General features: G+C 42.2%; 2 protein-coding genes across 4 annotated transcripts; one reads left to right on the forward strand and one right to left on the reverse strand.

Annotated features, from left to right (window-relative positions):
• The first annotated feature begins 670 nt into the window (after positions 1–670).
• Positions 671–15,019, forward strand: ZRSR2 (zinc finger CCCH-type, RNA binding motif and serine/arginine rich 2). 2 transcript variants are annotated; one of them, XM_086477248.1, is made up of 11 exons: positions 671–717; positions 2,553–2,632; positions 2,777–2,876; positions 3,171–3,279; positions 3,601–3,687; positions 5,934–5,972; positions 7,798–7,913; positions 10,729–10,942; positions 13,264–13,319; positions 13,496–13,605; positions 14,244–15,019. In XM_086477248.1, exons 1-11 carry the CDS (start codon positions 671–673, stop codon positions 14,723–14,725), a joined length of 1,440 nt encoding a protein of 479 aa, XP_086333374.1. In that variant the 3' UTR covers positions 14,726–15,019. The 2 variants fall into 2 exon arrangements, with proteins under 2 accessions (XP_086333374.1, XP_086333383.1); XM_086477257.1 differs by lacking the exon at positions 5,934–5,972 and having other exon boundaries at positions 676–717.
• Positions 15,020–21,137: 6,118 nt separating this feature from the next.
• AP1S2 (adaptor related protein complex 1 subunit sigma 2) lies at positions 21,138–50,665 on the reverse strand. 2 transcript variants are annotated; one of them, XM_086463684.1, is made up of 5 exons: positions 50,633–50,665; positions 49,044–49,222; positions 41,626–41,734; positions 40,559–40,696; positions 21,138–21,411 (listed from the first exon to the last, which is right to left on the reverse strand). In XM_086463684.1, exons 2-5 carry the CDS (start codon positions 49,220–49,222, stop codon positions 21,364–21,366), a joined length of 474 nt encoding a protein of 157 aa, XP_086319810.1. In that variant the 5' UTR covers positions 50,633–50,665; the 3' UTR covers positions 21,138–21,363. The 2 variants fall into 2 exon arrangements, with proteins under 2 accessions (XP_086319810.1, XP_086319889.1); XM_086463763.1 differs by lacking the exon at positions 21,138–21,411 and adding an exon at positions 33,155–33,199.
• Positions 50,666–71,586: the final 20,921 nt, after the last annotated feature.

Genomic DNA, 71,586 nt, shown 5'->3' on the forward strand with positions numbered 1-71,586 from the left:
CGGAATTGAAAATGCTACTTTTCGGTGCATTCACTGAATCCTAAGTGCTTTTGACAGGAGGAATAACAAACTCCAGCTCATCTTCTGAGAGGCGATTAGCTCCCGTGGTGTTCCCCGCATTTCGGAAAGGGAGCTCCGACAGCGGGTCAGCACCCTGAAAGCACCCTGCGCCAGTCACCGACGTGCCATCGCCCAGAGCTCGTTTTCTCCTCCCCTGCGTGCGCCACCCCGCCGCTTAGAGCGGCACCTCCGCCTGGGTACCACCACCGCTGGAAACGCACGGCCCCCAGCCCTCAGAGCAGCCCCTGCGCCTCCCAGCACGCTCCTCAGCGCCCCGGCCCCGGCCGCCCAGGGGCGGCAGGGGCTCCTGCCCACCCCGCGCCCGGCCCAGGCCGCTTGCTGCGCCGCGGTGCCTGCCCGCTCCCTCCCCGCCTGCGGGGTCCCGGTGCGGGGTCCCGCCGCCCTCCGTTAACAGCTCGAGGGTCTGCCCCCCCACCGGCCGCCGCGAGGGCGTGCCTGCGTGCGTGCTTGCGTATGTGCACTCAGCACCGCCCCCCCCCCCCCCCTTCGCCGCCGCCGCCGCCGCCGCCGCCGCTCCCCGCTCGGCTGCCGGAAGGGATTTTGCGCCCTTCCGCCGTGGGGTCACGTGACATCCCGTTGGTAACGCAAGATGGCGGCGCCCATGTTGCTGCCAGAGTCCCCTCTGGGGAAGTTGAGGTGAGGCCGAGGCTGGTACCGGTGCTGGGCCTCCCCGCTGCCCCCAGGGGGAAGGGGAAGGGCCCGGGGATCCCTGAGGAGGGTCACGGCCCAGCCCCGGCCGAGGCCGCGCGGCGCCGCGGCTCGGGCCGCCTCGCGGCCGGGCCTGGGAGTGGCGCAGCTACGTGCAGCAGCGGCCATGGCCGAGCGGCCGCCGGCGCCTTCGCGGGGGCGGGGGGGATAACCGGCGGCCGTGGGGGGGCGGCGGTTTGGACCGCGGCCTGGCAGTGGGGGGCGGTGAGCGGGACGGCGGGGGGCGCCCGGGGGCGGGGCCGGAAGCGGGCGGGGCCGCGGCGGAGGGGGCGCCGTGGGAAGCGGTGGCCGTGGGGTGGGGGTGAGGCTCGGCGGAGGCCGCGGCGCGGCAGGCGGTGTGTACGTGCCTGGGCTGAGCCCCGTCCGGTCTCCCCCCGCAGATGACGGGGGATGCCCGGTGCGGGCCTCCAGCTCTTTGCGAACACCTACGCTCCGCGCTTGCTGGAGCGGCCCCGCTCGCCAGTGCCATGCGGCTGGGCGGGAGGAGGCGAACCCCCCACCCTGAAACGGCTGCGGCGCCGCTGCTCCTTGCGCCTCGGTGTTTGCCCACCCCCCGACCCCACCGTGTGCTGCTGCGGCCTGGGAGCGCGGGGAGTTGTTCCCTCCCTTCCTTGGGCTTTAAGAGCAGCTAGGAAAGCCCGGGAGCTGGGAAGGTGATGCGCTTGCTTGTCACCCTAGGCACCCGCTGAGCGGCTGAGGCTCGTTTGAGGCAGGTGACATGCCAGGAGGAGCGGCGAGGCTTGCTTGAGCAAAGGGGGAAGGCGCAGATGTGGGCAGCGCGTGCCGTCAGGCGTTGGTCCTGGCATCAGTCTTTGAGGGCAAGCCCTCTGCTGCCGGCACAACCATCACAGGGTTACTGGTGGCGTGTGAGGTTGTGAGTAACCCTGAATGGAAGGATTAGAGGTGCAGGGGAGAGGTTTTGGCTGGCTGAGTTACACCTATGGAATCTTTTAAAATTACATACTCCGAAACAGGAAGATGCTGATCTCCTGTCAGTATTTGGCATGGCAGAATGACAAGAGTTGAAGATCATCCCTCCCTCCTATTTTTCTGTTATGAACTAGCTAGAAAGAAGAGAGCTAGAATGAAAAATGACAGAAAAGGCGTTGATATGAAAAGGCTTTCAGATACTTAGAGGGTTTTGAACCATAATGCAAGCATGGTGCTGTTTCTAGGCAGCTTGCAGAGCTGTCAGACAAGCAAGGATGAGTCTGGCCAACCTTCAGTAGCAGCAGCATAGACCCAAGCATTACCTGTGGTGGTTGCAAAGTGTGCTTCTGTTATCTATGCATCAAGACTGCTTCCTGTAGAGAGTATCAAGGGAGAAGGGAAAGGGCTTAAAGTTTTGTGCCCTGTAAAACAGAGGGAAGACTAGAATGTGCTGAAAGTTGTGCCAGAATAATAAGGTAGGAGATTCTCAAATTTTTCTCCCTAATCTTATCTAGTGACCATGTTTCATGAACTAATGGAGGGTTTATGGAGCTGGTGATAACATTAAGTACTGCAGAGCTCAAGAAGGATGAGACCCTGTGTGTTGCGTCCGAATGTGGTCGTTGCTGCTGCCCGCATGCAGCTCTGACAGCACAGCTGCAGATCTCACTGTCCTGTCAGATGTCCCTCCAGAGTTACTGTTCCGTGTGAATCGCTGTTAATTTGGCGGTTTGTGGGGTTTTGTACTGTGGGTGTTAAGTTGGGTGCGTGTATGACAGTAAATATCCTTTGCTTGGCCTTTTTTAATGGAAATAATATTCTCTCATATTCAGCCACCAAAAATACAGAGCTATTCTGAAGAAAGAAAAGCGAAAAAAAAAGCGGCAGGCACTTGCCAAACTAAGAGACTCAGGTAACCGTGAAGCATTTTGTATTGTCAGTGGAACTAGTAGTGATTCTTTTTTTTTTGCTTTTGCTTTTTTAAAGGATATAATTTTGTGTGTCTTTGACTAACATTTAGTGATTTAGATGTGTTGCTTTGGTTTTTTGTTCTCAGAAGCTACAGAAAAAGATGAATCTGTGTCTGAGGAGGAAGAGGAGGAACTGGAAGAAGAGGAGGAAGAAGAAGAAGAAGAAAAAAAACTTGAGGCAGAAAGGTGAAAAATCTAAAAAATGGCATATGTGCAGTAGCTACATTTGTAGTCAATTGCATTTTGATACTTTGAAAAGTTTCAATGTATTCTGTAAAACAGAATCCCTTTTCTGTATTTTGGGCTATGCAGTTTTTCTTTAAAGCCTGGATGATTCCTATGGAATTTTCTCTTTTAGAGAAGATTAGATAAGCGGTAGTTATTGCTGAACTAATAAATTTGAATTGTATCTATGACAATTGCATCAGTTGTGGGTAGTCATTGAATTTTGTCTTAAGTGGTGTCTGGTTTCCTTGGTAGACAAAAACTACATGAGCAGTGGTTGCTGAGAGAAGAAAAGGCGCAAGAAGAGTTCAAGCTTAAGAAAGAAAAAGAGGAGGCTGCAAGAAAACGTCAAGAAGAGGAAGAGGTGATGTATAAACTGAGTGTTACAGTTGTGTCTGGCAATGAGGTAGACTTAGTGTAATACCTTTTACTGTTCTGTAGTGGACCCAGTTTTCCTGATGTTGGTGCATTTGAAAGTGTAAGCTCTTCTTTCTTCCATTCTAGAAGAGCAAAATTAAAAAGGGAACAAAAGACTCTTTAAAAGGGTTTTTGTCCAGACACTCAGTTGCTTATGACTGGATGAAAACTTAATGGTCAGGGAGCTGTAATACAACATGATCGTTTTGAATATGACTGATTATTTGTTTCCTTAAATAATTTTTTAAAATATTCTTTTGTCATGAAGAGGAAGATCAAAGAAGAATGGGAAGAGCAGCAAAGAAAAGAGAGAGAAGTGGCACAGCAGAAGCAACAGGAGAAGAAAGAGAGAGAGGTGATTCCTGGCAGTGGGAGGATAAACATGTTATATATCCTCTTACATTATCAGATGCAACAGGCTATGCGTGTTGAAGAGGGATTTTATTCTAATTAGTAAACGTACAAATATGTTAGTTACTTCTCTCCATTAGTTACTTCTCTCCATTCTGTCTAAATTCCTGAAACTGTTATTCACTGTTAAAGAGGATCTAGTGAATCCCTATACCTAGAAGGGTTCTGACGCGTCTGGTTGTTCATAGCATGTAATTTTTTTACACCAGTTAAAATCAAAGGCACGCTGTGAATGCAGGTTCTGATATGTGCCATTTTTGCATCATGCGTTAAAGATGATCCTTACTTAATGTCCCAGTTGAACACAGTCAGTGTTGAAGAAAATGCCCAATGAGGATATGGAATATGGAAGTACATGGCTGCTGTTCCTTAACAGAGTTCTTAATCAAAAGATATATCCCAGATCTTCTTTACCTGACTCATCCAACAGGACGTATCTTTTTTTCAGAGCTCCTTGGGTGGAGAAAAAAGATTATACTGAAGATAGTAGTCATTGATAACATTTCTGTTAATGATACATTCTTCTTAAGTTTTAGAAGTTGAGTGACCTGGATGTAAGATGTCCTGTACAGAAATCCAACATTAGGACTGGCCTGTCGCCAGTAAAGAGCGATCGCAGCTTTCTAGGATCTGGTCATTTTAGCTTCTCCACACTCGCAAAAGATTCCAGTCATTTCCCTGGGAGGTGTCTTGCTACGTTGTCTGGTAGCCACAGCAGGAGAAGAGACATGAGCAAACAGTGTTGTCTCCTGCGTTTAACAGTTGTTGGTGTCACGGATTACGTAACGCTTGCATGAGGAGTGAAAAAGAACAGCAGTTGTTGTATTTCCTGTCTGTCTTCCTCTTGTGTTAAGCGTCCATTTCTCTCGTTGCAGAGTAGGGAGAGAAAGTGATGGTGGGTCCTTCATTTAAGGTTGAGAATAGCTCCAAGAGAGTTGAACCATGGTAACAGTGGGATCTTGTTCCTTCCCTTGTGCCTGGGTTTGTCCCAGCCCTCGGTGGGCTCATTTGATTCCTTGAACTAGATGGAAGTCGCTTTCTTTTTGCTGTTCTTGCTTTGCTTGTGGTCTTTTGGCTTTTTTTTCTGGTTTACTATTGTACTGGTTTAGTGAGTTAAATTGGCTCACAGAGGGCATTGACAGGTACCCAGAGGGAAACTGAGTACCCAGCTGGGGGTGGAGCCACCCACTTCAGCAGCGGAAAGTTGTTCAATTGATTTGGCCCATCTCTTGAAACAGCAGTTTTATTCAAATTCTGACTTACTGATTTAAAAAAAAAAAAAAAAAAAATTCCTCTTCCTAAGATGAGAAAATAGATTTTCTAGTTTGGTGAGGGTTTGGTTTGGAGGTTTTTTTTGTTTGTTTGCTTTGTTTTGTTTTTCTTTAATAGGGTGGATGATATCTGACTTAATTGGTGATTAGTACCAGATGCTGTCTGGGTCCTCATCTTGGATTGCATTTTTTAATTTTTATTTGCTCTTCCTTTTTTTGAATTTAATTAATTCTTTTGCAAATTAGAACAATGATAGCATATTTTCTTGTATTATTTATGTTTAAATGCCTTTTTTTTTTTTCTTCTTGGAACTTCTTAGAAAAATTTGTTAGAACTACTTTCCAGCCAGTTTTGGAAAGTGACTTTATTGTTTTGCTCAGCCCACTGAGAAGAAAGAAGGGGAAGAATATCCTCATTGTTTTCCTATGTTTGGAAGGCTAGATACAGTGAAGTTCTGATATTAGAGTTTCTTAAGTTACGTGTTTTGCTTTGAGAGGCTCACTAAGCAGTGTGTTTTTCTATGTGTTACACAGGATGTTCTGAGTTTAAAAACCTTAGTGCAACTAAATGATGATGAACTTAACTGTAACCAGACTGAGTACTAGAGCAGGAGATATATTTAAGTATTCAATAGTTCAAAGATAGTTTTGAAAAAGAAGGTGAAACTTTTTTCAGTTGTCTATCGTTTAGATTAGAAAATGGCCTACATGAGGGACTTGTCTGATGTATCCTTTAACAGCTTTGTAGTACATGCATTGCTCCAGAGCAAAAGTAAAACTTCCGTTTCTAAAGCAAACTCCATCAAACTCCTATTATGCACAATCATTGAGTATTGTAAATTAGGTTCTTAACTGAAGAAACCAGATGTTTTGCGTATCCTCAGGGTTTTCACTAGTCCTGTGTTTGCACCATTTATAGGCAGCTGTGCAGAGGATGCTGGATCAAGCTGAAAGCCAGGTATGCTCAGAGACTTTTTGAAAAAGAACCAAAAAGTAATTTAATTGCCATCCAGTGTTTGCCTTCTAGCATGTTGTCCATCTGCTGTCAGGAACCTAATGGCCTGAATAAATTTAATATGTAGTGGCTTGCATGAGCTGTAAACAATTATTTACTGGGTGGAACATAATTAAGCATATTTCTGGCTGGTTGGTGGCACTGCAGTTGTGCATGCTTACTCCTCTTCAGGAGATCTGAGTCAAAACGAATCTGGAAATGCTGCTGTCTGCTGTTTAAAAAACCACTATGCGTGATGGTTTATTGTGAATTAGAAGTCTAAATAAATCTGTCAGTCCTTCTGGGTGGCAAGACAAGCTTGTCTTTTTAAGCAGATGGCAGGCTTTAAATGAAAGGATTCAACAGTAGAGGAGGGCACAGATCCTTAAGAAAAAGAAAAAGGTGGGGGAGGGAGAAGCTGACTGCTTGGGCGCCTGGAAGAGCATGGTTCTCAGGCTGGCAGTGTGTAGTAAAGAAAACTGCAGTTTTCATTTGAATCTTAGGATGAATTCAATCTTTCCTATGGCCTTACAGAATAATTTGGCTTTTTATCCCTGTCATATGGTTAAACTTGTGAAGATTCTTGCTCTGCTTAAACCACTGCATGAATCTGAGAATTTTTAACCTAGTTAACCCATTGTACGTTGATTGCCATATGACACTGGAGTTGTGTTCAGTTCCAAATTATGTTTAAACAGTTTTTTAGGTAGGGAATCTAACTCTGTTTCACAATATGGGTATAAAAATGCTCTGAACTACTACCTGCCCGGAGCTCAAGATGTATTATAAGTCATTTCTGCAAAGGAATAGGCAGAAATGTGGTACGTTAGAGACTTCATTATAGTGTCAGTTCACGGTTCAGCTACTTACTGTTGAAGTGACAGTGCTGTTCTGTTGAAAGAAAATTATTGCTGAGAGTCATGAACAGAACCGGTAGCAGGGTCAAATGCTGCTTCTAAATAAACAGTTTTCAGTTGATTTAAACCAAGAACTTAGGCTAGTCAGCTTTACAGATCTTTTGGTTAGCAAATTGAAAATTCTCTTTTTAACATATGCGTTTTGTTCGTAGTCAGTCAGGGCTTGCGACTTGATAATCCCATTTTGAATTACAGAAATCTGAATGGCCTGAGATGATCAGTATAGAGGTTTTTACTTCCAGTAATAACTGAATTTCATTTTTTTTTTAAATTCTGGCCTTTGGCAGGTTACTTTTATTTTAACCTTTTCTAGCTGCATAAAAAGTGATCATGATAAGCTTACTGAGTTTTGAGCTATTGCAGAGACAAATAAGTAAATAGTTTTCTTTCTGCCTTTTACCCCTAGCTTTCTACCTGCCAGGTGTATAAAGTGCTGCTCAGTAGGTCCTGGAGTGAAGTAGGTAACAGGCTTAGCTGAAGGGAAAGAACTTGTCTCAGTATTTGTAATTCTCATGGACAACAAATGAAATTGCTATTTGAGGAGCAAATATGTTGCAACTCTTTCAGTTATCTTAAGAAGCTTTTCCTTTCCCAAAATAAAACATCCAGATTAATGGGCTTTTTTCTTAAAAAGAAATCATGAATATAGACTTGTTCTTCAAGCTGAAAAATTACCAAAAAAAGAGGTTTCCCTTACCAGAGACCCAAGACACTGGGCAGCTTTGTAAAACCATGCTTAAAATAGGTTCTGCTTGCCTTGTAGTAACACAGTGCTCATAACTGCATGTGGATTTAATTGGTAGTTTTATTTTGACAGGACATTTCTTTATTCTTTTCTAACTTCTGTGTATTTTAATGGGTTTTTTCCACAGCTGGAGAATGGTGTGACCTGGCATAACCCAGAGCCCCCAGAGAATATAGGAACAGAGAAGGACAGAGCGAATTGCCCATTCTATATTAAAACGGGTTCTTGCCGATTTGGAGACAGGTAATCAATTGAGTATTTACCAGCATAGAAGTGTTTTGGAGAGATGAAAGGGAAGCAGCTTCATCAGGCGATATCCAAACTGATGAAAAATTGCTATATATGTTACTTTCACGCATTTGGGTGTGGTTCTGTTATTCGTGATGGAACTAGACATTGAGAGCAAAAGCGTTGCCTGGCTGGAGTTGAACTTTGTGGTGTTGTGGCCTATCATTGACGGTGCATTCTGGCTTCATGGGTCAGACTGGCTTTTCCTTAGCTCTGACACCTGCACGGATATATTCAGACAGAATACGTTTGATTTCTGTTAGGAGTACAGGCCTGATAGGTCAGATTGGGGTTTTCTTTTTTTTTTTTTTTAAATCTTGTCTAATTTGCATATGCCACATCATGAAAAACTAAAATCAAATCACAGATGGACTAAAGCAAGTTAAGGTACATCTGCACAGTTGGGAAAGCTGTTGTGTACCTTCCAGAATTCTCCTGTTTGTATACTGTTAAAATGCGTGATACATTCCCTGTTGGTTCTCGTATGCTGCTGCGGGTGCCCGGTGTTGGAAGGGACGTGTATGAAAGGCAAGAACAGAGACGGACAACAGGAGGATCAGAGATGAGGAACAGCTTCTGTAGGAGGAGTGGCTAACTAGTCTAAGCTCTGCTTTCAAAGAGATGATGGAAGAGGGCTGTGGCAGATGAACATTGAACTCATGAGTAGGATGGGAAGGATTGTTTGCTTTTATTATGAAACAGTTTAATTCAGTGCCCCTGAGTGTTTACCAGCTTTTTTTTTTTTTTTTTTAAAAAAGTGCTTTCTCATATGAAACAAATGGTGAAAGATTGTGTATGTTAAGGAGGAACAACAGCTCAGCACGGAAAGATGCTGCTACTTTTTACATGAATCTTCAGCATAAACTAATAAGGCTGTTTTACTAACTTGTATCACCGAAACACGTGTTGTCCAGCTATTGTAGATTTTTTTTTTTATCCTAGAAGTAATTTGTTTTAATGTGATGTATATTGTGGATAATTGTGATAATTCAACTGTATGGAAACTTACAAGTTCACATCTTCTTTTGTATTGTGAAATAAGTGTTGAATTCCTAAATAAAACTTTGGCAGCTGTTTCACTGCAGACAGCATTTTTGCTTTTCAAATGTTTAGTTCTTTGTAATCTTTGCCGTATTTTTGTTTCAGTGGTATTTAATGGTGGTAACCTCCTTGGGTTAATTGTGGATTGCATAAAAATCAGTTTGGCTTTGAACTATGAATAGCTTTGGTAAATAAATACCAAGAAACATCATATTCTGCCCTTCTTCTTTCACCTGTAGTTGTTGATCTCAGCTATCTCTCCTTCATTTTCCTTCTTCCTCCACACATACCTGCTTCCTTCATATTCTGGTCATTTTAACCTCTGGCATTGACCGTAAGTTGAAGGACTGAGGTAGAGCTCGGATAGGGACTGGAAGAATGGGTTGGAGGCTGAAATGAACCACAGTGGTGAAAAATGGAGAGACAGTGTTATCAATAAAATAATTGTTGAATCTTGTCAAAGCTCACTATGTCTTGAAGAAGCCAAAACTTCACTGTTATTAATTTCCACAGTAATTCAAACCCTAATATTTTGTAGTAATACTGGATTTTGGGTCATTCATTTTCCTTGGGGTTCCTTTTGTTCTGTTACGTACTATATTCATTTTGTGTACAGACAATATTGGTCGAGTATAATATTTTGAGTTCTATCATTCAAATAGAACAGCGAAAGGAGGTGGCTTCTAAAATGTTAAAAAAAATATTCAAACTAATTGTCTGGTTTTAGTTTTGGGTTGGAGTTTTGTTTTTTACTTTTTTTTGAAGTCTTAAGATGTCAACCAGAAAGTGAGAGTCAATTTCTGACTGACTGGATGCGGAAAGAAACTTCGTATCTGAAGTCTAGGTTGTAATTGCCCGTTTTGAGACCTGACCTCCCTCCAATTTGTCTGTGCTTTGCCAGTGCTAGATGAAGAGAGTAGACTAGTCTGACTGTTTTTCTGATCATGTCATGAAAAGGAGAAATGTGTTGGGGAGTGCATGACCCAGTTGCTCTGGGAAGTGTTTGAAATGGAGATCATAAAGCAGAGTGAAATAAACATGGAGGCTAACATCTATGTTCTTACTGAATCTAAAGGTTTGTAGGGGAGAACTGTATTTCAGCGTGTGAGGGAGGTAGCCTGAATATGATGGATGGTGAGGGAGATCTAATACTTTTATGGCTGCCAAGAAGATGCAGATTAAGATAAGGCTTACTTAGAAGAATCATTTTTTTTAGAAGTGGAAAAATACCAATTCTGTACTTGACCAACTTCAGGTCTAAATGTGCTTTCCTTCCCTCACTCCCCTCTCCCCACCCCCCACACGATGAGAACAACTTCAGCAGAAGTTGTTCAGTTTGCAGAAAGAAGACCAGGCATGTGCTTTAAAATGTTGTAAAAGATTGTCAGTAGTCTTTTCTATAAAGCCCTTCAGAAATAGGAACGCATTTAACCCTAGCAGCCTAAAAGAAATTACTTGAGCTTTTGTGTTAGTGGTGTCTACAGCTTTTGCGGATGTGGTTTTTTTAAGCAAGAATGTATTTATGCATGGCAGAAAGCATTAAGATTATACGCAAACTCACTTCCAAAAGATTTGTTTTAATAATTGAAATATGTTCATCTTCCACTAATGGATTTTCTTTTGTAGTAACTGTTAGGCAAAGTGGCAAGTGTTTGAAAGCTTCAACAAGTGCATCTTCTGCTGAAAGTGCTGATCTTTTAACTTTTCTTTCTTCACTTCAAATCTCCAGGTGTTCTCGCAAGCATAATTATCCAACATCTAGTAAGACACTACTCGTCCGAGGGATGTTCATTACTTTTGGCATGGAGCAGTGCCGGAGAGATGACTATGACACGGACGCGAGTCTCGAGTACAGCGATGAGGAGACCTACCAGCAGTTCCTGGAGTTCTACGAGGACGTGCTCCCTGAGTTTCAGAACGTGGGGAAGGTTGTTCAATTCAAGGTACGCATCTGGGTGTAACAGCTTGCTAAATCTGTAACACACACCACCTAAGTTGTGTTTTACTGGCCTTAGCAGTTCTGTCCAGCCTGCCCTAGCTAAATCCCGTGTACCTTAGAGAACTCTACAGTGTCCTTACAGCAAACTGCACCTCTCATGTAAACATGTCACTGCTGTTACAGAGCATTGGCTTGCTCTGGGTGAATCTTCTTTTCCGTTCCCCTGAACTATCTTAAAGCTTGTGCTTTTTATATTGCAAGTTATTCATACTGCTGAACAGTCCACTTACCTCACAGTCTGTTCTTCACTTAGCCCATGATGAGCCCCAGAGGGTCCAGTAAGACTATATAAATATATCTGGGCTATTGTATTTGTGCCTAAGGAATGAAATAGTGGGGTTATAAAATGTAGTTGGACTATAGACCCAAACATTGTCATTTTAGGACTGGTTAGATAAAATAAAACCAAATTACAATGAACTGAAAAGGCAGTAGATGTTTCAGTAGGAGGGATTATAAAAAGCAAAGTTACGTAAATGGTGTTGAGATTTGTCATCCATCCTTAGTTTGTGCATTTGGTTTGCTGAGTGTTCTGTACTGAAATTTTCCCATTTATATTACGATTTCTTAGGGGGGAAAAAAAGAGGGACCTGTAAATGGAGACTTGGGATGAATGATGTGTGTTAACAGTCCCATGTTGCCCCAAAATACGCAGCTTGAATGGTGAAATCTCCTTGTAACAGAATCTGTTGCAGCATCCTTTTCTGCTTGCCATTCCTGAGTGTTTTCCAGCAGTCACCAGGAGGCACACAGTGCCTTTTCTCCTTTTGTTTCCAGCTACTGACAGCTGCCTCAGACCTGAGACTGTATTAGCATTTCAAAGAAAAAGAAAGTAGAAAAAGTGAATTTTCAATAGTTGTATAACGGGCTATATAGGCAAGAAACCTTCAGTTGTTTGGAGGAGTATCCCCTCTGTATTTTGACTCATGGGATATTAGCAAGCTGTGCTCCATCCTAGAAGATGGGATGTAGATTCCCATTGGAGCGTGGGTTGAAATGCTGTCTCACTATCAAACTCAGGTCCTTGACTTAGTTGCATGTAACAATGATACAGTGCTGAGTTGCACGTACTTGGGTCCCTGTGATTAACAACGGGGTAGGAGCTTCTAGAGTGGCATTTCTTAGCTTCTGAAGCAATTGTGCAACTGTAATGTGATTCTCATGGGCATTTTCATTATATTAGAGATGGTTAGAAATTGCGTTTTGGCTGCAGGGATCTTCACTGTGATTGGGCTGAGTCTCTGCTACCATTTAGAATCAGATTATACACACCCCTCTTCCAGGCGACGTCCCTTTCCAATGTAGCCCAAGGCTTTATTCTTGCTGTTCTTTCTGGGAAACTACTCCAGAATCTGGCCGATTCTGGCAAAACACACTTCTTTTCCCACCCAAAAATGTCTGTGGCAAAATAATTCTCACTTGTTCTTGTGTTTCTCTCAAATAGTTGGGCTGCTTATTCTGTAATATTTAATTATACAACTGCTTTGTTGTCGTGCCTGAAGCCCTTGCCTAATCCAGTGCACAGAGAGGTATTCTCTGAGGGTCAGTCAGGGTTCAGGGATGAAAGGAGCCACTTGCCTCATTTGGTGCGGATATCGAAAGAGGCCTGGGGGCAAAGGAAGCCGGGCTCACAGTTCTGCCCTGGAGAGCTGCGTTCTAGCCTGCTTGGGCTTGCCCGTCTCAGAATCTTTTGTTAACTAGCAAGAAGCTTTTTGGAAGTTAAATTGTGTATTTTGCAGAGCTTTAGGTAAACTTTGAATGCTAAATCATTATGAAAAAAGGTGCTTCAGAACTGTACCATGAAAGCTAGTGACTTCAGCTTTTCTAACTCGTCTCACTGGGATGCTGTGAGGGTAAATTGCTCTAAAGATTCTCTTGCCGTAATGAATCCCACATCCCACATCCTCCCACATGAGGATACTACCAATTGTTTTCAGAGCAGGATTTGGCTGTTGCACGGTAGGGTTGGCCCAGACGAGTGCAAGACAATCGAGTACAAGCTGTCTGGTGGACTTCGGTGAAGCAGAGGCCCCAGAGTTAATGAAAGCATAATGCTGCAAACAGTCAAACATAAGCCAGAAGGGCTTGCGCTTTTTTCCCTTTTTTTTTTTTTTTTTGGCTAAAACTCAGTGTTCAGAAGACGTTCATAGGTAAGTTCATCTTGATGAGCTGTCATAAATCGGAATGGCTGCCACCCCTGCACGCGTGAGCTGTTGCGTAGCACAAACCGTCCGTGGCGCTAACCTAATGTTTCCATCCCCTTAGGTCAGTTGCAACTACGAGCCTCACCTGCGAGGAAACGTCTATGTCCAGTATCAGTCGTAAGTACTGGCCGTCTTACTAAGGTTTAGAACTCCGCTCCAAAGTTCAGTAATGAGCCCTGTTTGTTCAGTCCAAGTGATTCATTCTCAGACTGTAATGGGAGCCTAAAATTGGTAAGTAGCATCTGAAATGATTGTATGATGATAATGCCGTGTGTCGTTTTCACTTTTTAAAGGGAGAAGGACTGTCAGGCAGCTCTTGCTCTATTCAGTGGACGATGGTATGCCGGCCGACAGCTTCATTGTGAATTCTGTCCTGTGACGAGGTGGAAAACTGCTATATGCGGTGAGTCACATAAACGCTTGGAAAAGAGAGCACGTGTTACTGAAAGAGTACTTGTGGAAATGAAAAAGTGGGAATTAGTCTGTAGCTTCCAAATCTGCCTAATGTTGTAGTTCATTTCTGTTTGGAAGAGAAATATGCTAACCTGCTTGTGTAGATCTAGGAAAGAAAGGGAATATTCACCCCATGTGACATAAGTGTCTGAATCGTTCTAGTGGATTTACCTTGGAATGGAAAAGAAAGTTGGGATCCTAGCTTTGGAAATCATAATCGTACAGTGAAACCACAGGAAGTACTAACTTGCCTCTTTAAAAAGCAGCAGCAGTTTCTGAAACATCAGCAGTTGTTAGCAGTAACTATCGCATTTGACTTACCTGTTTACATTCTTAGATTAAGGTAGTCAAGATATTTATGAAATTGCTTTAAGCTTAAACCTTCATTGCTGTTAAAAAGTTAGTTCCAAGAAGAGTATACATTGAAAATTAATCTTGTGTGAATTAAGTCAATAGGTGGTCAGATGCATGTTTTTCTGTTGGAAGAAGGAAAACTCAGTTTATTAAGTTTCTTTCCAGTAGGTGCATAATGAAGAAAGAGTTTTAACAGGTCTGGTTCATAAAAAAGCAAACCCTAATCTGTTGCAGGCTTATTTGAAAGGCAGAAGTGTCCAAGAGGGAAACACTGCAACTTCCTTCATGTATTCAAAAATCCAAACAATGAGTTTTGGGAGGCCAATAGAGACATACGTGTTTCTCCCGAACGGACTAATCAGTTGTCTAAAAACTCTGAAAGGAGAAACAGAACGAGCCATCGTGATGACTATTACAGCCGGTCAAGGAGAAGGGGCAGCCCAAGCTCAGATCATTCTTACCGGAGAAACGGAGAATCTGAGAGAAAAAAGAATCGCCGCAAAAACAAGAGAAGGCGTCGATCTGGAAGGTCAAGAAGTCGAGAAAGGAGGAGGTCACGCAGCAGGGGGAGAAAGAGGAGAGGCCGCAGTCGCAGCAGAAGTCATAGTCGAACACGCAGTAGGAGCAGAAGTCGGAGTTCCTCTCGATCCAGGAGCAGGGGTAAAAAGAGATCAAGCAGCAGAGGAAAAAATAGTGAAACTCCCAAAACAAAGTGAGAATTACTTTTAGAAATTGCTAACTGATCAACCATAGAGCTGACAAAGAAATCTTTCCCATAGGGCACCAGATATATTTGACAAATAAAGTGTTCTTGCACATTAAAATGTTTCTTCCTAATAAAGGAACCTAGTTTATTGTGTGCTAAGCTTCAGAAAATTAAAAGTTTAAGTCCTTAATAAGGTGTGAATGTCAAGTACTCTAGCTACTCTGTCCCTCTGAACCGCTGCAACATCTGGATGCATACTGAGTACAAATAGAAAGAGAAGTAAAGCTTATTTGGTATATGCTTATTTCTGTGTTATGTGTGTGTCAAGTGTTTACTGTCCCTGTAAGGAGTTAGTACAGAACAGCCAGCGTGCTGTAAATTCACACCACAGCACACTGCAACTGAAGTCTGTGTAGAAGACTGCCTTTTATATTTTCCATTTGTTTATGGGAAATCTCTTTCCAGACAAAGTAAATATAATCATGTTATAAGTTGGAGAAAAGGGGTCTCGCTGTTTGGTTGTACAATACTTGCCCAGTAGGAGCTTTGTGGTCATAAGTGTTGGATTTTTCTCTCTCCCCTGTCTGAGCTGCTGAGCTAATTGCCTGTAGGGATTGCAGAAGACTAAAACCACGTAGGAAGTACACAGAAAAACAATCAATTTATTCAGTACCTTAATCCCCAAGTAAGAGTGGAGACCATGCCCTTGTAATCCTCAAGCGAGGATAGAAAATACCTCGCATACCTCCTGGTTGCACACCATTAGTAGTTGAAAACAGCAGGTCCTGTGATGGAGTGGCAGAAGAGTGTACGTCTGGTAACCAAAGATGCGTGTGTCGTTGTGAAGGCTCGAGGTGGTTCCAGAGTGGCTAAAGAAAATTAAATTATTTTATACCTGGAACAATAGTTTAGGTTTTTGGGAGAGGAGGACTTGACTTAAAGCCTTCTTAGGCTTATTTTACAAACAGTTTAAGGCACCCTACTGCCTAGCTTCCCTATGGTCAAGGTGGAGAGTAGGGTACATAAAAATGAAATTATCGGGACAAAACCTTTTTTGAAATGACACTTGTGTTAGCAAAGTACCTGCAATTAGATAAATCCTTACAAATATTTCTTCACTTTTAAAATGAAAGATGAGTGCTGTTAGATGGACCGCACTTCACGCTGCTTAACTCCAGGTATTTAACTTGGGCATCTAGGCGTCCTGAGACGCTTGGAAAAAGCAGTTTGTGGCACTGAAGGTGCAGGTGCCCTGAACGGTCTGCAGCTACACCTCCCTCTCTTTAGCCTCTCCAAAGAGCATGGGCTCCTGCCTTCAGAGTACAGTTCAGGCCATCTCAGCTGGAAGCCTAAAGTAGACGTGAAGTGCTCCCAAACAGATACTTGTTATGACTCCAACAGTCTAACAGACATAAAGTCCCGTAGAAAATCTGGATATCTGAACTTTACGACAGCATTCCTCACCGCAAGAACGTTTTTCCCCCAGGACAGTTAAGAGCAAATGAACATTGCTTCTGGATATAATATATATATTTTGCTTTTCTAAATGCATACTGCGCCTAGCATGCCGATTATACATTTTCCTTCTTTCATGTGTAACTGTTGTCCAATATGGAGTACTACAACAAAAGTGCTATATATTGATGTTCAGTTCAAACCCGACTTTCACTATATATTGTCATAACTGTAGGCAGAACTGTAGCTTAGTTAATTTGCTTAAATGTTTTAGTTATTAACAGATGTAGGAATTGTAATTTAATAGCATAACTTTTGAAATGGTAACTTCGTTTGAAAGGCGTATTTGAAAGGATAGACAGCACTGAGTTTTAAATCGTATTTGAGAAATTTGTGACCACCCGTTTCTCATGATGTATCTCTTTCTGACTGGACCTTACAGACAGATTTTCCCTGAGGTTTCTATTTTTTCATAGATGCTCCCTTGTCTAGTTGGGTTCACTTGTGCAGAATGTGGCAAACCGTGGTTCACTTCCCTGGAACAGAGCTGCACTGGCATTTCCTACTGGCCAAGACGCAGCACCAGCAGGCCGGTAACATCTTCCTTTCACTGGTGCTGCCGTGCTGCCCACGACCCGTGCTGCTGAAGCGGCCTGCTGGTTACGGCTCTCGGGTGGAAACGCTGGCTTAAGCCATCTGCAGCAGGCTGCCGCCGGGCGTTAGCTCAGCAAAATCCGTGACGGAGCTCAAACAGAAGTGGTGGAATGAATGGATGGTGGGAAGCTCTGACCGGTCAGGTGAAATAAGTAAAGCAGGCCCCTGCAGGATTAGAAACCAAGTGCCAACTAAGACCCATGTGAGAATTCCATAGGTAATTGGGCTCCTTGTCCCCACAGTTTTGTAATGGGATCTGGGAAGCTGAGCTGCTGTATTTTTTTAAAAAATAGTTCTTATAATTAAAAAACAACAACAAAAAAAAGAACTTGTTCAGAGATGCATGTAAACATTTAAATATACTTTATTTCTGCTACTATAATGGCTGAAGCTCCAGCTTTTTTTCCTTGAGGTTTGGACCCAAACTTACTGGCTGTACCTGTGCAGTGTAGGGCTGGTAGCTGTAACTACCATTCACTTTCACGCGCAGTTTGACAGAGAAATCGAGTGCTGTAGATCCGACATTTAGTTTGCGTTTGTTAGCATGAAACCTGGACTTCAACCAGTTTTCTAACTTTGGAGTTCATCTATTTCAGTATTGTTTCCCTACTTCATAATCTTAAGTAGTGTTATATGCATGGTTTTGTGTTTCCTTATTAGCAGAGTGAGCTATTTATTCTGAAGCGACAAAGAGACTAGAAGTTTTTTAATGTTAAGCTTAATTCTTCATTTTCTAAAGGGGAGAAGCCCCAGAAGAACACAGAAAGGATTTAAATGTGCAAGGAAGACCTTGTTTTCACTGCGTGTTATTCTGCGTATTCCACATAAAAGGACCTTATAAAGTGAATTAATATTGGCCACGTTTTGTTTTGTTTTGTTTTTTTGTTTTGCTGTTAATGGCTGCTTAAAAGCAGTGCCTTTCAGAATCCTTTTTTCCAGCTGTGCTTTAGCGATGAGGCAGGCGGGCTCGCAGGCAGGGCGGCTCCCCTGAGGGGGCTGTCGGGCAGCTCACGGCAGGGCCCGGCCGGGGAGCCGCCGCTGCGACCCCCCCTTCCCCTGCCGAGCCGGGCCCTGTCGCCTCGTCCCCCCCGGGCCGGGGCAGCAGGACGCCCGGCAGCGTTGAGGCTCAGGGAAGGGCCGGCGCCTCGCAGCGGGGCGGCCTCCGGCCGTGCCCGGCGGCCGCTCCCGCGGGGGTTCCCCTCGCCCTCCCGGGCAGCTCCCTCCCGTGGCGGGGCGGGGGTCGCACCGCCCAGTGCCGAAGGCGAGGCCGGCATCCCTCACGGAGGGGAGCAAGGGCCCGCGGACGGGCCTTCCCGCCCTGGCCCTTCCCTGCCGGCTGACACCCGCCCGAGCGACTGCCCCGGGCCGTGCCCCTTGGCGGCAGCGCGTCCTTCTGCGGCTCAGCGCTGCGTTACCGCCGCCGGCGCGTCAGACCTTGCCCCGAAGTTTACTAGTGACATCCCTGTGCGCTAAGGAACGTCTTTTTCTTTTTTCTTTTTCTTTTTTTTTTTTTTTTTTTTTTTCCCCCAAAAAAGAAACGCGGGAGCCTGCTTAAAGATGCTATTGCTTATTGCTTCCTATCCTGGGTCAGCGCTTCTTACAAAACATGAAAGTCTGTGCTCGTTAATAACTTAAAAGCTTTGTTTACTTTCTTACATCATCTAAAGAGCGCAGCTGATCCTGCTTTCTCTCTGCGTTTGTTGTAATTAAAAATAAACCCCTATGACTCCACATGTCCTTCTGTTCAGCACTGATGTGATCAGCTGAATTCAGTAGCTATCTCTGATTTAATAAAAAAGCTATTATCACACTGCCAAGTTACAGTTCGGTAAACCATGAGGCAGACGACAAAGCACGCCATACAAGCACAGCCCGTGGCACTCGGTAACCTAACAAAAAGGCAGCCGCAGGGTGACCATCATCACGCACAACCCTAAAAGGAACAGCAGATGTTTAGGAAGGACCTCTCCACGTTAAAAGATTCAGTGACGAAGACACTCAAGCCAACAATCGCTTGCCTAAACAATCCAGAAATTCTGGTTCTTTAGCTTCCCCGTAAGATAGGAAATTTAAGAAACAAAATTTTATTTCGTATTAGATTTAGGAAACGCCCTAAGATGGTAAGTTTTCCCCAAGCTTTTGCTGATAACATCAACCAGTTCAGTTCTTCTAGAAAGCTGGAGAACAGGTTTATCTGAGAAATTTGTGGTTGGGACAAGGATTGTGAATGTTGCATTGACTTGCTCACAGTTCCGTGTAAGGAACCGAATATTCAGTCTCTATTATCCAGAACCCTCTCAACATGTGGTTTGCTTTAATTTTCAAATGAAGTGGTAGTACTGCATCAATTTAACATCCTCTTTAATAAATTTCATGTTTAATGTGGTAAGCCTTCCAAAAACTTGCTAATTTATTGCTTTCTGTACAATTGAAACGGATGTAAATAACTAATCTTGGACACAGTATACTCACACATTTTTTAATAAAGTGCTCAAGAACAGGTTAAGCACTGTAATAAAATTTCCCTTTTTTTTAAGCTAGCACTGAGTAGCCTCTTCTTTCCTCTGCAAACACCGGGACTAAAATTACATATAAACACACAGCAATGGTGTAAAAATGGACATTTATTACAACTAAACCAATGACAAAGACAAAGGTCAAACAGTTTATTTGTCACAATCACAACAAAGCTTAATCCAGCCAAGCACATACAAGTGACAGTGTAAACTTTTAAAAACATGTTTAATACATATAAAATTGCTTCGGCTTTGACTTAAATTAAGGGAACTCTACCACTTCAGCCTCATCCAGGGTCACCCTGCCGCCCCTGCACCCTCCTCCGTCCCCGCGCGCTGGGGAAATGCAAACCCCTGCAGCCCCGCAGGGTTAAAGCCCAGGAAGGGCCCAGGCAGACGAACCCTGACCGGGAGTTCACAGGCTCCCCGCGCAGAGCCCCCCGCCCCGGCGGCCCTGGTGCTGCCACAAGCACTTCTACCGGGATCTGAGTCGGGGGACTCGCAAGCGGCCACACTGAGCCGGTCCCCGTGGGCCAAATTTTAACAGGGATGGCACCAGGCCCCCAGCCTGGCTACGCCAGTGCTCACGCTGGCAGCGCGGGACTGCTTGCAGCCACAGGGCCGAAGCCAAGCCTTGCGACAACATGGCACTGCTGACTCGCGGGAACAAGCCAAAACATCGATGCCCGGCGGGGCAGGAGGGAAGGTGGAGGGGAACAGCCCTGCCCTCCCAGGGACTGTGCGGTCACACAGCGGAATTCGGCTACTCCAGTGTGGCACTACCGCCTCAAACCTCAAAAGCACACAGGAATCGCATTTCCTCAAGTGAAATGGGGGTAGTTGATAATTACTGAAAGTCTGATCGAAGTGTGAAAATATTACGTGACATCACTTCACACGGCCTGCAGTGGATCTACCGTACAAATCTAATATTTAAAAGCTCTCACTGCAAATTAGTTGGTTCAACTGTACGTCACGCAGGGGTTTCACAGGGGATGTGTCACATGTTAAAGGTGTAAGTCAAGAAAAACAGCTACAATGACATTGACACTCAGTGTGTGGGGGTTTTAAAGGTACCTATAAACACATTAAAGCATAACTATAAAACACCAATAAATACAAATTAACTTGTAGAGTTTGAAAGAAAATAATAAAAAGTCCCTTTGTAAAGCTCCTTCTTCCCCCTCTTCAGAAGTATCCAATTGTCCTTATGCACCTCTCCATGGAGTCAGCAAGCCTGCCTCCTTCCTTGCGGTTATGTGCAGAGCAAGCCAATATTAATCTAAAAATAGTTTCCTTACTTGGAATTTTTGTTATTTTTTTTTTTTTTACTACATGCATTCCCTTTTTAGTATAGCAACTTGCACAGTATGCTCAAGGAAGCTACATGTAACTACACCTTCGTTTCTAATGAGTTGATCAGTTTGCAGTTTTCTTGCAAAAAGCAGTTGTCGCCTGAACAGTTTTTACCAGTTTGATAGGCAGATCCTAACAGGATTCTTTGGTATAATGACAAATTCGGTAGTAAACAGGTATTTCCCATCTTCGTGCATCAACTGAAATAAGCAGAATTATCACAAGTGGTGACTAAAATGTAGATGAACAAAAGTCTTTGGTTGCATAAACACAGTTTCTACACCACAACATTTCATATTTGGAGTTGTCCATGTAGTTTCTTCTCATTTAGATGTGCTATGTCCTAATGACACATTTATTTCCTGAAGTCACATTTGCTTATAAAAACAAAACAGTACACTTGGAGTCAAATGCAATTTTCTTATAAACGCGGTGAAGGGAGACACTGAGTCAATTTAAATCTAATTCCCTTTCCTTTATGATTTTTGGACTTTAGATTCTAGTTCCCTTTCCAAAGGAGTACTTGTCTTGTAGGCCTGAATGAAGCAGCTCAGCAAAACAGTAATACTGACAAACAGCATCTGAACACCATTAGCTAAACGTTACAATGAAGGCAGTGAACATTTACAGTATGAAACACTGAGATGTCATCAGCTGAAGTGAAGATTTATGTCAATCCAATTTCTTCAAGTACACTACGTGGGGTCTCTGCTTCCTACGGAGGGAAAATTTGAGACAGTGGTAAACGGACCCTGTGCTTCCACCGAACAGCACCGTACGTGAGAGTTAGTGTGAGAGACGCTTAATTAAAAAAGAAAAGCTGAAAAGACATGAAAGGATCAGAGCACGGCAGTTGGCAAACACGGTATTAGCTGCACTTCTCCAAGCGCTGTTAATTAGATTGTCGTGGTTCGCAGGAATAGCTGGTGGATTTTATTGCCCTTAAGCGTAATAAAAATAAAGCAATTCAGATGTACCAGCGGGGAACAAATCACAACCCAGTAACAGAGACAGGAACTGGGGAGGGATGGGGGGGGAGCATCTTGCAAGGGAGTCAGTGATTTTTGTGGTGAATTGTTTCATAGGTCTCAAAAAAAAAAAATCTGTTAGGGAGGAATGAATAAATGGATGAATCAAACGACTGATGGAACTAAGATACAGTATCCCTTCAGCTCTTCCTAAGGGGGCTGGATTTTTCACACCAGTCCCAAGCTTAGTTCAGAAAACCAGGTCGGGGCACCTTGGAACACCTGGTGTCAATGAACTGACCCCTACCGACACGGAGGAATTGCCAGGATTGGAGCTGTATGACCCCGCATCAGGCATAAAGTTTTAGGTTCATTCTAATCTTAAAAAGCTTTGGTGAGGTTCAGAGCAAGCTGTTTAATACAAAATTCCAAAGGGTTATCATCAGGTTTGTATTCATTATTCCTATAGCATCTGAAAAGAAGCAGTAGTTTAATTAGAAACATTAGGCTGTCCTTCTCCATAATTATTAACAATCTCGTAGTAAATAAGAAGGGATACTGTGTCCTTATGGAAACATAAACAGTTTTAGTATCCAGAATATGAATAAACTTACTTTAGCATCCTAAAACAAGACATGTCATGAAGCAAAAAAAAAAAAGGCAGATAACAGTTAAGGCAGCAAACAAATTATTTCTCAACTGCTTTCTAAATATTTACTAAAAAGACTTGTCAGTAAAATACACAATTAAACACCTTAAATCTTGCAACCGCCACCAGAACCTTGTCTCTATCAGCCTTGACTACACAGCACAAAATGATCAAGTCCACAATTCTCACTCAGTTCATGGATAAGGTGATTTAGTATGAAGGAACAAGCTGTGACATTTTAAAGGCAACTTCATTTGGAAGTTAGTCAGCGCTTGGAACAGGCCACCTCTGAGCACTTTGAGATGGCTTCCAAAATCTAGCAGCGAATAAGAAATTGCAAGAAAAAGCCAAGTTAGAACTGGGAACAAGATACTCTGTGTATTAAAGATACAGTGAGGGATTTTCTCACTGATGCAACATTTAAATATTCTTAGAACTGCAGTGACCTTGATAGAGCCAGACAGGACGGCAGGATTAAAGATTTACGTGTGTATTTTAACACAAATCCCCCAAAAGGAGACCCTGATCAAAGAAAAGATTATGTAGCATTTTTAATAAAATCTGTCATATTATATTCCCAGATTACTTTGTTGCTTTCATTTTAGAGGATGTGCATCTCCCCTATCCACCAACTTAGTGTGCTTTACTCAAAAATCCTAGATTCTTAACTACAGCAACAGAACTCAGAGGATTCTAACAGCATATAACTTCTCAAGCATGTCAGGATCTTGAAAATATTTGTAATAAAACAACTTTTCACGGTTTTAAATCGACTGGACAGCAGTGGAACTTACAGTTATTCGGTGGTGAAGCAGGCTACTTACTGAATTACCTGAAAAAACGAGTTCCTCAATAGCTATGAAGAAATACAGTGCACTGCTGCTACCATCTTTAGAGCAGTTTAGTATTATTGTCTCCACTGCCCACTCAAAGTTGTAGGTAATTTTCAGCAGCCATATACTTAATAAAGATTATTCTTCAAGGAAATCAAGGTCATTGGCTAGCCATTACTTTAAACCAAGGTATTCCAAGGACATTGGGTACTTGTCCACAGATTCCTCACCAGCAAAACTCAGCAAATTTTAGTTTTTTAATACTACAACAGTATTTTTTTTTTAACACTAACCTTGAGACAGACATGCTTGCTTACGTGCACATCAATATAATCTCATAAGGAACACCTAAAGGCTAATGTGTCTTGCTAGAGGAATAATTTCATCAATTATGACTTTTAAAAAACAAATAGAATGAATTATGTTTTCTTCACATCGTTTGTTTTAGGAAGTGTCAAACATTTTATCCAATTGTTATGGAAAACATTCTGCAGTATTATACACTACCTGCAGCTCAGAATCACCCAAGGCAAATAATGCAAATTTGAAATATATCAGAACATAGATGAAGGAAAAAAAGTAATTCACATGAGACAAAAGTGCATGCAATACTTTATTTCAAACATGCCAGGAAAGCTAATTCATTACCTAGTCATTTAGAAGCAAGCAGCTGTATACAGATAACAAGAAAAACAGCATCTCATTACAGCTCAATGCACAGCATTTTAAGCCAACAGGCATGAAATAATGCAGGCTAAAGCAGCATTAACCAGACATTCAAACACATTGTTAATGTCTTACAGAAAAAAGGCAAACTTGGAAATGGAAAACCACTCCTATCATCTCGTTTTCTAAGATTTCAGAATGCTGCAAGTCCAATCCAAATCTTTTGTCTAACCCCCTCCATCTCCCACTTTTACGTCAGTCGAACATTTGAAAGGTAGTGCATTACCGCATACAGCGCCTGGAACTGGCTGTTTGCGGTCAGTCTCAGCAACCACCTCCTCGCTAATGACATTGCAACAATTTTCAAAGCCAGCACTGGTTTGAGGTTACAAATTTTTCCTCTTCTGCTAGGCAAACAGAGGATGCGATGTACGCCCCCTCGCTCTGCCCACGCTTCTTAATTGAAAGCTACTTCTCATATTTACCCTCGTGGCAGTTCTCTGATACACAAGGTATTCTGCACTTAGAACTGGAAAAGCCAATTGAAGGAGACATATTTCAAGTATGCTGTTAGCGGACTTAAACTTTTCCACCCCTAACCATCTGTAGAGCAAAGAACTTGGTCTCTCCTTCAGTAGCAGCAATTGTTCAACTACTCACAAGAGTGTTTTGAACATTTAAATACAAATCTTGTAACTTCAGAGTCTCCTTGCCCTAATCAGTTCTGCCTCCTCCTCTGTGTAAGGTAAGTTGCACCGTCGTGCCAGTCTCAGGAAAGGATACTGGTATGTGCATCTTTAATTAAGATGCAAGGTCTGTGCAGAATTGTGTGTAACATCATTTAATACTTGTGTGTATACACATTCCACATACTACTACTACTACTCCTCCTTCACTAGTTTCTCTGTAAATATTACTTCATCTACAGGTTTTAAGTGTACATTTAAGTACCACCATAACTTATTTGGAAGATAAACACAGGTCAAGTAATGTTACAGTATAGGTGCAGCAGTATATAGATGCTTAGCTCAGAAAATTCTACAGAACTTTTAAGCATAAGACTTTAAGCTTACACACAATAAAAAAAGGTTAAACCATATGCCAACAAGCACAAGTATTGTTGAAATGAGACATGTGAAGAGACAACACTGTAAAACAGAGGGGGAAGAGGAAAGTACAACAGCAGGGAATGGCTGTGGTATTCTATTAGATTCAAGATGACTGGATTCACCAAGCTGATGATAATGTTCTGTCATGAGTAAGTCACAGGTCTATCTCCTCTGAAATTCTGCATGCATGATGAATGAAGCCATTTAGTACACTGGGACATTAAAGTATTCATGACGTGGCTACAAAAGAAATGTACATATTCTTATACATAATAGAAAGGTGGACAGATACACAAGAAAACAAAAATATTATCTCGCTATTGTATCTCTGACATGAAAAGGACATTTGATACAGAAATACAATATTGTATTTCTGACTACTATAGACCTCGGGGGGGATGAGGAGAACCATGGTTTTACACACATACACCCCCCACACTTGTGCCCTGGGTCCAACAACAAACACCACAACTTCACATCATAATTACTGTATTACGTAAGCTCAGTTTCTTCTCAGCCAAAAATCGTTTGAAGCTGAGATACTGTTCCACACAGGGACCACCCTAGGTATTTGCTTCATTCTAGCCTCTTTGGTAGGCACTGACTGTTAGCTCCTGTCACAGACAGGGCACTGGGCCAAGAGAGCTTTTGACATCACCTACCGTACCTGCTCTGATAAACGCACGTTGGTAACAGGCCTCTACAACACGGCTGCGAGCAGCACCGGGCCAGAGCAGTACAGCAGTGGGATTACTTGAGTGACAAAAATAAACTATCAAAGAGTGCCCGTTTAAAAAATGGTAGGTATCTGAGCCCACTCCCACAGCTGGCAAAGTTTTCTTTGCTCTTGAATTATGCTGCTGAACTTAATACTCTCTTACATCATTAGCATTAACATTAAACACAATTTGTTGAAAGATGAGGTAGAAAGCAAGCAATACTCATTTTTTTTGTATTGAAATCAGTGCCCTGAAGACAGATGAGTACATTTTTAATGGAGTAACAGCAATTTAGAAGTATCAGCCCCACATATGCCCATTATGCATCATCTGGGAGGAAAAAAAAAAGGCACAAAACACAACTCTGCATATCAGTTACCATCTTTCATGATGTATGAATTAAAATTTTCGATCTATTTTAGTATCTCACCCCTCAAAATTATAGAAGTCTTACAACAGAACTGAGAAAATTCCCATGATTTCTAAACCTAACAATGTCCTCTGTGCCACCTCAGTTTAGCCACACCTTCAAACTCATGTATTTTTAAATTCTAATCTCCAATTACAAAAAAAGAACAACAAAAATACCCAAGCAGCTTTACAGGATTTACACTGCTTTTCAGTATCAGTAATCCAAACATTATTCCATAGTAGCTAAAATTAGTCTGAATGAGACAACTACAAACCCGGTAGTTTTCAAAATAACAACATCTATAGGTCAGCAACAGCTGCAAAGAAGTTGTATGAAGTCTGCTGTGATTTTGGTAGCACTCAAAAGAATTTGGTATATAATAGAGAATGACAAATGTGAATTTTGACTCTTAAAACCTCTCTTACTGCTTATGTCAAGTGTCAGCCTACATTAAAACAAAATGCTGAGGTGTATTTCTAACTGGAAAAGGAATTACGTGATGGTGGTATTCAGTACTAGCTCCAAGGAGTAGAAGCTTTGACTAAAAGATAAAGTAAAAAAAAAAAAAAAATTAACTCTAGAACTGCTGAGGCCTCCACAGACAAAAAATTCCCAGAGAGGTACTTATGGAGAACTTCTGCTTTACTTAACACTGCTGGCACGATACAGATTCAGCAAGACAACTGAAAACCAGGCAAATTAAAATGATCTCAAATGCCCAATTTCTATGGTTTCATATTTTCAGTTTTTACCTGGAACACACACACACATTGTGACACTGATTCTCCTCCTCTTTGGAAAAAAAAAAAAACCAAACCACCCTCATGGCTTCCAGTGTTTCACCCTTACAAACCTGAAGCCACTGAAGCTGGTGTCTTCACTGAAGTGTCTGTCAAATCTCATAACAGATTTCTCCTTAATTTTACAATAGCTGCCTGGACAGACAGAATGAAAGCAGCTCAATTTTCCAGCACTTTTACGAGGCTGATCACCATTCACTGGGGTTGTGTTCAAAGGTTGTCCCAGGCTGCACATATTCTTTAGCACACTCTTTGGCCTGGAAGCGCTGACCATGCTCCCTTTTTCACAACTGGTATAACAAGTAAGGACAGAGAAGTGTTCATTTCATGCTTACCTGCTTGTTACCTTTCAGTACTTTCCAAACTTCTACTCTCACACACCCCCTGGGTGTTCCCCTGCCCTATTCATATTTTCAATGAACTTGAGGAATTAACTGCCTTTGATGTGAAAATCCTGGTACACCAAGTTAGATGATTGACTCAAATTACTGTTGTGGGATTAGTGTCTCATCTTGACTTAATAACTACTGATAAAGCAAGATAAATTGCCAGATCGCAATAGGAAGAAGGTGGTTATTTTGCTCCTGGCAGCTTTTTAGCTTACAGAACATGTAAACACTCCCTGCAACTAGACTAGCAGTAAAGTGACATTGTAGAGGTGGATCTAAAAGATTAAATGGAAGACAACGGTAACTGAGATATGAAGCAATAACACAGCAATATTGTGAGATGGAAAACACTGCAGTTTCAGTGAGACCTCTGTCTCCCACTGAGGACATCTGAGGCCATCACACACAGAGGGTCTGGCACTCTGGGCAGCCTGACAAACAACAGAAAGGAAAATACAGTTTTGACAAATTATTTGCCATCACAGAACTACAGTATTTCACAAGCTCCAACGATGATTTGTTAAATTTTTTATTGTGTTTCCTGCCACACTGTCTCCAGAGCAGTTGGCCTGCTGGTCTGAATACCAGAGAAGACAATTTTGGGGAAAGGACAGATGGCAACTTCCACAATCAGTATCTAGACTACCTTGTGTCCTTCTGTGGGACTCTGCGGACCTCAGACAAGATCTGAGCCTGTGAACCATGTCCTTAAGACAGCTAGCTATCTGGATCTAAATCTAGCAGCTAGGGAACAGGCAATGGTATCCTTACAGCACAATACTACCTCTGAAAAATCATCACTTAATTTAAAAATCTGGATGTAAATTGTTTATTTGACTTTAACTCACAGGTCTCGAATCCTAGTTTTTCCAAAGCAGTAACAGCTCTGCTGTACAAGCTGCTCATTGCAATTCCACAATGCTTTAAAGTTCCTAGAATCCATCTTTTTCAAACTGACATCTGTGTTTACAACTCGTTTTAAAGAGCTAATAATACTCTCTGAAATTGTCAGCCTGAGTCATTACAGATTTTTAAATTAGAAAAATGGTAGAGTTGATTTGAGTCAACAGAACTATTTAGCTAGCCCAACCCAACTGACATTTTTCTCAGCCCACTGTCATGACCCAACCTAATTAAAAATCATAATCAAACTAACATTAGAAGGCACTTCCACTTAACCCAGTCCCTCAAACAGCATACCTGTAACATTCCTGAGAGATATCTAATCTGTTAAAGGCATCCAGTGACACAAACTTTTTAATGCCCCCCAGGCAATCTACTTAAATGTTTCATTATCATCACCACCAGAAAATTTGCCTAACATCTACTTGGAAATTATTTTCTTCCTGCAATTTAAGCTATTTTATATCTGTAGTGGTCAAGAAAACAGTTTATTTCCTCAGGCAAGAGAGAGACAAGGAATTATTTATGCCTACACCAAACTGACTGAAGTTCAGTGTTTTGCGGTGCTGCCATTTTACTGACACTACCACACAGCAGTGACAGACAGAGACTTCTCAAATACTTGGCACGCCTTCTTTTTCAAGGAAAGTTTGCTTAGGTTTTTATTTTAACTTCTTTCCCATCAAAACCAGCACAAAGCTGATGAAGGCAAGCCATGTTAAACTGCAGGCAAAAATTACAACTGCCACCTTTTGATAAAGGCTTGGCTCCCCCTCTGCCCCCAGCATCTAAACAAACCCCAAGCTAGAACAACAGACAAGATGTGGGACCACAGAGTGCACAGCAGTTTGGGAACAATTCTGCAGAAACAGGCTGTGGGGAAAAGAGAGGAGGGATGATGGTTTCTGTTTAGAAACATGAAGTTCTTACATTAGGAAGAGATTAACATTTAACAAGCACTTCTTCAGCAATGCTTCAGAAGCAATTACATTTACACTCCACTTCTGAATCTTTATTAGGAAATATTTCTAATGAAAGGCTGCTTTAGGAAATTACTGCTGTTCACTTGCCTTTTCAGGGATTTCAAAATAGCAGAGTATCTGTTTCCCAATCTTTGGTTAGGTAACTATTCAGAAACTCCCATTACATGGGTTATTCAGAAAATTCTACTTTACTTTCAAAGGAGAGCAAAGTGTTTTCTCCAAGAAACCTAGGAACACCCAAGAGGTCTTGAACATGTTCTAAGTCAAATACTAACTAGGATGCTGTTCAAAGCCAAAGAACAATCCTACACCAAGGCCAACTCTAAGTCAAGATCTTGTCTGCAGCTTCCTACGTAGACAGGGCAAAGAAAAAGAAATCTTCAAGATTGGTACAAATTAGTCAACACAATACTCGGCTAGAGTTTGAAACAGCAACAGTCACTATGCAAGTGTTATTCAGCAAAACACCCTAGCATATGTACACGCTTCAGCTCTACAACATCACCTCAACAGACCAGAGCTGAATGGTATGACACTAGATCAGCAGCAGCCTGCCTGCCTGCCTCCCTCCCTCTCAAAAGCAGAAGTAAAAATATCAGTGGAAACATCGTGTACTGTAACTGGATAATAGCGGGTGCCTTCTGCTGCTCAGTTGCTATTCTGCTGCTCAGTTGCTATTCTGATCTGCTGGATCAGAGGTGATAATCGCTCCAGTGCTTTATACCTACCAATCAGTTGCTACGCAGTGAGCTATGAAGAACTGGTAGCCTCATCTTTAAGAGTAATGATGGTTCTATGCATCCACTGGAGGCTCCGCTTCCCCACCACAAAAATCACAAATGCTTTAAGCAAGTACTACTGCTGAATACTTTGCATTGTGAAGCTAGAGCCAAAATTATTACAAATCACTAAGTTCCCTATCAGATAATCCCATAGTTATCTGTACGGTTGCCAAAACAGGCATATAAGGATTCATTAATGTTTTCTTCCAGCACTGCAGCTACAGGTTTGCATTACTTACTCCCTCTTGCTTAAGGAACCATTTCTTAAACTGCAGGGCTGTATCTCTGAAGGGGTGACAAGAATATTCTGCTGTAACAAGCCATGTCACACCCAATTTCATTCAGCTTCCATGGCAATGTCATTTAAGCATCCCCCTTCCTTCCTCTTCCTGCAGCACTCTGCCGCCTTACAGTTGTTTGGACAAATGTTTGCAGGGCCAAGCTGTAAACACAGACAGGAAAAGCTGCTGACTGTATGTTTTTAGAAATGAGCAATTTAAATTGGATCAGCTTAAATGGATCTGAAATCCAGTTCTAGTATGGTCATATAAATAGTTTCTCTGGCACAAAGGAAAGAGGGAGGGAAAGGACAACTGAGAACTCCATAAGTCAATGCTGTTGCTGAAGCTGCTTGCCACACTCCTATGACTTAGGCCAACAGCAGGAGTGCAGCATAGGACAGTAAATTAGAACTCACCCAACTATGCTAGCTGACTTGGGGGTTCACAGCAGACATGAGTCAAGACAACACACATGGGGAACACTGGCTTTTTAAAACACTTAGATACATTGGAATTGTTAAAAAGAAAACGTAATTTAAGTTACACTATTAGTTTTAGCAGAAGTCCTCACTGCCACCAAAAGCAGCTGCCAAAAACTTCCCTTTTCAATGCCACTGCTTTCCTCCTCCTGGCACTTCCCTCATGCTCCCTGGGTGTACACTCAGATTTCAGCTAACAAGCTAGGAGCCATGTAATCACGGGGCAAGTGGATCAACACAAGCACCACCACAAAGATGGCACCAGGACTGGATCTGGCCTTCTCAACAAGAGTCACTGTCAGCATGGTTTTAGGTGATGAAGAAACTGCATCCTGACTCAAGACCATGACTTTACCACCTATAAACAGCTCTTGATAAAAAGGGTAAGTTCTATTCAGTAGAACTTGAGTGTATAATAAAAAGATTTCACTCTGTTTAGCTGTATACCACTTAGGTTTTTCAATATTATACAAGGCTCACCTTAAATTTAAACTAAACTCAATTCTGTACAGGGTAGACCACTTCTGAATATGTGGCTTATTACATTTGCCATACAGCTTACATAGAACTCAACACCCTGGTTTACAAGCAAAACTCTCTGAAACAGCCCTCAAAAAAATAAGTTCTACTCATTTAGTGCTTGTTTCTGCTTGAGTAACATAGATTAAGTAATTCGGAGCTGTATAACCTATTAGTTAAACATCAGGTTAATCCAAGCACAGAAGCTGAGTCCAACTCCTCCCCTTGCCCAAAGACAACCTTCTTTACCTCAGGAGATCCTTCTTTACCACGGATTACCTTCATTCCTATGTACAAGCTGCACTTCCTTCTTGCAGACAAACTATCCCCATCTCTTATGTGCAACTATCTGTATGTCCCTCTCTACTCACCACAGCAGATGCCATCCCCATTTCTCCATATTCTGTGGAGTCATGACAAGTGTGTAAATTAAACTCTTTACACAGCTACTATTACCTCACTCCTTCCAGGGAACAGTACAGGCCAGGAGGAAGCATCCCATGGGCATCTGATAATGCCTCTGTGTTTAAATTAATGGGGACAAAGCACATTTCTTCAACTAAAACTGTGCCCGTACATAGAGTTCATCAGGAACATACTGTAGACAAGTAAACTGGAGTCACAATTCTCCAAGCTTGAGTCAGCATGTTTCAGAATTGGCCTTTGCAGCCATTTAAGACACAAAAAAGACTCCTAAGTAAAAACTCTATGCTTAGCATCAGTCCCAAACAATATAAATACTTTTTAATGTTTTAATCACAAGGAAGCTTTTACAGTCACAGTATTAACACTGACCTCACCATGAAAAATCACACTCTTTGTACATGAACATGTTATCATGAAGAGGAGAGAAAAAGCAAAAAACACAAAGAAAAAAACCTGTGTGTGTGGGGGGGGAAATTGAGCTTGAACATTTAAGTTTTCTTATCGTTGTTTTAGAATATGTCAAAACTAATATAACACATTCTATTTTGAACAAATGTCTTATTGGGTGCCCTAATTTTACAGGTCTAATATGCAAGCAGGTTATTAGCTACTCTCTACTCCCCAACACAGATCAACAGCTGTATCATACACTAGGTAACTTTAAAATGGTAGAAATACCCACACACTAACAGTGAATTTGATTTTGAACATGTTACAAAATATTGTGGTCTATTATAATAATTTTCTTTTGTCTGGAGACTAAATCCAGATTTTTATAAAGCTGCATATGAAATTAGATCTATTACTGCAGTTCCGCATTACAAAAGCCAACTTGTTTACTGAACTACTTGTTTCTCATGATATCAAATAAGCAGCAGACTAATTAAGTTTTCTCCAGCAAATCATTTTCATGTGTGTTTCAAACTTGCCTTATGTAAAATAAAATCTTACCTTTATTAGTAGGACTGCCACAGTGTATTCCACTTATGCTTTGGACAAAAATATGTTGCAATGCACTATATATGCAAATAAGCTTTGTTCTGTCATGCAGCATCCGGCACTTGATATACAGTCAATTGCAGCAGCGCCCAGTCTTTTTAGGGCTCATTTTCTTTGCACAGCAGATGTAAACAGCTCATTTTCAGTAAATACATGTTTACATGGATTGATTGTAAGTAAACAAAGCCAAACATCTGTTTAGTTATTAGTTTTGGTATCCATTTCTCTAACTTGCATTATCCCACTTAATTATCAACACCAAAGAAAGCTAGAAGAAGTCAGACACTTCAAGTTGATGCGGTTAGTACAAAAAAGGAAAATAAAAGGGAACACTCAAAGCACTCTTCAAAGACCATCATGCAAGTATTGCAGAAAGTTAAACCCGTCACCCATTTTCTGTTTACCCTTGCAAGGACTTAATTACACGTGCAGCAGTCTTTGCATAGCACCCATTTAATCCATGCCACCAAAATGGTAAACTTTGTAGTTACCAATCATTTAGATGGGGGTCAAAAGGGCTAATGCCTTAGATTGCTCTTAATCATAAGATATCCTCAGACAAACCTCCCCAGTCTTCATTCTGGCTCTACAAACACAAAATCAAGCAGTAATGAAAATGTAATACCAACTACTTAAAAAAACAAAACAAACAAACACCCAACACCCGCCCAATTATTTACAGTTTATTTCCATTTAAAACAAAAGTTAGAAAATATTCTAAACTATATATAAAAGTAAATTCAGTTATTTCACTCAAATGTGTTTCAGCTATTGTTATTCTTTACGTTAATACAATTTTATTTGGTCCTATTAAAAGTCCACTGTTAAGAAAGCAAACAACAGAAATATATCAGTAAAAAAAGACTCCAAGTAGATGCATTAAAAAACCTCTTAAGTTATTTTTCATTTCTTAACAAGATAAAGAATATTAGTACCTTAAAAGAACAAGTTCTAGTGAGTTGGTTTGAAAAGCTTCACCTGTGCTTGAGGGAATATTAATTCAAGAATATTTTTTTTTTTTAAAAAGCGAACCTAAGATCAGTTGTTCTTTATAAGAGATTGAGAGCATAATAGAAGAGGATGCTACCAAATTTACGTATATTTAACCCAGTGACTAAGTTTCACACAGTATTATTATTAACATTAATATCAAAGTAAGGTTTGTTCCACGAAGGGAAATAAGTTTCATTCAACTGATCTACCTACTATCCCTGAAGTAATTTAAACAATTTAATCTGAGAGCTGTGTAATCGTATTTACTATCAAGTCATCATTGTTATTTGCTGAGCTGTATGTGGTAAGCCATTTTCATGCACATGCTTTGTGCAAAGGAGTGGAATGTTTTCACTTTAATCCACCTGTTAATCAAACATACTTAAGATTTCTCAAAGTATTGTGAATAGGATTCTCAATTTCTTTTTCACCTTTTAAAAATCAAATTTTCAGCATGAGATATAAAATACATACACTTCTAATGCATCTTGATATCCATCACCAGAACTACTACTGCTGCTACACAGCTTAGCAAAAAACCCATAGCTTCTCCCATAAAAATAATAAAAGCCCCCAAACACACGTGAGCAGTATGCCTGACATCTGTACAACACACAGATAAGACCACAAAAAAAAAAGAGAATCTAAAAATTGAACACAATGGGATGTCTCCTGGGGTCATTCATATTCTTTTCACCTACTATTCTGTAGCACTCTAAAACCATCTTCACAGGTAGTGTGAATTTTAGGAAAGGGTAGTAGCACTGCAACATGACACATCATCTCAGACTCCAGAGTAAAAAATGGAATTTTCTCCTCACTATCTCAAGGTCCAAACATCAACATTGTTCTTTTCAGCATTCTGCCATATTCAGGGAATGTGTTCTATTAAAATGCAGATTAATGTGCTCATTCAGAAAGAGCATCTAATTTTGAAGATAAGATACTCCTTACTGTCAAGCAGTCTTCTGCAGTTGTTCATTGAATTTACTGTTTATTGACCAAAAGCACACAACTAAGCTCCTGAAAACAGCTATGGCATATGCAGCAGTGCTAAAAATTTTCATCCTATCGCCCTGACATAGTGTTTCTACAGACAGCAACAGAAGAATATCTCTGGAGAAAAATCTGTCAGTTCAGCGCACAGATAATAAATGTACCCTTAATAGAATTATAATCTATGAGGAGTTTGGTGTACTGTTAACACACCCTCAACAGCTCTACGAGAATTGCTTCCATCAATGAACAATCAACTTCATAGGTAGTTTTGCAAGTGGATGTCGTTGATCAGTATTGGAATTCACAGCAGAGAGGGTACTGAATAATTATCAGACAGCAAGGACTTCACTTATACTAATTGGTCTTACTTATAATTGAAACTTCCTGACATTTCAATTTGCAAAGCTGACTGAATGCGTATTTAATACTTACATGGAAGACTCCTTCCTCACAACTTGTTGAGTTTTAAGAACCTCTAATCAGCATTTTGATTGCTTTAATAGAATGCGATTACTCACACCTTACATGCATACGCACTAAAGAAAACAGTTAGGAAAAAAGGAGAATATTACAGAGACAGATTTACTAAGATGATGTTTTAATGGTCTGAAGAAAAGCTGCTCAGGTGAAAAGCAGACTGCTTTCTACCATTTTCAATTCATAAAGCCAAGGATAGATTAATATTTGACAAGATGTTTCTGGAAAGACAACTGGATTTCTAAAGCATTTAGAAATCACAGCCTGCAAATCTATGATAAGCCCTAAGCATGAAGACACATCCAGAAAAGCAAGAAGCTTCACAAAGAACATTAAGATACTGAACTGCATTTTTCCAAAAAGAATCACATACAGACCAGGAAAATACTTAAGTTACCGGAAAAAGAAAAAGAAAAAAAAAAAAAGGCAGTCTGAGAATGGGCAGAGGGTGAATCCTGGATACTCAATTCCACTTTTTCAAGAAGACATTTAAATCTGAAAAACTTAACTTCCCTTCCCCCCATTCCTACTTGGGAGAAAAACAGAGATGCAAGTTCTACTATTAATTTTCTGGACCAATTCCTGTTGCTTTAAATAGGAGAGTATGATTTGGTAAGCATGTGCAGGAAAGCCTACTCCACAGTACAAGGAGGATAGTTCAAAAATATTACAAATATGGAAACACCTTTAATATCAAGGTTTACAGACCTGTATGCCACTATCAAGTTACAACTAGTTGTCTTTAGAGGTTTGTTCCAAAGAGAAGGGATGTTCCTATGATTCCTGATTACGTGTATTCTTGCAGTTCGTTCCATCTGAAGTCCAGCTGAATTTATATTAGGTATTTCTGAAGCTATGATGACTTAAAAAACTGCTGGCAAGTTTTGTCAGTGATTTTGTAAACTCAATAGTCTATAGTACAGTCAATGACAAGCAAGATAGGCATAAACATATATATATACACTAAGTCTGAAATGCATTTTACAAAAGGGTCAGCTACCAAAACACTACCACAACTTACTGTATCTTCTACGAGTTGGGAAGGATTCCAAATCCACAAAGTTCATAGCTATTTCCTAACCCTTAAACAATGAACTAACAACATATCCCTTTCTCATTCATGGTAACTCTCATAGCTCCCCATACCTATCTTCTAAAATGTAATTACAGATCACTATCTGTGCCTAAAGTCGAGCACATACATGTCTTAAGAACTGCAGTCTTAAACAGACCAACCAAGCTGACTACCTGAGACCAAGCCAGAAGTTACACATAAAGACCAAACGGCAACCAAGGCAGCCAGATCTCCATTATAATAGAGATTTCACTATTCATTCTTGCTTCACATTGAGAGGCGTACAGGCATAGCCGAAGCAAATAATGTCACTGCCAACTTAGGAAGGCAGTCTATATTTAAGAGCTAACATTAAGTGAAGAATGAATTAATTGCATTGATTACTGTAAGTTTCTCAGGAGACTAGTAAGAAATGGGTGCTTACAAAGGCTGTTTCCTAAACCAGACAAAACCCCTTACACTCCCACCCACTCCAGGCTTAAGTATGAGGGATTTTCTTTTGTCATTGCCAATGCTAGCATTCCTTTATTTTGTCATATCTCAAGGACAACCTAGTACTGTCTCTCTCCACTGTTATGCATACCTTCAAACCTAGTTTCCAACTAGCACATCTCATCTCCAACAAGAAAATTTTCATGGCATATGCAGGAAATTCACCAAATTTTCGTTTCCAAAGATGCTCATTCTAAAACTAAAAGCTTAAAACTACATAGCAACCCTAAGCATCTCAAACAAATCAGCTGCCATTAACAATTTAAGCACCTTTCTGGATATAGGATGAGGTGAGGGCTTGAAATAGCAAAGGAAATAAGGTTAATTGATAGCATCTCTATTATTCTTCATGTGGAAGGACTAGTAAATACTACTTGAGGCCACACTGCAAGAGCCTAAGAAAAAACATTCACACCACTTTTAGACTTTTGTTCATTATTAAAATAGTGATGGAAACAAACAAGCATTATTTGTCAATAGATCCACTGGCATTTTTATCAAGATACCGCTTTAAAAAAGTGTATTTTAAAATATTTTAGATGTTCTGCAATTAACTACTAAAAGAATACATACACACCCTACAAAAGAATAGTGGAGGACAAAATGGGGATAATTTCCAAAATACTTTTATAAAAATTACATAGGATGAATAGCAAAAAGGAATTTTCACTAATAGGCAACGTTTAGGAACTTTCTTCTTCTTCAAATGAAGATGAGCAAGTCTGTACAGATTTGGTTTTAAATATATACATACCTGCCTGGTTTAGATATTAGAATTAACAACTCCTTGATTTTAGCACAGTAAATTACAAGAACTTTCAAGAACCACACAGAATTACTTGGACCACCAAATAAAACCACAGCAATTAGACTTTAAAGTGTAAAAAAAAAAATCAGATCCTGTCTTTTGCATAGAAGATATTTCGTTGCTACTTTCATGCATTAAAAAAAAATGTTAAGTACCATGAAATCATGCACAGGATTATCTTTTAGCTGTTCTACACACCACATGTATATAACTCATGCAACAACATACTGCATCTGCCAGTTTTCTTCTCTCAGTACAATTGAGTTCACACAAGCAAAAAACCCCACCTTTTCAGAAATGCATGCCTTTGTAATCGCTAGTTAAGTATTCAAAATCTCTACAGCAAACAAGATATAAAATTATCAAACAAGACACGTGACAGCATTCTTTTGAACAGTATTTCTAGCAATAGATTTACAAGGAAGCATGGAAGCAGTGGAATAATTAGTTTTTACTACAATTCATACGGGTAACACAGCCAGTATTGACAACTGACTATTGCTAAGTTATCAGGTGGTAATAAATGGGGCAGGGAGCAGGGAATGAATAGATGAACTAAGCACATTTTTGAAGAGCTAACAGGACAGCAAATGTGAAAAAGGCTTTAAAAGTTTGCATGTTTCAGTCACACTAACTCTAGCAGTTAGTAAGTGGACTGCACAGCACCAAGAACTTAATGACAAACTGAAGTAGGTGCTCAGAAACAGAAGTGCATCCTGGAAAACTGCCACAGAAAATACAAGCAGGCAAGACTATTAAGAACTAATTCACTATTCAGCAATTTATGCCTCCGCATACCTTCTTTTAACATCACACAAATAGCCACTTAATGTATTTGTAATGATTTTCCTTTGTGTAAGTATTCTCCACAGCTTTTCATCTTCAAGGTGCTTCATACATTAATGTATGTAGCATTACTAATTAATAATGTTGTGTATTCCACACTGATTAATATTTTTTAAATTAAGCAATATGAGTATTCAGGGCCAAATAAAAGTCCTTTTGTTGCACATAATTAGAATCTGGCATGGTCAAAACCAAACACACAACAACCCTGCTAGAAACAGTGTGCATTTGGAATCAAACCACATTTCATTCCGTTAGCTTTGAAGTATTCTGGAAAGCAGAAATTAACTGAAAGTACCTAGAAGTCTCCAGTTGAGACAAACTATTATTTTAACAACCCTCTTCATCAAACTCAGCATGCACATAGCAGCAGTTGATACAAAACCAAACCTTTGCAGAAAGAGTCCCAACTTTATTGGAAGCTCAATTTACATATGAACAGAGACTTTTACGGGGTTTATAAACTAGAAGTCAGATATATGGAGTAGTTTTACACTCGATCAGTCGTCAATATAACTAATAATGAAAAACAAAAATCAAACATAAGACTACAGCGGTTCTGTGACAAACTGTTACATTCCAATTTAATCAGAAAAGATTTAATAAACATTGACAGAACAGAAAAATCTCAGAGATGCAGAAAGGAAGGGCAATCTGAGTAAAGCTATCAGGGCAAGGGAAAAGTCTCCCATTGAAAAAGTGATACTTCCTTTTCCATAAAATTTTTAGCTTGAAATTTTATAAAGTGTAAGAAGAGAACACTAATTGTTCGGATAGAAAAATCCGTAATTAATTCCTAGAGGTAGAATGCATTTTTGCTTTAGAAGAGCCCTAAGAAAATGGTGAAAATAAAACCAATAACAAAGAGAAAAATATTTACAGTAATTCCATTTTATGTATAATTAACTCTGCACTTGCAGGAGACAGACTAGAATAGATAACGAATCTCTTGTATCTGTTTTCATATAAAGAACAGCAAAAGATTTTGAGAGAATAAATGGATTATTCCCCCCCCACACCTTTGTGAACTGCAACAGGACTTTGGTTAAGATAATTCCTTCTAAGAGTAAAGAAGGGCTCAACAAAAAACTGCATCAGAACGCAAGCAGTAAATAAGTACATGTACTTCCTTCCTAGAAAAACAGGGTAGCAAGTCTGTGTGTAACGGCTGACCTTGTTCATGACACTAACTAGCTGTTGACAGACAAGAACTTTAATGTGCTGTGGATCTGCCTGTACTCTGAAAGGATTACAAACACAACTAGAAGGGTAAAGAACATTATGTGTTTCCCCATCCTATTAATACCACATTCAGCACAAGAGTACCAAGTAGAACACAGAATGCTTATATCAGAATTAAGCAATTAACTGACAGGACGAAATAACAAATTGAAGGTTCACATGAGAGGAAAAAATAGAGGAGCTTACATTTATATAGAACCTTACCAGTGAACGTCAGTACATTTAAAAATTAAGGTTCATCATCCCTGTTAAACCATACATTCCATGGACTTGCACACAAGACTGATGATTCCCGCAGCACACCAGAATTTTGTGACTTCCATTTAGACATTCAAGGACCTTAACACTGAGCTAGACTACAGCAATTCAGTTGTTAAAGTTTTCCAAAGAAAAATAGCAGACATGCAATCTGTCTGTCTTCAAAGTTAGCAACGAACAACAAAAGCATTTGAAGTGAAAAAATAAATGTTCTTATACTTCATTCTGTATGTTTCTGTGACACTACTATTATTGCTTTGTTAACTTAAAACACAGAAATGTTCCAGAGTAAGCAACCTATAGCAGAAAGGCAGGTCTTTAGAATAAGAACTATACCTGAATGAGTCTCAAAGAAGAGAGTCTAGCTTCTGGATTTCAGCAATGAAACAGTAAAGAAGTGAACATGCATCAGGTACAACAAAAAACTAATGATTGATTAATAAAAAGAAGACATGAAAGACACATGAACAAAACTAAGTCAGAGCAGCACAAACTAGAATTATCTAGGTATACACATAAAACAGTCACTTGCATTTCTAGCAAAACACAAAATCACAGTAGCTTACAATAAACACGTGCCAAAGAAAATTAAAAGAGGAGGTAACATCATCATATTGCACAATTAGGACAACACACTAGAAACCACACACTAAGCATGCTAAAAAGCACTTTCTATAAGCTTAGAGAAACAGCAGCTTTTTCAAGTCACAGGCTACCATGCTGATACTTTGGCCAGGGAAGTTGAATTTGCTTACCTCCTGTAAAAGGTCTGCCTGTTCAATGGCTTTGAGAACGTTTTTCTTGGAAGTCTCCTGAACTTCCCCTCCTAAAAGGAACTCATCCAGAATGAAATATGCTTTTTCAAAATTGAAGATGATATCAAGTTCACACACCTAAAAAGAACATCAAGCATTATTGCAAAGTGGGAAGATACTATCTGTTGAGGTATATCATCTTGCAAAACTTAACTTGTTCACAGCTTCACCAAACTTCACCAAATCAAGATGTTAGCCACAGGCCATAACCTTTTAATAAACAGGGCAACAACAACAACAAAACCAGTCCTTTGAGAAAAAAAGAATGAAAAAATAATCTTTTTTTGTCTAACAAACATTATAGCAATCTCTTTGAAAAACGTTTTCATTGTTAAAAAGGGTTCAATTCACAACCACCAGTATGACATGGCTCTTTGTAAGGCAAGAGAATATCCCTACAAAAGTCCTCTTGTTGCCTGCAGTATCCAAAGGCAGAGCATGCAATCTCACATTGTGTCAAATGTGAACATACAATCATTTTGAATTTCTTATTCATCCTGTGCATTTCCTAGTCAGCATTTTTTCCTAACAGTGCTAATGTACCTTACTACAGTTGGGTTCGCTATATGGGTAAGCAGGTCTGTCTTTTCTTTCCTTATCACTCCTGCTAGTTCGCAACCAACCGCCTCCTTCCAAGCAGACCTAAGAAGTGCTCACATACTAGAGCAGTGCCTGGGAGAAGGAAAGCTGGGCGCCTAGACAGAAAGCTAAGGATAAGATTTTATCTGATCGCAAGTGAGACTACTACGAAATGAAACAAATACAGGGAATTTACACCAGATTAGCAACAGTTCTTCTCCCAAAGTAACACTTAATTTTGTATTTTAACAGTTATATAGGCAACCATCAGTTTAGTTCGGCCAAGCAAGCAATATAAAATGTGTTGGACGCCCCTTTTCAACAGTTAGTTGATTATGTTTTTTAAAAGTGCTGTGGGCATAAAACAAAGCGACATAATAGAAAGAGACTGGGAATCTATAAAAATTAAAGAGAAATTACTAACTCACACTGCCAAAATACTTGTCAAGAAGTTCTACATAGCGATGAATTATTTCCAGAGTTATTAGTTCATTGTCCTGATCTTCAATAGCACAGCAGAAATAGAGGCTTGCATATCTGTAATAACAAAATAATCCTGATGTTACACAAGAACACGAGCAAAACAAATGCACTTGAGATGTATTACATTCTCAGTAGTCCTTCATACTGAAGTTTAGCATACTGTTACTCTAAATCAAGAGCCATGCAAGTTCTACCAAAGAATGGCTGAAAGACCAGCAGATATAGGCATGTACGACAGGGATCTGCCTCCTTGAGCCAAGCAAGACTTCAGTCTTTACCATCCTTTAGCTGACAGAATTAAATCAGCCTAAAATGTGGCTGGAAAAGGAAATAAATCCGATTTTTTGGCCTCCTGGTGGAGTTCTGAGGCAAGATATTTTCTCTACTACCTGTAACATCCAGACTCTGGTGTACTAATCAACAGGTTCAATCTTAAATTTTTATCATACAAGCTACACACAGAGATATTAAAAACTATAGAAAATGCCTTGGGAAAGATAAATTGAATTACCAATTAGGTTTGGTCTTTACAGAGAATTTAACAAATTGCCAAAAAACTCCAAAACTAATACTAACTTCAGATGCCTCAATTGCTATTAAGTCAACAATCGATCACTACCAACTGTCCTGGTATCAGACTAACAAGAGGCCATCAGCTAGTTTCTAGCAATCCACTTCCACCTTGGGCAACAGACAATTCTTTACTTCAGCTATGATCTTGAGTTCCACTTTAACAAAAAGCCCACCAAATCCTACTGTGTTCTGCCCTGTTCAAGTCATGCTTAAAAAAGCTGATGCAAAACCAAAACAGGAATGAAAGCTGAAAAACCCATGCGGTGTTTTCCAAAGTGCCAAAGCCATATGCCATACAGACACACATGGCATCAATGAGATTTCAAGTAACACCTGTTGTAACTGATAATTTACATGGACAAGAAACAGCTTTTGTTTGCTTGTTTAGAGAGGACAACTGGCCACATTAAGCACTCTGGGTAGCCAGCCCTGTTGAAAAAGAAGTTACTCAGATGTGAATGCCAAGTTTAAGATGCATCTTTGTTCCCCACACACAGAAATGCATACACCTTTGAAACATTACGCGTATTTTATCAACTGGGCCTTTGTAAGCTCCCAAAGAAACTTTCAGGGTTTTTGGCTAGAAGTCCTGAAAAAGAAGTTAGGTTTTTGTAGTATGTTCAAACTTGCCTCCCAGCCTCTCTGCTCTGAGTCAAATTGCTATGGCTTCACCATGAACAACTAATCAGAATAACTTTTATTCAAAAGTTTTAAACTATTATAAAAAAATTACTGCCTATGACTTCTTTCCATCCCACCACAAAACATGATGGGGGGTGCGGAAAGAGAGGCAGACACCTCCACTGAAGCACTTAACACTAATTCTTTCGCTCTTTCGTCTCTTCACCATGGTGACTTGTCAGCTCATCAGAATTCCTATCTGAGCACAGTTCTTTTGATTTTAAACTTGTGTTTGTGCCTCACTAATTTTTCAAGGACCTTTACCGACATTGTAGTAGCTTGCAAGATTCAGTCTGGGTAAGGCATCTTTTAGACAAAGCTTTAAAAAAGTACTAAAAAGTGATACTATAAAGAAAAAACATGTTTTCAAACCTACTGAGGCATTTGTAAGTCAAACTCTACGTTATTATATTTCATTGCAGAAAGCTTTGGCACATAAGTTGACATTTACATTAATTACCAGCACTTAGGCCAAATCCATCTAAGCAAAAGCTTTCTTCATATTCAGACGAGCAGCACTGATTATGATGAAGTGTAAACTGTTCCCTTACAGTGCTTAAACACAAGTTGAATCACGTACCAGCAAAACTTATCAAATCAAATTTGACTCAAATATTTGAAACATACCCACACGGGACAGTCGTTTTGTGCTTCACTATTACTTAAGAGCCTCTTCTGATGCATGAAACTATGTTATGCAAATACCTGCAAAAAAACGGGGAGGGGAAGAGGACTGCCTAACAAAATACTTTCCCAGAAAGCGGTCTGCCGTCAGTGTCCTCATTTAAAAGAAGGTAACATGCTTTGAAAGACTGTATTTGGCAGCTAGTGAGTAGACTACACATTCAAACTCTGCCAACTGCAGTTTTGAAGAAGGAATACTGAGCAACAAAAACTACTCAGTGGGCAGCAACACAAAATGGAGGAGGACTGGGTATCTATCATTATATGCAGAGAATATTTTTCGAAGTATTTTTTAAGTAGCAGTGGTGGCTAATGGATCACTACTCAGCAAAAGAAAACAAATGCAGATTCAATAAGCCTACATGGCAAATAGCAGAAAAGTATAAACGAGTCCGCATCATTGCAAAGGGGATGAGCATACTACAAAGGTATACCTTACTTCAGACCCAGATTCTCAAAGGCAACAGTTTATTGTATCTTTTTTCTCTACAGGCCAAGGCTTCAGAAAAAAAGTGTCCACAGTCTACAGCAGATAAACTAGAGGTTTTGCCAAGTGTAGAAGCTTATGTGGAGAGTGTCCATACAAAGATGAGTAGATTACTGTACTCAGGCTGAAAAATGACAGAAACTGGTCTTTCATAGGCACCCAATGAAAAGGCAAATCCTGATAGTAAGGTAAGCCACATCACAGAAACACAAATGTAGCAAAGTTTGTAAGAAACATTCTGCCCTTTTTACTCCCATTGCAATTGTGGGATTTTTTCCTTAGTAGGTTATCGTTAGCAGAATCTTCAAACCAAACGCAGCTGCTTATGCTCATTTAGGGAAATATTTTATGATAAACACCCTCCACTTGTCAGAAAGGGGACCAAAACCAGAGACCAAAACAGACTGAGAAAAATCACCTAAAAATGTAACACAGAATAAACGAACAAAAAGGAAACACAGGAGGTATAAATACTTACAAAAATTCCTGCCTTCAGATAGATGACCTTAGGGTTTGGGTTTTTTTGTGACTGGAAACAAATTCACAAACCTCCCCTCCTCAATAGCTGCAATACTTCAGTAGTGGGAAGCCTCACAATCAGCAGGCAACGCTTCAGCACAGTTCTCCGCTACTACTCTGCTTGCAGCCAGGTTCAGTTCCGCTGGGAGGTCACTGGGGGCAGAGTGTGACTTGCAAATCCTACCAGTTCAGTGGTGTTCTCCTACTAGATGAGAGAACACCTGCTTGAAGGCATCCCTGGAAGTTTGTCCCCAGGTAAAGCTGCAAGCCATAAGTCTGTCTGTGTATAAATCACTTTCATGTAGATCCTAACTGCAGAAATTTAAAGCTTACAGAGTTTGGCAGGAGCAGAGCGGAACTGCAAAAGCTGCCTTTGAGAGGCAAACAGGCACTTCAGGGAGCCCAAGTATCTGTGGCTTGATGACAGCTGACCCAGTGAAAAGTGGGACCACTAAAAAAGTTGTGCCTAGCAAAAGATTTTTTTTTTCCTCCTCAAAAAAACCTTACACATTTCTTTAATAAACCAGGAAGTTCTGGGACTGATGGACAGGCAGATCAGTCACTATTCAGCCAAGGATACAGAAATCAACATTACCAAAGTTAAGCATTTCTTTTACAGTTTCTCATTTCAGCACAGCTATACCTGCCAGTAGTTTGGTACTGGTAATCCCTTAAAAAAAAAAAAAGGTCCTCCTAGCACCACAGGAACTAGAATCCTGTACAGAGAGGCACCGATCAAGTTAAAATAAATCAAACACAAGTGCTTAATTCACTATAATCATTGCTTTCAGTCAGTTTTACAGAGCCACCTAATCAACACCATAGTAACATTTTAACACAACTAGAACTGGCAGCTAAAATGTACATAAAGAAAGACAAGGATTATGTCAACTGCTGGGCACCTACCACTAGCCACATGACTGCACCTTAGGTTCACAATACTTTGAGCTAAGAAGCACACTACTTGCAGAATGGGCTCTTTCATAGTTTCTTTCAATGGGGGGAGGGTAAAAAGAAAGTTTTAAAATTTATTTTTCCACAAGTCTTTAACATATGATTACGGCTATGTTATGTTTAAGTGAAAGAGGATTGCCACAACATTAAGGGCAGCACAAGCTGTGACAGTTTTATAACTTTATACTGCAGATACAGTTCCAAACTGGCACATAAAAGCAAAACCATAATCCTTAATCAAATTACCAGTTGGCAATAACCAAGTCCCATGATCTGAGTTAACCAAATGCTAACAAAGTAAAATTTACATAAAAATCAGTTAGTCTGCAATTTCTGATTTTGACTGCAATATACTAAACAATGAAAACAACTCATACTGCCAGAAGGTAAAACAGCAAACAACTGAGATCTTCAAAGAAAGAAAAAAAAAAAAATTAAAAAAAAAAATCACATCCTATCTTAAGTTCCTTTTTAAGTAAAACTAGAAATTTTAACATTTAACACATTTCTCTGCCACAAGGGGAAAGCTGCGTGAACTTCTACCCTATATGTTCCAATGCCACTACAGTTAGTTTTAAAACGATAAAGCATGAAGAGCGATCATTGCGTTTGCTAGGTTTCTGACCGGCCATCTCCAGATGACTCCCTCTCTATTTTCATAAAGTGCAATTGTTAATGGCTTCCCATATTATTTTTCTTTTTTTCCCAGCAAGTCAAGAGACAAATACAGATTTTAAGTGAAGTTAGAACTAGCTCACGTCCTTTTTCAGTCTTCCAGTGCTTACCAGCCCGAAAAACTCTTCCAAACCAACTACAGAACACATACATCCCAATTCATGAACCATGTCAAAAGCAAGACACCTTTCCATCTGTGTTTTGTAGCACTAAAGGAAAAAATTAAGGCAGCTATGACTGATCCAATTTAGAAACCATTATCAATGCTGCACGTACGAAACCAAGGACAACAGAAGTTAGTCACACACATTCAGATGGATTTTAAAACACTTAGTTCTATTTCCTTGAAATTTCATTCAGAAAGCATCCTATAAAGATGAAATGCTACAGAGCTAAGCAGGCTAAACAAAATAGTCCAGCTGTCTTGATAAACATTAAGGATCAGAAGGCAGCAAAAGCTACTGGCTTGCCAGTTTCGCATTTGAGTTCACTCTGTTCTTGCAAAAAGGTACATCGAGGAGACCCTTGAGTATACTTCTAATAATGCCAACCATTCTTTGAGTCGCAATATCTAGGTCAATTCTCTCTTACACGTTGACAGTAAATACACTCTAAAAACAATAGCACATCCATTTCAGCAATTTAAGACTCATAATTGCAATGTGCACGTGCAACACGTACAATAGCACTACACACCTACTTTTATAGCTTATATTAAAAAACATTTGTGTGAGGAGGTTCAGATCCTTCCCAGCAATAGATCAGACAAGAACAGATCTTAGTAGAGATGCTCAAGAGCCTTTTGTCTGTCAGCAGTTGGGGAGCACCTTTGGCAATTTCACAAACTACACGAAGTTCCTGCAGGTGTGTTTCTCTTTTAGCCACCCACCTTTCAGAAAGTATTAGACTTTGACTATTATGGTCATCTTCAGATTATCTACTTTTGAGCTATAACAGATACCCTTTTTCAAAGAAATCACATTAGTTGGTACTCATCAACTTTAATTACAGTGTGATGACTGGAAAAAGTCCCACAAACCTAAAAGCTGTTCATGTTATCAAATAGAGGAATTTAAGCTACCACCTCTTACACCCAGTCCTTCAGGTGATGTTTTAGCCTAATGAAATGTGCCAAAAAAGCAAAAGTAAAGCAACATTTGAGATATTTATTAGCTTGATACAAGCTAATCTTAAGCAAGATTTCATAGGCTAACTGTGCCAGATTGGTTTGCAGACAGTGAAATAAGCTACTGCAGTCAGCTGCGCACACCAACAGGCCAGCAGATGGACTGCAGTCTATATCCAGCCCCAAATGGTCTAGATACATCTCCCAGCAAATTTCTTCATTCTCCTTGGCCACAGGACCCACAGCACACTACTGAGATGCATGAACACGACAATTTTCATCAACTCCAACAGTCCTACCCAAATTTCTACCAGTCCCCTAGACACAAAAGGGCAGGACAAGTAGTTAGTAACAGCAATGGACAGACAGGGAAGGAAAGCAGCTGTGTGGAATCAACTCACCAGCAGAACAGCTACCGCTGTTCAAGACTGGGCAAGGAAAGGAACAGACTGGCCTACTCATATCTCATTTTTCTGAACTAGTCTCATAAAAGCCCAGCTGAAAGAGCAAGCACTATCACTTAACGGAACACATGAAGCATTTGCGCCAGCTCATCTACAGGTACGTACAAGAAGCTTTGTGAGGAAATTAAGAGGCACAAGAAAAAAAGCATTGTTCATCTTCCTCCTGTTAAAGAACTGCATGTATTAGAAGACAGACCGGTAACGTTCACGTACATGATGTTACATGTGACAATGTGTCTATGAAACTAGGACTTAAAGCACTTAAAACCTTTTTGATTCTACGCATTTGGTACACTGGAAAAGAGTTGCAAACTCTTCATTTCAGCTCCAGTTCTTTCTGTCCTACCGACAGAAAGAACACAACAATATTTATTGTAGGGCAGAAATTATTTACCACCTCAAAAAGAAAATAAGAATGCATAAACTTTCTGAAGTTTATAACTAACTAGGGAAGGGAGATAACTCAAAGTTTTAGCTGGAAGAGACAGCCTACCAAATAAGGATAAGGATTAGTGTTATCTGTGAGAAAACTATGTTCAGAGCGCTACATTGTAATACATGTTAATATCAGCGCAAAGTTAAAAACTGCTTCCCAAATACTCCTAGAACAGTTAGAAAACAACTGAGAAATTAAACTATTGCAAAGAAAATTATACAGCACTTCCACCAAAAGAAACCTAGACATGATTTCTTCAATTCAGAGACATGCCTTTTTGTCTTCAGAGAGAAAAAAAAAAAACAACCTTACAAAAAACCAAACTAGATACTCCAAAAAATGATTTCCTTATTTCTATGAGCCTTTAAAAGCAAGTTACATTTTCAGGTGATTTATGAAATCACTGCCTGAGTTTATAAAATTTAGTTTTTCTTTATCACCTATTAAATCTTACGTGCTTCATATTTGTACACATTTATGTACTGTGTGAACCTAAACAGAGCGCCAAGAACCACCACTCCTTATGAAAGTAGAAGGAAACCTCATTTCTTTTCTTCAGCGCATTTCTAAATGCATGAGTGATTTTCCACACATGAATGACTCCTACTTGGTTATCAAATTAGATTTAAGGGAAAAGTCAGTCTTCTCTGTAACCAGCAGAGGGAAGGAAAAAAACAACAAAATCAACCATCATTATTTTTTTTTGCTGCTTATTACACCGTTTGTGATGTATGGCAATTACAAGGTTAGTGAGACGGAACAACCTTTTGTAGACAATCTTCAGGTCTCTCCATTCCAGGAAGCTGCACATTTTCGGTTTGCGGGCTAATACTGTTTGAACAAGTTCCCTTGTGATTTTCTTCTTTTCTTTGTCAGATAATGGGACATACCACTTCTGGAGTCTCAGTTTCCCCTGACGACTAAAAAGCAACATAAACTGCATCTGTTGAATTAGAAGAAGAAGAAAAAAAAAAGATTAATCTCAGTCTCTCAGTTCTAAAAAGATTTCTGTGAGGAAAACAAACAGGAAGCAAGACAGCCATCCAAAGCCTTAACTACATTATGTATTTCTATAGCAGTAGCAGATGTTACACAAGACTTGGAAGTACCAACAATACAAAGGATTCAGCTGAACAAGGTCAGTCAAAGCACAGATAGTAGAAAGCATAGGCAAGTTTCACAAACGGATGACAGAACCACCAGGTAGCGAGTGAATACACCCAAATTTCAGACAAACCGTGTCCAGTACTGGTACGGTTGCATTTGCGTTCACTACAGAGAATGACAATAAAAGAGCACAGCAGTCTCCTCAAATATCCAAACTCATTTTCAATTCACCGGATTAGAGCCTTACAGCAGGAGCAATTTGCACTTAAGATCTTTCTGAAAAGCCTCAGAATACTTTAAAAGGCATTAAATCTCCCAACGGAGAGTCCTACGGCATAGAAAAGCCTAGTCTTTTCTCACATTACACAAAAGGAGTAGAGATTAAGTGCTTTCCCTGCGGTCCTATGTTCCAGGTCTCGCTTCCTCTAAAGGAGTGATGTTGCAATTATATTTTAAGAGGAACTTGTCGGCTGTGTTTTCCAGCAGCTGCAACATTAAAGGAAATAGCCTTTTTTTTTTTTTCCCCTTTTTTGCTCAAAGTTGTATCGGGCTGAGGAAGTTTCCCAGGCAATAAGACAGACATGAAATACGATGAGAACGCCCAGCCTAGTCCCGGGTGACAAGTCCGACCAGCACCAGCACAGACAAGAGGCGGCAGCAGCAGCGGCGGCGGCTGCTCCGAAGCCCGGCGGTGCCGGGGCGCTCCCCCCGCGAGGGCAGCCCTCCCCTCCGGCCGGCACCGCCGCCACAACACCCCCTTCCCAGCTCCCCGCCACCCCCGAGCGACCCCCCCCCGGCGCCGTCCCTGACCGGGAGCGGCCGCGGGAGCCCCGAGCGAGCCGCCGGCCGCGCTGACGAGCGGCGGCCGCAGAGGTGCGGGCCCGCCCCGCCCCGTGAGGAGAACGGCGCCCGTTCCCCTCCGGCGGCGGTGGGGCAGCCACCGCCCGTCCCAGCCCGGGCTGCGGAGCCGGAGGGTCGGGGGGTGGGAAAGCAGTGCCACCGGGGCTGCGCCCAGCTCGCCACGGCGTCCCTGTATGTTAAGCGGGGGGGGGGGGGGGGGGGAAGAGGGAGAGGCGCTGGCTGCCCCCCCGGCCGCTAACGGCCGCTCCCCGGGGTGGGCTGGAGAGGAGGGGTCCCGCAACACGGGGCAGGGAGAACAGCTCCCGCGTCCCGGCGCACCCGTCGGCAGGCTCCGCGTCCCGGCGCGGTGAGGGAGGCGAGCCCATCTCCACGCGGCTGTGCTCACCGTGCCCCGGCGGGGAGAACGAAGAAGAAGAAAAAAAAGAAGAGGAGGAGCAGGAGGAGAAGAAGGAGGCAGTGGCGGCACCGCTACCCTGCCTGCTGCTGCTGCCGCCGCGGCTGCCGAGTGGGACTGAGGGGAGGGGAGCTGCCGCCGGCTCGAGCCCGGCGCGAGCGCGCGCGCGCCTCAACGGCCACCCCCCACCCCCCCCCGCCCCCCGCCTTGCCTTTCCTCCCCTCCCCTCCGCTCCGCTCAAGCAGGTCGGGGCGGGGCCGGGCTCGCGGACGCCACTCCCGAGCGGAGGGGCGGGGAGGGAAGGGGGCGGGGCCCGGAGGCGCTGCCGCTCCCCGCCCCCTTCTTCTTTGGGCAAAACTTTATTAGCTTGCCGTCTCGCGGTGGTGCGGGGGGGGGCGTGTGTTCGTAGAAGGGCGCGAGATGAGCGCATGCGTAGTGCAGAGAGGCGGGCGACCTGAGGGAGCTCGTCGCCACCCAATCGGCGAGCTCAGCGCGGTGGCGGGCGGGAGGAGCGAAGCACAGTATTGACCAATAACGAGGAGGAAAAAGTAGCGAAGGAGGAGCTGGCAGCGGCGGTGAGAGGGGCTGGGGCAGGAGGCGGGGTTACAGAGCCAAATCCGCGTGGCCCGAATTAGGATAGGGCAACGGCCAGCGCGGCAACAGCCAGCCAGGAAGCGCAATGCAGATAGCGGTCCGCAAGCAACCAATGGGCAGGCGAGGCACGGAGTTGGGGAAATGACATCAGTCAATCACGGGCCCGGAGATCGAGACTCCTCCTTCGACCTCCCGAGGCGGGAGGGGCGGCCGAACTGCGCCTGCGCCGCGCGGTGTTTCCTTCTAGCACGTGCGCGCCCCGCGTGGCGGCGAAGGGGGTGGAGGCAGAGGCGCGCGCGGGGCGGTCGGCCGTTGGGCGGGAGGCGCGGCCCCTGTGAGGGCAGGGGGGCTCTGCCCGTGAGGGGGGGGAGGCGCGGCCCCGTGAGGGGGGGGAGGCGCGGCCCCGTGAGGGGGGGGAGGCGCGGCCCCGTGAGGGGGGGGAGGCGCGGCCCCGTGAGGGGGGGGAGGCGGCTTCTGTGAGGGGAGAGGCGCGGCCCCGTGAGGGGGAAGGCGCGGCGCGGCCCGCCCCCGCCCGGGGCAGTGGGTGCCAGGGGCTGAGGCAGGCGGAACCGCCCTTCCCTGGAAAGTTTTTTTTGCCCCAAAGTCACCTTGATTGCCAGCGGTGATTAGATTGGCAGGGTGAGCCGCTGTTGTACGTTTAGCGCTGTTGTGTTTCGCAAATGCATTTCGGGGTTTTTTAATTCGTGTGCAGCTGAAGAGGTTTTCCTTGCCAAACCAGCTTGATTCGGGGTTTCCTTTAGTTGGCTGGTTTGGTTTTTTTTTTTTTTTTTTGGGGGGGGGGGTTGTTGGGGGTTTTTTTTAGTTCTGATGGAGGTAAGCTGAAAATACATGGTGGAGTTTTAGTTGAAAGAAATTCAGAGATGTGTCTTCTTCAAGCCGAAGTCGGAGCACCTTATAAAAAAATCTTTTGAGGACCTGAAGCTCTGTACATCGTTGGTGCTTACACACACACACCCCCCACCCCCCCCACCCACCCCCCCAAACACACACCCCCAGCATTAAAGGCGGCAATAATAGGAAAAGATTACTTTAACTAGCTGCTCCTTTCACGGTGTAACGCAGTGATTGACAGGACTAGAGGAAAAGTTTGTGCTCCGCTCCGTACCTCTCCGTTAGGAGTAGCTCCAAGCACTTTGGGATGTGTCTTGCTTTTATTACTTTTTATTACTGACACTTAAAAAAAAAGCCTATTCTTCTGGCTACAAAATAGCTGTGGCAGCAGGAACCAGGGCTGGAAATGCTTTTGTGTAAAAATGTGAATGGTCTGAAAGGAAAGCCCATTTTCTGGCATTCCAAGGAATGCTGTAATCAATTGTACTTGAGGAAAACTGCAAATGTATTTCCCATTTTGTAGTAGAGGTTATAATTGTAAGAGAAACATAACCTGAGCACAAGGAGGCGTGCATGGAACCAAACTGAATGGATAAGGCAATTACAGTATTAGAGGTCATGTAAAAAAGTGAGAACTACTGTTCTAGGGGCTTGTTCCCGACATAGTTCATGTTTGTTTAGGAGCCCTCCTGCTCTCATTTGAACTTGACTTTCATCAAGCGCTGAACTAGATGTGTGTGGATCTGTCATCTCATAGACACTTCCCTTAAACCACTGTATTATTTTGTCCTCAGTAGTGGTCACGCATTGCAGCTCTGCTTGTTTCTTGCGAGACTTTTCCACGGTCTAAAACACCCCGTTCTTCAGAAGGCTTTCACAAATGATCTCTTTCCTAACCTGCACTCTGCTGTTCTTGAATTGACCATCCTATATCCCACAAGCTCTTTGTTACAAGTGCATGCACACTTCAGGTGATCTAAATCTTTATTCAAGCCAGCAACAAACTTTTATTCCTCTTTATCAGAGCTACTTCCAGTATATTAGCATCATTATGGTAACGGGAGCTCAGAAATTTAGTTTCTGAAGGAGTCGCACCAGACCTGTGTTATGATTTGTCACTTCCCAGCGCAGTGAAATATTTTTGCATATGGATCAAAACGCACGTTCTACAAACGCTTAGTTGATTGAAATCAGCTGAACTACCCAGATGGTTCAAGAAATGTGTGTGTTTTGGTGGCATAGAGGCGAAGTCTCAAAGCTCCACCAATTGGGTTTTGGGTTTTTTTTTGATCCTATATCTTTGTTTTACTTTTTTGTCAGATTTCCTGCTCAGTTGCAGTTTATGGTTTCTTCCAGTGATACAAGGGCATTGTTCCACTGTTTTTCTCCCTCCTTTCTGTGACTTGGATGGATTTCTTCAGATCTTAACCTGGAGTTTCTTAATTAAACCTCTTCCTGGTCGGAATCACTCTGCAATATGCAGTTTCAGGTGGTATGACAAGGCATGTGAGACCAGTAACATGTCAGGTATGGTGGGAACTGTGCCTGGCCTGGTCTACCTCAGCGGAAGCTCTTTGTCTTCCTCAGCCGGTCCCTGCCTCCTCATCACTGTTCCAGCCGGAGGATGCAGTTCTCTCAAGCCTGCCCGGATTGCCACTCATCTGGTCATCCTTCATCTCATTTCTCTCAAAATGAGCCTGCTTATTTTAAGCAGTTTAAGGTGCGATTCCATGGCAATTTCAGATGATCTAAATCCCGACTTCTCCCGCCCCCTCCTCCCATTCCGAGCTCTGTGTTCCTGTCTCTGTTCCCATGCTGGCACTTTGCTGTGTCTCACACGGCATTGCCAACAAGGCTGCTCGTGGCTGTACAGGTGAGGATACAATAAACAACTAAGAAAGTCGGTTTCGGGATCGAGTATTACACCTCTGTCAGGAGGGCAGTGACAGACGCGGATAGTGCTGTCCTTTCTGTTTGTGCTGTTTCTTTTGGGAACTTTGGAAGACTTGCTCTTTGCATTTTTTTACAGTGTTGTGTTTTGTGCTAACTACCCTTCTTTACATCGACTCCATCGTTTGTTCCTGTAGGAAATTATCCTGTCACTTACCTGTTGAACTAGCAATGTACCGAACTAGTTGTAATTACCAAATTGATAAAGATACATATGATGCTTAAAACAAGAATATAATAGCCTTTGAGTATTCCACAAACCCATGACAATGCAAATGTCATGCAGTCTAGTTTTAGACATGACACAGTGAGTCTTCTGTTCACTGGCCTTTGTTTGTTGTCTCATAACCAGCTTTAGCAACATGGATTTTAAAGAATGAGCTCAGTATTTCGGTTTCTAAGCCGGGAATGATAACGCCCTGGTTTATTATGGGTTGATTTTTTAACTGCTATAGTTGTAAAATCCTTGGTATTCCATTTTAGATGTAAGGCAAATCTTGAGGGAATATATCTGTTGCCCATAAGACATTTGGGGTCCCCAGCCAAGAGTTTGCTGTCTGGCTTGAGACATGGAAAAGAACTGCCTGGAGCTGGGGAGAGAGGCAGGGTGGGAGGAAGGAAACTTGCATCAAGTAAGATTAAATTTGCTTGGGTTTGCCTGGTGTGGTTTATGTCAATTCTTGAGGGTTTTTGTTTGTTTGATTGATTGATTGGGGTTTTTTTTGCCTTTTAATTCATTAGAATATAGTAGGTTTGTCTGGAATATTGGGTCTTATACCAAAATCAATAAGGCCAACATCCTGGCTTTTGGCACTTTATGCATGGTGTTAGTGCCAAATCTGAAGCCCCTGAAAGGATTTTGTTGTGTTTTCACTGTTAGCCAAAATGATGGGTAAACCAAAAGGCTTTTGTAACATGAACTATTTATTAATTCCAATGGAAAATTTGTTTACTAAGTTTTAACAGCTTGGTTTTTTTTGTCCATCAGGAAAGCAGCCCAGTATTTAGTATGGAAAGGCTTGGCTCCCGCCTGCCTTTCAACCTTCTCAGTGCTGTAAAGAGGAGGGCAACATACTTTCAAAGTGCGTGCTGTATCTTTGCAGGCCTCCCTTAAAGTGGGTAGTGGATGTATGAGTGAGACTCATTTTATTGTTAATTTATCTTCTTGATGCTCAATATCAGACTCCATTTTCATTGACTGAATAACTATTGAGTCATTATGAAGGCAATAAGAACTGAGTTACTAGCCTTGGAAGTGATTACTGCTAGATTTTTGCCTCTCAAGCCTCCAAACAGGATGTTGCATTATTATATGCAATTCTCTTCCCTGATGTACTGTCTGAGCGTTGGCCAAACTATCAGTGTACTGCTATGATTCATGCAGAACGCTTAATCTCAGTGGAGCCAAAGTACGTATACACGAGACCGTAAATGACAGTTTTCATTGCTACGCTCCTTTTTTTACATGGAGCTCTCTGTCTTGATGAGATACTACTTAGTGCAATCTAGTAGGCTGATTGCTAGATGTAGTAAATCATCAGCTCCTGCCTGGAACCCTTACCCACTTGTCTTTTCTGTGTAGGGGCTACAGGTTTTCCTGTGAGAGGCTTCTGGACATTAAAATTCTTTTAAATACAATTGGTTCCTAACAGACATGTATGGCTCGCTCTCAGGAGCATGGATGCCAGGCCACATGTGTGAGAGGCACAGCTACAAAACGAGCATCATGGGTGTTTGGCCTTGAAGTTGAATTTTGAGAGCTGAATGAATAGTTTGAAGCTGAAGTGTGGTCTTCCAGCCTCATTATGAGAATTACAGAACCTAAACTATGGATTATACATGTCATTTGCTTTGGAAAATAAAAACCTGATTTTGAAAGTACCTGAATATGCAGAAATGAGGTAAGGGACCGTGGTAGTTACCAGTCAGCGAGGGCTTCCTCTGATTTACCGTGTTTATTAGCCTGAGCCTGGTGCAAGGCACAGCAGCCTGGTAGCATTCTGTATGTTGGGCTAGTGAGCAGCAGATTTCTTTCTTTTACTTAGGTGATGTTCTTGTCTTGTTTGTCAATTTTTGTGTTCGAGTAGTGCTCAGAGGCCCTAGAAGTGAAGAAATTAACTGCTCTGCAGACGTTTATGAAGAAATTATCACGACTCCAAATGCCTCTTCCTGCTCCACTGCTACAAACTGCCACAGCACAGCAAAGAATTGAATGGCTTCTGAAGCAAGTGTATGAGGAAACCTGGCTTTTCAGCCTCACAAGGTGGTTGCTGGGAGGAAGGGAGAGAGGAAAGGAAAGAGAGGAGGTTGTGGCAGTGCTTGGAGGAGTTGTTGAATACAGCATCTCACATACATCTTGCTCATCCTCTGGCACTCCTAAGAAAGCAGTAGCTGCCACTGCAGTTTGTGAAGTGGCTGATGCTGCAGGTTAAGCAGTACGTACTTGCTGGATCCATCCCCTCAGATGAAGATGCATTTGGACGACAGGCTTGTGCGGAGCTGCTCCATTTTGCCCAGGGTGAGGCTTTTTTTAAAAATTTTAATACACTAGAGCACCGCTCTGGATAGGACGCCTGTGAAGTCAGACACATTCAGAATGAGACAGTGCATAGGGTTCCTGGAACACAGTTTGATCACCCTAAATCCACCAAAGTCCTCGTTTAAGCATACATGTCCTTTTCTGTCCTTGCCATGAGACCTGCCCAGCTGATGACCCTGTAAAGCCTCTTGTTCCAGCTGTGTGCAGAGCCTAGTCTAACACAGCTCAGAAGGTACTGCCTTTTGCACCAAGGAGATAATCCAGTTTCCAACTTCTGACTTTCCCAGATTGGCACGTTGCTTTGTGTAACCAGGACAGAAGATCCAGGCTGGTATAGCACGTGTCCTAATTTTCAACAGATAGAAAATTTTCATGGAAACTTGGAAACTGATCCAAATATGAAATGGTAACCTAAAACTAAAATGTTCCATGTTATGATCAGACTCCTAAATCTCCCGAGCTTCCACACTGATCTTACAGTAATACACCAAGCTTTTATTTTAAATCCTTCTGGAAAACTCAGTGCAACTTCCTCTGTCATTTTAAAGAAAATATATTGGAAGATCTACCTAGTTCCTGCCACTACCATAAAGGGGACTGCGCAGTCTGCAAGGCCTTCATTTATTGGCATTTTCTTTTTTGGCTGAAGCGTGTAAAGAGGATGAAACTGGGGCAGCCAAAGGCCTGTAAACCATTTACTCCCCAATTTTAAAGGCTCAAGAAGAATTTAAGTGATGTGTAGATTTTGTGCTGATTATGGCCGCATGTGAGAAAATTTTATCCACGTGGATTCTCGTTCAAGTTGTTCAGAACCCCTCTGTTGCTGTTACTGTGTAAAGCTGATCCTTGCAGTGCCACCCTCGTCCTACCTTGAAGCTGCTAAACAGCAATTACAGCAGACATGTTTGCCAGGGGGATGTGTGCATCACTTGAAAGAGCAGTGTACCTGGGATCTCTAGGGTCTGAAGGATTTTGAAGGACTAAAGAGCATAGGAAATGAGTGTGATAAAGCTCACTCTGATATCTTATGGAAGGGGGATGTGGTTTTATAAACAAAAGCTCTGTAAACGTCGACTGTCTCCCTTTACACTTCCGCACCCACGTACTCGGACGCACTGAACTTTGTGTGTTGAAATGGTCTGGCCAAGATGGCGTGTGTGATCACACGGAGGGCAAGGATGCTGTCTGTTCATGCCTCATCGTGCCCCTGGCTTTCTGGATTGGCAAATGAACTGATTTTGGACTTGCTTTTTATACTCTCGAGTTGGGGGGGGGGGGGGGGGGGGCGGGGAGGTGGTGTTTGGGATACTTTGCTTCACTATTTTGTTTCATCCTTCACAAATTTGTGAATATCTTCATGTCTTTGGGTATTTTATGGCTCTGGACTTGTTCTTCGTCTTGTTTGATACCTTATCTTTAGGTCAGTTTGTTCTTCCTCTTCATTTGCATCCTTTTCTTTTTAATACATGGTCTACTGCTTCTTAGGGTACTTTCACACACGCACATGCACACACTTCCAATTATTAATACCAATCTTAGTGTTTGTTACAAATCACTGCAAGAGAACCAAGTAGCTCCTCCTTTTTCCCTGAACAGTTTGTTCCTCAAGTGCAAGCCTCGCTTTTTCTTTCCATCTATACAGCAGCATATCAAATACAGTTAGAAGCCTTGCCCAGTAAGAAGACCCCGTTTAGTCTCTGACTTTAGGATTCTACCCTGTTCCAATGGGTCATTAGTGGAAGAAAGCCAAAAGGATATTCAATTATTTGCTCAAGTCTGAAAGGCCAGTGTTTCAAAACTGCGGAGTGTGCTATTAACAAGGATGAATCCTTTGGCAATGTATCATTTCTACTGCAAAATACTTGCTGTGTGGAACCTAAGACCCTTATTACAAATTCATGAATGATTTTAATCCATCCTGGCAGCTTTCATAAGCATTGCAGTCGTCTGGAAGCAAAAAAGATCATTCATTTGTGCGGAATAATACAGCTATGCTCATATTTGGTCTATCTCTCTAGCGGGAAAGGAATACTTAGAGGTTTTTTTTAAAAATTAATCAAGGGACAAATTCTATATTACCTTTCACCAATCTATTTAGAAGTCATGTTCAATAAGAGGTAATAGCTCAATGCAGAGCATAAACAAAAGAAAAAAGATGTCTAAAATGTGCACGGCACTTGATGTTTTGGAGGAGTTGTAAAATCACGTTGTAAAACTTAACTACCAGTTGTAAGGAAGTAACGCTCTAGTCGGAGAATCTGGCTATCGAGAAGCCCTTTCATTTCTTCATAATATTTTAAGCTTTTTCCCCAACATGCGAGTTTCCCTTTGAGTGCTTTTAGCGGCACTGTTTGTTGCAGAGACAAAGATGTCAGAAAGGAAATCAGATCGGAGAGTGAGCAGCTTTTATTTCCCTGGGGCACTATGGTGCAAAACGATAGCAACAGTCAACAAGTAACACTTACTGTGGTAGATGCTTGAAGAAGTACCCAACAGCTGATTTCTAGTACAATTTTCATGATACTATTTTTCCCAATAAGCAACTGTTGTGGAAACAAAAGAGATACTGTATGGTCACAAGTCAGAGAGGAAGCAGGCATGGGAGAGAATGCATTGAAATGAGTAGTGTTCCAGCCGACCCTGATGCAAGGCCAAAACTAAAGATTCAAAATTTCAAAATTCCGTCTCTTATTTCTGGAGAGCCAAACACAGGGTCAGACTTCTAAATGTGATGAAATCTCTTCCTCTGCAAGTAGAACAGGTTTGTCCCATTTGCTCAGATTTGCAAAAGGAACTCATGTGAAGAAAGCTTATAATTCATCTCTCTTCTCAGTCTGCCATGAAGAAATTACGATTACACAGCTTGCTTTGCCACTAATGATGTCAATAATAAACAATAATAATCAGAACTGGGCATCCTTCCTCTCTGTTCAGTTGTAAGTAATTTGCATTGAGGGGTACCAAAGAACAATGTAGTGAAATCACCCCCAGGCATCTAAACAGTCTGAAGAAATTAAGTCTAATGTGCATAAACTACATGTAGGTTTAAAAAAAAAAATCCAAAACAAAAAACAAGCCCCACCAAGACACTCACGCCTGAAACAGAATAACAATCCTGGGAATATTTAGGTTGGTTTATATTTATTTACAAATGTTGGTAGCAGATGGTTGCCAACATTTCGTCAGTGTGGCTGTTTAAGCAACTTAAAAGCTGTAACAAACAGCACAATTTATGTAGCAGCTGCCTTTAGCCCACTCTTACTTGGGTTACCCGGAACAGCTCCCGTTACAAACCATCACACAGCTACGTAGCTAAAAAAGGAGATGGATGCAAGTGCAAAACCAGGAAAGCAGCACAATTGTCCAAACCTAGAGATCAGTGGCTTCTCCATCATGGATGTAGGGATAGTTCTGTGCACAACCAACCATTTTCAGAAGATTTCTTATTAAGTATGGAGGTGCACCTTGGTTATTAAAGCTTGTAAAGGCTACAGATGCAGACGCTGCCTTAGCTGCTAGATAGGCGTAATTTATCTCCCTGCTCTCTTTGGGAGAGCATATTTAGGAGATTAACTAAACTACTCTGCTTTTTCCCGCATTGCTCTTTTATTTCCCTGCAATGCCCAAGCTGGCTAAGGTGCAGTAATGACTGACAGATGAAGATGACTAGTCAAATGGATGCCTGTGATACATGTTTGTTAGAAAATACTGTCTAAAGAAAATAAATACAAATGAGGGTCTCAGGTGAATTTCCCCAGGAGAAGGCTTTGCACCTAAGAATATCGCACCTGGAGTGGCCATACAGGATGTCCAGGTTTTGTATCCCTCCCACTGAAACAGTTTCAGCTGGGCTCCTCTCTTGGATACCTAATTCACTCGCAAATTCAAGATTATGTCTTCATAGGCAGCTGGGTGGAACTACTTTGATACCAAAGTGGAGATAGAAGAAAACATCAATTATATCACCGTAAAACGGATGGGCAATATAATGAGCAAACAGTGATTTAAAAATGGAAACACGAATGCTTGCTTTGTAAATATTTACCCTGAAGCTGACTTTCCCTGTTCAAGCAAGTGGTAAGGGAAAGGGTAGTCACTTGTTAAGGGAATGTCACTGTAGATGGCCCAGAGAAGACGGTACCACCACCATCATTTCACTGTCTGATGGCCTCATAGCCTGCCTCATAGTCTGCCTGGCATCAGAAACCCCCATTCAGCAAGAGCTCAGTGTGTGTGCGCGCATTGGTGTCTGAGAAAGGATTCCTGACTGTGCACTTGTGAGTTGAGAGAGTTACTGATGCACTCAGTTGTTCCTTCCTGGGGAAATTCTGTGTGTAGTGGCAATGCAACATCATAAAAACCAGGTGGAATCTGAACTGGAAATGGGTGTAGTTTATGCTGATTTAATTGTTTACATTAAAAATATTAAAAGCCTGAGAAAAAACATTGTTTTTCCTTTCCTGCCTTTCATTTAGCCCTCTGAAATGCCTGTACAGCAGTGCATGCAGCATGGGGAACAAAGAGGAAGAGCTAGAGATCTGTGCGCAGTTGCAGGGCCATGATCTCATTGCAATTACAGAGGCATGGTGGGACAGCTCACATGACTAGAACGCTGTCATGGATGGCTGTGTAGTCTTTAGGAAAGACAGGCCAGCAAGGCGAGGTGGGGAAGCTGCTCTTTATGTGAGAGAGCAACTGAAATGTATCGAGCTCTGTCTAGCGGGGGATGAAGAATGAGTGAGAGCTTATGGGTAAGACTTAAGGGGCAGGCTAACGCGGGAGACACTGCTGTGGGTGTTTACTACAGGCCACCTGATTCGGAAGAGGAAGTCGATGAGGCCTTCTACAGACAGCCTCACGTTCACGGGCCCTGGTTCTCACGGGGGACTTCAACCACCCTGGTATTTGCTGGAAAGGCAACACAGCCAAGCAGCCACATCCAGGAGGTTCCTGCAGAGCACTGACGATAACTTGCTGACACAGGTGGTGGAGGAGCCAATGAGGAGAGGGGCGCTGCTGGGCCTTGTGCTGACAAACAAAGAAGGCCTGGTTGGTGATGTGAAGGTTGGGGGAAGCCTTGGCTGCAGTGACCTTAAGATGGTGGAGTTCAGGATCCTGCGTGGAAGAAGCAGGGCAGTAAGTAGGATTGCTGGACTTCAGGAAAGCCAACTTTGGCCTCTTCAAAGACCTACTTGGAGGGGTCCCATGGGATAGGGCTCTAGAAGGTAGGGGTGGCCTAAGATAGCTGGTGGCTATTCAAGCACCACTTCCTCCAAGCTCAAGATTGGTGCATCCCTGTGAGGAAGAAACTGAGCAAAGGAGGCAGAAGGCCCACATGGATGAGCAAGGATCTTCTGGAAAAACTCAAAGGGAAGAAGGAAATTTACAGCACGTGGAAAAAGGGACTGGCCACTTGGGAGGAATCTAAGAATGTTGTCAGAGTATGCTGGGATGCAACGAGGAAGGCTAAGGCACATGTGGAATTAAATCTGCCAAGGGATGTCATAGACAACAAGAAGGGCTTATTCAAGTGCATCAGTAGCAAAAGGAAGACTAGGGAAAATGTGGGCCTGCTGCTGAATGAGGAGGTACCCTGGTGACAGGGGATACAGAGAAGGGAGAGTTACTGAATACCTTCTTTGTCTCAGTCTTTACTGCTAAGGCTGGCCCTCAGGAATCCCAGACCCTGGGGTTAGGGGAAGAAGTCTTGAGCAAGGAAGACTGCCCCTTGGTCAAGGAGAATTGGGTTAGGGATCTTTTAAGCAAACTAGACACTCACAAATCTATGGGCCCCGATGGGATGCACCTGCGAGTGCTGAGGGAGCTGGCAGATGTTATTGCTAAGCCACTCTCCATCTTCTTTGAGAGATCATGGAGGACAGAAGTGCTTGAGGACTGGAGGAAAGCCAAGGTCACTCCAGTCTTCAAAAAGGCAAGAAACTACAGAGCAGATGGAACAGCTCATTCTGGCTGTTATCTCTAAGCATGTGGAGGAAAAGATTATCAGGAGTAGTCAGCATGGATTCACCAAGGGAAAATCATGCCTGACCAACCTGATAGCCTTCTATGATGGCATGACTGGCTGGATGGATGAAGAGAGGGCAGTGAATGTTGTCTACCTCGACTGCAGCAAGGCTTCTGGCACTGTCTCCCACCACATCCTCATAGGTAAGCTTAGGAAGTGTGGGATAGGTGAGTGGACAGTGAGGTGGATTGAGAACTGGCTGAAGGACAGAGCTCAGAGGGTTGTGATCAGCATTGCAGAGTCCAGCTGGAGGCCTGTGGCTATTGGTGTTCCCCAGGGGTCAGTACTAGGTCCAATCCTGTTCAGTATATTCGTCAATGACCTGGATGAAGGGACAGAGTGCACCCTGAGCAAGTTTGCTGATGATACAAAACTAGGATGAGTGGCTGATACAGCGGAAGGCTGTGCTGCCATCCAGCGAGACCTGGACAGGCTGGAGAGCTGGGCAGAGAGGAATCTAATGAGATTCAACAAGGACAAGTGTAGGGTCCTGCACCTGGGGAGGAATAACCCCATGCACCAGTACAGGTTGGGGAGCGCAGCTCTGTGGATAAGGACTAGGGAGTTCTGGTAGACAACAAGTTGGCCATGAGCCAGCAATGTGCCATTGTGGCCAAGAAGGCCAATGGTATCTTGGGGTGCATTAAGAAGAGTGTGGCCAGCAGGTCGAGTGAGGTTGTTCTCCCCCTCTACTCTGCCCTGATGAGGTCACACCTGGAGCACTGTGTCCAGTTCTGGGCTCCCCAGTTCAAGAGAGATAGGGAACTACTGGAGAGAGTCCAGTGGAGTGCTACTAAAATGATGAGGGGACTGGAGCATCTCTCTTATGAGGAAAGAAACCTGGGAGACCTGGGGCTCTTTAGCCTGGAGAAGACTGAGAGGGGACCTTATCAACGCTTATAAATATCTAAAGGGCGTGTGTGAATAGGATGGGGCCAGGCTGTGCTGTGCCCAGCGACAGAACAAGGGCTAACAGGCATAAACTGGAGCACAGGAATTTCCGCCTCAACATGAGGAAAAACTTCTTTACTCTGAGAGTGGCAGAGCACTGAAACAGGCTGCCCAGGGAGGTTATGGAGTCTCCTTCCCTGGAGATATTCAAAATGAGCATGAATGCAATCCTGTGTGACCTGCTGTAGGTGAACCTGCTTTAGCAGGGGGGTTGGACTAGATGATCTTCAGAGTTCCCTTCCAACCCCTACCATTCTCTGAGTCTGTGATTTAGATGTAGTAAATGCTCAAAACAACTTTTATGAGAGTATCTCCTTAATTAGGAGTGGTGCGCTTTTAAAAGACTTGTTCTATGTAACTTGACATGTTCCACGGCAAGCTCTATTTAAGACCACGATGTGCGTGCTTAGATCTGATGCTTGCAGGGTATGTGCTCACTATAGATTTCACTGAGGTCCTCCCTCGGAGTTGAGCAGCTCTGAGCTTGCACATTAGCCCAATGTGGGAACATTTCCATGCCACAGCGTGACTGATGCTCCCATCATCTCATTGTTTCTGTACCTGCCCGTGGGTGGTGGAGCATGGAGCCAGTAGCTCTTTGTATGTCAGGACCTGCCCTTGTGCCATCCACGGGAGCCCTGGCATGGCCATGGATGACAGGGCTGGGAGACAGGGATGCAGGGCTACCAGTGGTCTGGCTTGCCTGCTCCCTCACTGCAGATCCACCCAGCCCTAGAAGCAGATGGGCACCAAGTCAGTGTTGGGCCTTAAAGCAGCACCAGACTGAAATCACCAGACTGAGGAGTGGATGATGGATGGGTGCAGGCTAAAAACTGGCTGAGAGCCCTGAATAACTCTTCGGTTTAGACATCACCACACTGGAGGAGACTTTGGCAGCATCTACGCTTACCTTCCACCGAGTGCTGAATCATCCTGCTCAGCTGGGGTGAGCAGCACCTGGCCAGGGAAGGGACGCCAGGGGAGGATGCAGCCGTGCCAAGGGGCTGTGCCTGGCTGGGTCTCAGAGTGAGCTATGGGGCTCGGGGTGCTCCTGGTTCCTGGCACAGGCACAGCCACACTCCTACCCATACAGGGCAGATGCCTCCAGAACCAGACAGAGCCAGACATGCGGGGTCTGTCTCTGAGAAAAAGGCAGATTCGCCAGACACCAGGCAGGCAGATTTATGTGGTTGCTCTTTTCTCCCTGTGCTGTAGAGTGGAGCCATCTCTTGGGAAGCAGAAGCTGTGGGCCTTGCCGGTGGTGTATGCAACTGGTGCCGTTAGATTTGTCTTAGAAGTCACTGGTAATGACATATTTAGGTTACAGCAGATCACATTTTCATTAGTGGTGCTGCTTCTGGAGAGGAGCGCCATGCAGTAATCATTATTATTGCTTTAACAGATCATATCTGTGCATGGCTGCCACCTGCCACGCTCAATACTGCGCTGTAGAGACAGCCCTGGTTTTAAATCTTAGTGGGTGACTTTATTATCAGTTCCATGTTTTCAAAGTCCACAGAAGCCTATCCCCAAATTGTGCTATTTAGAAATAAATGTATTGGAGTGTTCCTTTTCCTTGCTGTTTGGCATCTGGGTCTTTAGCATCCATACAGGTAATTTTTCATTTTTCTCTCTACAGTGGGATAAGATTTTAGGTGTGGGAAGGACAGAAGAAAGGAAGGAAAGGAGGGGAAGAAGAAGGGGAGGAAGGCAAGAGGAAAAGGGAAGAACAGCAAGCAAGAAGAAGAAAAGAAGAATAATTTCTACAAAACACCACCAGGAACTATGCCTTTAAGAAAAGTAACAGGTAAAATAAGTTTCACGTAAAAACAGAGACAGTAGCTCTGTCAAGACTTGGCTCGCTGAACAAGAGTGAAAGGCAAAGTAAATATATATATTTTATCCAGCAGTACCTTGTCAGCTCAAGATTATCCATGCCAGCACAGACAGTAACAGGGTTGTAGAGCCACCCCATTCCCTTCTTATAAATTCTCCAGCTTGAATTAGTGAACTTGAGATTTCTTGTCCCCTCAGTACTTGTGGTTCTTGGGACTCTAACTCACAGCTGCCCACTAATAGCTTGCTTTGGTGCTGAATTTTATTTTGTTTTCTGAAGTGAGAGGGCTGGGATTTCAGGCTTTTACACTTGAGGGCTACCTTTACTTTCTGAGCTATTGAATATGTAGGTGCAGAAGGACGGAGTAATTCGGGATCTCTAGTTTTTCTAGCTGGCTGAGGGTCACAGAGGTGATATTTCAGAAGAGGAGTTAAGACAGTGGGGGATCCAGGAATAATTGTTTGGATGCTGCTGCAAAAGTACAAAATTATTCTGAGGAAAACACGGTACTCTGAGCTTTTTCTGGACGACCAACCTCCGTAAGACCTGTCCAGGGAGTCACCTGGGTCAGCATAAAACATGACATAGATTGTTTGGAAAGTGTGACTTTGGATCCTTATGCTGTATAAATCCCTACATCCACTGATTTAATAGAGGTATAAAAGTTTATGCCACTGTCAAGTTTAGCCATGTCTGTAATCTATAATCCAAAGCCTTTGTCACAAATTGGGAGAAATAGCTCCAAAATATGGTCCTTGACACTGGGAACGGTGTCATTTAAATGCAAACTGTGGATTGGCCACGGTCAAAGGTTTGTGTTATGCATTACTTCCATTTTAAATGCGTGTAGAAAGAATAGATTTTGTAGTTGAAAGCCTGATAATGCTGTTATCCTTGTTCAATTTTTTAGCACCATCTGTTCTTCCCAAGTAGAAATTCCTGACAAATCATATGAGCAAAAACTTCCTTTATTTCTTCATGCAGCAGACGAACCATTAGAATTACAGAAATCTGGTTGGGCAAAGAAATATGTTTATAAAATGATTGGTTTAAGTCTTTGTTGTCTAAGAAAATGACTTTTTAATGTACTGACAGCTGTCTCCCTCTGGCATGTTTTCAGTTTAACAGTTTATGTTGGAGCCAGATCATTTGTTTCATAACTGGCTGTAGCATAACAAACAGCACTTTTAAATCTCCAGTCAGCCCACATATCACATAAGTGTTATCTGTCCCAATTGGTATACTTTTCCAATCACTATGTTTTCTTAATCGTGCCTGAAAAATACGTAAATAACATAGCCACATGATAATCCTCTTTTAAGTCACATAGATAAAAAAGTGAGTTGACTGAAACAGTTAGATATTTTTATTAGGTCGTTTTGATTTAGGGTCAAGGAAACTACCCAGCACATCAATGCATATTTATTTTCTAAAATAATTCTGTAGTGCTTATTCAAATCCTACCTAGAAAACAAATATTATTATTTTCTGATCCCTAGAGCTTCCAAAGCTCAGTGTGCTGGGCACTGTGAAAATACAATCAAGATACTTACAGGCTAAATCAGGAGTTCATGTAAATGTCTTCATACCTCACTTTCAGATGTGAGAGCACTGGGCTTCATAGTCTGATCCCTCCATCTGTATCCAGTGGTGTCCAGGTGTCCAGCTGGAGTGATGCTGGTTTTGAGTGGTGAATGCAGAAGTCTGCACAGTTTGCTGTCAGCGCTCCCATCCCTTAAGCGTTGTACAGGACATCCTCACCACCACTTTGGAGCAGTGCCTGCGCTTCGGGTTGAAAACTGCAGTCTGAACACAGAAAGCAAGTCATGGTAGGGGCAGCTGGAAGTGAAACAAAGGGAAGTTCTCTTCATTTCCATCTGAATAGGTCTTTTGACATAATTTTATCTCCTTAATGGTATGTTGTAGACATGACATAGAAATGGCAACATCAGACTATTGTTTTTGTTATTGGTAGTGTGGCGCTACCTTTCCCTGTTTCATAGGCAAAAGAGATGATTATAGGCCAATTGATCTGTAACATATTCTGTGTACTGTGATGCCACCAATACTCATTTCATAAGGATTCCTTAAATTAGTTTTGAAGAGATGTTACTGATCTTACCAAGTGATTAGATCCACTCATTGTGGAACCAGAGCAATGCTCAAGCATCTCCTCAAGGCTTAAAGATGTTATTTGTTCCTGAACAATAGCATTTGTACCCTCTCCTAAATCCTGTTTTTCAAATAAATTTTGGAAGTAAGGTGGGAAGGATCTACTGTAAGTAGAAAATTGTCTTGCTAACCAAACAGTGAATGTTACCAGTCTCTGGCGTGTTTCTGAGGTGCATCTGTGCCTGTGATCTGTCCCTAGGTTATATACATTCTGAACTTAAACATTTATTTTGTGTTACAATAACCATAGAATCATAGAATCATTCAGGTTGGAAAAGACCTTTGAGATCATTGGGTCCAACCATGAACCCTACTCTACCAAGTACACCCCTAAACTGTATCTCCAAGCACCACATCTAAATGACCATTAAGATATTAAGGGACGGTGACTCAACCACCTCCCTGGGCAGCCTGTTCCAATGCCTGACAACCCTTTCAGTGAAAAAATTTTTCCTCGTGTCAAGCCTGTAACTACCCTCGTGCAGCTTGAGTCATTCCGTCCTGTTCCGTGTAAAAACAAGACAATATTAAAACCTTTGCAAGCCTTATACCACAAGTGAACAGATGCATAAGGAAGAAAAAATGCAAGCTCTCAGTAGAAATAAGTGTCTGGATAAAACAACTGCAAGGGAAAATGTGTCTGGAAGATGGCTTTTTAGATGAAAAATATAAATCCCATTAAATAAGTATTTATTGGCAGCCTGTTGGAGGTTACATGGGTAGGAAAGGTGGTCTCCTGACCTGTGGCTTCCAAGGTTTTCACTATAATCTGTGACAGTACTACTGCGACACCAATGAAACGTGGTGCTACAAAGGCAGCTTTACCAAGGTTATACTGACTGTGCATTGTATGGCTTCCTTTCCCTTCCTTCCCCTATGATGACTGGCAAATGCAAATTAACTCTGATTCAAGGTAGGTCTTGGATATCATGGCTGCATTGGACCCTGGGAGGCCTCACTGAGCATAGTATTCATTGTATGCTGATTGCAACTCTAGAGCAGGTTGTATCATATGGAGCCATGTGAGGAGTTTTGAGATAAAGGGAGAAACAGAGTCAAGAGGGCACCTTTGGTAGGAAGTATGGTGAACGGGGACATCTTTTAACCGCAGGACTTGCCATGTCAGGTAGGCTGACCTCCAATGGCAAAAGAAGCGTGATGGTCAGAAAGGGAGCTGTGGGACTTGTGTCAATATCTTAGATGATCCAGTTCCAACTTGAAGGAGTACTAAGCAAGGGAAGTACATGTGCATTTATTATTTAATCTAAATAATATATTAATTGCATAACCTTAGTGAAGATCCACTTATTTTGGAATCTGAGAAGCCTGCATGTATTATGTGCTAATTATGTCACGTGTCTTTTAGGACATGGACTCCTATTATTGAAACTCTGCAAAAACCTTCAGTTTCAGCTATTTGAGCAGAAGCTGCATCTGTGCTTACCTGCACATATGTTGCAGCTCTCATCTGATCATTCTGCCTATGTGAACCAGCATGGAGGAGAGAGGCCAGTTCGTAGTTGGTTCTTGCTGTAATTCAGGTACCAGAACTCAAGTGTGCTCACAGTTTTGGTCACAGAGGTAGAAGTGGGGGTAGTCTTCAGGGCTAAACACTTTTATTGTGAGGTCTCGTCTCTGAGGTGTTAGTAAATGAAGGAGCTGGTCCCAAGACTATGTGCAAAAACCTCAAACCTGAGTCAGTCTTGCTCCATCTCTGACTTGGGAAGCTCAGACTCAGGGTGTGCAGGCAGAGCAGTCATGTCTACCTGAGTAGTAGTCAGTTCTGGGGAGCTCTGCCAGCATGGTGACGTTCAATGTGGGCTTTTCTCCAAGTGTCAGGGGTTTGGTGCAGCACAGGATGGAGCAATAGCTCTCCTGGGTGAAAACAGTGCAGAAGAGAAAAGCTGAAATTAAGCCACAGTAGTAGAAACAAAATATTAATAATTCTGAGTACACATTTTTTAATCAGTTTTATAAAACCCTCCCCCTTTATTCTGTGTTTTAAATTGTGGAAGCTCTCGCAACATGCTCTCAGCTCTGAAGTGTGTCCTAAAGTATATTTTTTTGCAGCTATTCAGATGGCAATGGAGTGTTGGGAGTGTCACATTAGGTGTGTGCTGATATGTAATAGCATTCATGAGCTTCTGAGCTTCTGTGATGACACAGGCTTTGTGGAAGCTCTCTGACAATAACAGATCTCAAATAAGTGATTGTTCTGAATAAATTGTCTACGCTATTGTTTTCCCACTGCAAACAGAACAGAGCCATTTTTAAACAGGGTGGATAAAAATGACACAGAATTCAGTGTGTGAGAGAAAAGGACAATTTCAATTCTATTTTCCCTGATATTTTCTGAACACTTCTCATAATTTTTTTTTTTTTTTATTTAATTGCACAGCTCTTTCTGTTCAAGAACAGACAAGGCTTTGGAAAGTGTTGCCTCCCACTAATAAACATGGGAGTAGCATGCAATCATTCACTTAATGTTTTGGAACAAGGAATCTGTTAATAGCTTCAAAGGGGGCAGAGTTTGGGAAAACTTTGATACAGCATTTCTCCAAGCCATAGCTGAAGAGAGCTGTGCTTTTGTTTCGTAGATTTCAGATGCTAATTGCAGCAGGATACTTGTCCAGTGCATTAGTGATAGCCTTCAATAAGACAAAGGTGCTGCAGCAGTCAATATTCACGGTTCAGCAGATGAGCTGAAGCCTCAGTGTTTTACTGGGAAACATGGTGCTGTCTTCCTGACGAGCCCTTGTGGTGGGTTCATGACCTCTCATGGTCATTACAGATCCCGTGTCAAATTTTGTGAAGAGGTACTGTCAATCCAATACAGATGATAGCAGCCTGACTCCTGAAACTCTCACTGCAGTTTCAGCTGGATGCAGCATTTTTGCTGTCTTAGGTTGTGATTTACAGAACATTTACAAGATACTTCACTTCAGAGCAAGCAGAGCAGCGGCAGCGAGTAGGTCAGCGTGCCTGAGCAAGGACTGATGTACACACGCGCTCTTAGAGCAACAGCCTTCGGAAGGACAGTAATTTGCAAGACACTCTCTTGTCCAAACAGAGTGATGTTTCTGGGGATTTCACAGGCTTGTGGTACATCCGCTTTCTGCCTGCTTGCCCTAACTCCCCTGCTCTCAGGGCTGCCTGTAATCCCGGCCACCTCCAGTGCAGAGAGGCATGACTCAGGCCAAGAGGAGGACTGCCGGCAGCTTCTTGCTGGCAGACAACCAGTTCTTCCTGACCGCGTCCCTCATCACACAGCTCCTGTTTAAACCCTAGCTGAAACTGAACGGTGGTGAATGTGCTAATGATGATGCCATGGAGCAGAGGGCAGACTGGAGCCCTGCTGCTTCTCCTCTCCCTCTGCTCTGGGGGCACATCCCGCACGGCACTGGGGTCCCTGGGGCACTGCTGTGGGTGCAGAGGGATGTCATTACTCAGAGAAAGGAAATGTCTGAGGTTGGAGAGGATCCACACTCATGTATTCGGTCCTTAATTAATACAGCGCATGGAGACTGGAAAGGTACTATTTAATAGGGCACATAGGAAATAAAAGACATTTAATTTCTAAAGTCTTCTGTTTTAAACAGCAGTGTCAGCTAAAATGTGTGTATTTTTAAATTTAGCTTTCATACTATATCAATTCCAGAGCTTGTCACATTTTCCCTGTGGTAATATTACTAAAGTAATTCTCAGCTGAGCCCATAGCCTTATTTTGTGTCTCATCACTCTGATAACTGGAAACATACCATAGATATTAGGCATGTACTGGAAATCAAGAATTACTGCAAATGGTTGTCTCATCCTTGAGAATGACAAAGTATTTTGCTGTCAAGAAAATCAGCCACAGACTGTCTTTTGGAGTAATTCACAATCAAAAGGTTCTTAAATCTGTTTTAATGATCAACCTTTCCTTTAAAAGCCTCAAAATGCCTGCATTATATTTATCGTGGATTCAGATTTTTTTTTTTTTAATTACAGCAATTAAAAACATTAGACCAAAATTTTCATTAGGA

The sequence above is a fragment of the Leptosomus discolor genome, chromosome 1 (genome assembly GCF_034619465.1).
Source record: "Leptosomus discolor isolate bLepDis1 chromosome 1, bLepDis1.hap2, whole genome shotgun sequence".
NCBI lineage: Eukaryota > Metazoa > Chordata > Aves > Leptosomiformes > Leptosomidae > Leptosomus > Leptosomus discolor.

Excerpts from the sequence above, each read along its gene's own strand:
- ZRSR2 (XM_086477248.1), top strand. The coding sequence starts at position 671 with ATGGCGGCGCCCATGTTGCTGCCAGAGTCCCCTCTGGGGAAGTTGAG. Across the intron at positions 2,633-2,776 it reads TGCCAAACTAAGAGACTCAG|AAGCTACAGAAAAAGATGAA; the intron begins GTAACCGTGAAG and ends TTTTGTTCTCAG. Across the intron at positions 5,973-7,797 it reads TGGATCAAGCTGAAAGCCAG|CTGGAGAATGGTGTGACCTG; the intron begins GTATGCTCAGAG and ends TTTTTTCCACAG.
- AP1S2 (XM_086463684.1), bottom strand. The coding sequence starts at position 49,222 with ATGCAGTTTATGTTGCTTTTTAGTCGTCAGGGGAAACTGAGACTCCAG. Across the intron at positions 40,697-41,625 it reads TTGACAAGTATTTTGGCAGT|GTGTGTGAACTTGATATCAT; the intron begins GTGAGTTAGTAA and ends TGTTCTTTTTAG. Across the intron at positions 21,412-40,558 it reads AGGCAGACCTTTTACAGGAG|GAAGCAGAGACCCCACGTAG; the intron begins GTAAGCAAATTC and ends TTCCCTCCGTAG.